The sequence below is a fragment of the Ananas comosus genome, linkage group 9, assembly GCF_001540865.1.
Source record: "Ananas comosus cultivar F153 linkage group 9, ASM154086v1, whole genome shotgun sequence".
Classification (NCBI taxonomy): domain Eukaryota; kingdom Viridiplantae; phylum Streptophyta; class Magnoliopsida; order Poales; family Bromeliaceae; genus Ananas; species Ananas comosus.
This window is the reverse complement of record NC_033629.1, coordinates 10,906,616-10,960,471: the sequence shown is the minus strand read 5'-3', so window position 1 is coordinate 10,960,471 and position 53,856 is coordinate 10,906,616. Positions and strand designations below refer to the sequence as shown.

Sequence of the window (53,856 nt, the reverse complement as noted above, 5' to 3'; positions counted from 1 at the left end):
TTATATTTAACTTTTAGACGGCTATCCTATAAATGAAATTGTAGTCTCTAAAAAGGGCATGTATTGAATTTTTAAATGATAATTTTATACAATTTAATGAATTGAAAATTTTGTTATGATTATTATAATTTGTTACTTTGCAATGCATCCAACAAAGTGGAAAATAATAATTTATTTAAAAAATTTTGAAATTAAAAAAGCTATTTTTTAAGTTTTTATTTTTCGTTGCTAAGTATATACTAAGAGGAATGAATTACAAGCAATACAATATCCTTTTATTAATCTTTCTAATATATAAAATTTTATCCAAAAAATTTAAAAACAAGCACGCAGCGAAACAGCATTAGGGATGCAAATGAATCTGAGCTGGTGGGGCTCCTGCCCCGCTCTGCTCCGAATGAGACGATAAGTGGGAACAAAAATATAGAAACATATAATCCGTTTCGAATTTATCCGCCAAGTAAATTGAACGAAAGGCGAAAGACTTTTTTTTTCTTCAGTCCGTTCCGTTAAAAATTCATCAAAAATTCGCTCTCGTTTTGATCCACCCCAAATGGTTACAGTAAGTAAGAGTAAAAAATAAAATAAAAAAATAATCCGTTCAGATTCCATTCCATCACGATAAGAAATAAAACGGGAGGTGGAGAAACCCTTCCGCCCCCAAATCTGTCACGTTTGCATTCCTAACCCGCACCCAAAAATCACCTAGAGAAAAAATATTTACCAAATTTCGCATTTTTGAATGGTAACAAATTCACTTCTTGCAAGCACATCCTTATTTACTCGGGAAATTACCAGAAATACAACAACAGGAATGATTTTTCATCACCTAGCTAGTTTCTAGCTTTAAAATTTCCTACGACTACGGGGCTCCTCACAACGTGCTCATTAGAAACCCACCTCAAATTCCCTTCAACTACGCCATTCGCCGGAAAGAGGCTCCATCTCACCCTCACCTGGAACGTCTTCCTCTCGCTGACCGCCGCGAAACTCAAAGTCGGCGGCGCGACTTCGATCGTCACCGTCTCCGGAATATCTACATGAGCGGTGTAACTCGACTGCGGCTCACCGACGTTCGTCACCGCGCGGGTAATCGTCACCGTTTCCAACCAAGCCGGAGAGGCCGCTATCGACGGTAGGTTGAGCTCCGTCGCCGACTTTTGCGTCACCTTCGAACACGACACGTTGTGGCTGCGGACGATAACGCGAGCGCCCGCGTCGCCGTAAACGCTGCATATGAAACCAACGTAGTCTTCGGCACCGATGTCGTAGATCAGACCGGGGTCGGCCGCTTTCGAGGGGTTGACGTGCCCGGCTCCCACCGCGAAGAAGCTCGCCTTCTGGTGAAGCTCGTCTAAGATGGGCTTGCCGTCGCGACCGTTCTCATCGGCTGTGGTGATGATTGCCGACTTGACGGCTGCTGCCGACCAGTCAGGATGCACGCTCTTTATCAGCGCGGCGATGCCGCTGATGTGCGGCGTCGCCATCGAAGTGCCGGAGATTATATTGAAAGTATTCGCACCGTCGTTTCCTCCGTCTACTTGGGTCGGCCACGCGGCTAGTATGTTTAGCCCCGGAGCCGACACGTCGGGCTTTAGAATCAACGGGGTCTGGAAGTTCGGCCCCCGAGAAGAGAAGAAGGCGACGACGGGAGCCGGAGAAGTTCCGAGGACGGTGCCGTTGAAGGTGATCGACGCTTTCGGGTTGTTTCTTGCGTCAGACGCGTAGGCTATGACAGAGTCCCCGTCGGCAGCAGACAACCTCGACGCCGGCAGGGGGAAGTCTCTCGCGATGATAGAGTAGCCCTCTGCCTCCAAATTGACGACGACGACACCGACACCTCCTGCTTTCAGAACGGCTCTGGCGATCTTTTCCAGTGGAAAGAAGGGCTCGCATACAACTATTTTGCCCTTGATGTCGAATTTTTTGAAGTAGGTGCAACCGCTGCGGTTGGAATTGTACGCAAGTTCGACCGGGTTCGAGGGAATTTTGGTTGACTGATTTAGAGATTCGCCTTCGTAGACCTTCCCGTTGTTAAGCTGTACGTACGATCTAAAGCTCCGGTCGACCGAGGTCGCACCCACTGTTATGTACCACGGCGCCTCGTTAGAGAGCGTGGTATTGAAGGGACCGCCGTTACCTGTTGGATGAATAAAATGTAAGACTACCATAAGAGAGTATAAAAAAAAAAAAAAATAGCAGCAGTTATTGGTATTATTACCTGCTGCGCAGCTGACGACTATGCCCTTCTCAAAAGCGGTGAACGCGCCGATGGCGATCACATCCTCGTCGAAAGGAATGGATCCACCGCCCAAAGAGATGGAGATTACGTCGACCCCGTCCTTCACGGCGGCGTCCAGGCCGGCGAGCACGTCCGAGGACGCGCAACCCGAGGTGCCGCACACCTTGTATATGGCCAGGTGCGCGCGCGGCGCCATCCCGGCCGCCGTGCCTCCGGCCTGCCCGTACGCCTGCGCGCCGGGCGCGAAGTTGCCGGCGGCCGTGCTCGCCGTGTGGGTCCCGTGCCCGCTGTCGTCGAGAGGTGAATCGTGGCCCGGCACGAACGCGCGCGCGCCGATGAGCTTGTTGTTGCAGCCGGCCTCGAGGGCGCACGAGCCCTTCCACCTGGCCGGCGGCGGCGGCACGCCGGCGTCGGAGAAGGAAGGGTGGCCGGCAGCGATGCCGGTGTCGAGTAGGCCGATGATAACGCCACGGCCGAACGCCGAGGCGTCCCAAAGTCCGTTACTCGCAGGTCGGAGGCCCAGAAACTCCGGCGTGTGGGTCGTCTGAAGGTAGAGCTTCTGCTCCGGAAAAGCGCGCACGAACCCTTCTTTCTTTTGCATTGAATTAAGTTCGAATTGTGTGAGCTTCGCGGCAAAGCCGCTGAAGACTTCGCTGTAGGAGTGAAGCAACCGCGGCTCGCCGGTGTCGGAAACAGACTCGGATAAGAATGACTTGTACCAACTCTCAAGCTCGTTGGAGCCAGCATCGGCTATCTCTATAGGAGGTTGCACACGAACAATGTAAGTTTGCAATGTTTCGGGTTCATTAGAGCCAATATTACGAATACACAACACTGGAGAAAAAATGGACAAAAATATGACGATGAAGGAGAGGGAAAAGAATGAGGAGGCGTTTTGGTACATCTTCATTTCAAATAAGAAACAGTACTAAAGAGCATAGGGTCCATAATGTATGAATATTATATATATTGTTATCTTATCTTATTTTATTTTATACCATACATGGAGAACCTAAATCACGTACGGTATATTGTTATCTTATCTTATCTTATTTTATTTTATACCATACGTGGAGAACCTGAATCACGTACGGCAAGGTTCTCCTCACTCCGGTGGGGCTCATTTTTTTTTTTTTCTCTTTCACTCTCTCACTTGAAAAATTATAAAATACAACGAGTATACTGATGATTAGGCGTAACAAATCAATCAAATATCTTCTTTTAGAGATATATATCCCATTATGATTATAAAAAAATATTTTTATTATACTTTTGTTTGAAAAGAAAGAATGTGATTAGCTTGTTATTGATGACGTGGTGCAAGTGTGACAGTGTAGAATTCCTCCTCTCACTCACACACATCCTACACTTTTTTTTTTCTCAACATTTTTTTTTCTACACTATATGTAAAATTTTATCGTATAAATTAATTTTATTTTTTAATAGTCGATATAACAAAATTAAAATTTCATACCAGTATATAAGACATATTCATATATAATTTATAATTTGAATTCGTTTTTATTTTTGCCTACAACAAATGTGAAATTTAGTGCATGAACTAATCCTATTTTTTAATAGTCTTTCCCAAAAAAGAGGTGGATCCGACTTTTTTTTTCTCTCTCTCACACTTTCTCTCTCTCTGACCCTACACCCCTTATTTATTTATTTTTTTCTCTCAACACATTTTTTTTTATTTTTTTTTCTACAGCAAGCTTAAAATTTTATCATATGGACCAATTTTTTTTTTAATAGACGATAGTGTACGGCAACCACCTCAAGCAAAGAGGTGGGGCCCACTCCACTTTTTTCTCTCTCTCTCATTCTCTCACACACCCTACACCATTTTTTTTTTCTTTTTCTCTCAACACTGTTTTTTTATCGAGTGCAAAATTTAATCGCATGGATAAACCTTATTTTTAATAATCAATATAACAAAATTAAAATTTTATTACTCCCGTGGGATCCACTTTTTTTTTCTCTCTCTCTCTCTCACTCTCTCTCTCTCTCTCTCACGCACACGATACACCCTTTCTTTTTTTTTTTTTTTTTACTCTCAATATTTTTTTTTGTTTTTGCATACACTATGTGTAAATTTTATCGTATGAACTAACCTTTTTTTTAGCAGTCGATATAACAAAATTAAAATTTCATACGGTGTAAAAAGAGTTGTACACCGAGTGTATAAGACATACTCATATATAATCTATAATTTAAAGTTTTTTATTTTTGGCTACACAAAGTGTAAAATTTTAACGCATGAACTAATCCTATTTTTTAATAGTCTTCTCAAGGAAAGAGATGAGGCCCACTTTTTTCCTCTCTCATACTCTCTCTCACACATCCTACACACTTTTTTTAAATTTTTTACTCTCAACACCTTTTCTTTTTTGTTTTTTACACCAATTTTAAAATTTTATCGTATGAACTAATTCTATTTTTTAATAGTCGATAGTGTACGGCAACCACCTCAAACAAAGAGGTGGAGCCCACTCCACTTTTTTTTTTTCTCTCTCTCACTCTCTCACGCACACCCTACACCTTTTTTTTTTTTTTTTTTTTTTTTCTCTCAACACCGTTTTGTTTTTTTTTCTACACCGAGTGTAAAATTCAATCGCATGGACCAACCTTATTTTCTAATAATGAATATAACAAAATTAAAATTTTATCACTCCAATGGGGCCCCTTTTTTTTTTCTCTCTCTCACTCACTCTCTTTCACACACACACCCTACACTTTTTTTTTCTTTCTCTCAAACATTTTTTTTTGTTTTTGCCTACACCATGTGCAAAATTTTATCGCATGGATTAATCCTATTTTTTAATAGTCGATATAACAAAATTAAAATTTCATACGGTATAAAAAAAAAGTTGTACACCGAGTGTATAAGATATACTCATATACAATCCATAATTTGAATTTTTTTTGTTTTTACCTACACCAAGTGTAAAATTTTAACGCATGAACCAACCCTATTTTTTAATAGTCCCCTCAAGGAAAGAGGTGAGGCCTACTTTTTTTTTCACTTTCTCATACTCTCTCTCTCTCTCTCTCACACCCTGCACCCTTTTTTTTTATTTTTTTCTCTCAACACTTTTTTTTTTGTTTTTTCTGCACCAAGTTTAAAATTTTATTTTATGGACCAATTCTATTTTTTAATAGTCGACAATGTACGGCAGCCACCTCAAAGCAAAGAGGTGGGGCCCACTCTATTTTTTTTCTCTCTCTCTCACTCTCTCACACACCCTATAGCCTACACCCTTTTTTTATTTTTTTTTTCTCTCAACACCTTTTCTTTTTTTTTTTTGGCCCATACCGAGCGTAAAATTTTATTCCATGGACCGACCCTATCTTTTAATAATCAATATAACAAAATTAAAATTTTATCACTCCTCTGGGGCCTACTATTTTTTTTCTCTCTCCTACTCTCTCTCTTTCTCACACACACCCTACACCATTTCTTTTTTTATTTTTTTTCTCTCAACATTTTTTTTTTTTGCATACACCCTGTGTAAAATTTTATCACATGGACCAACCCTATTTTTTAGTAATCGATGTAACAAAATTAAAATTTCATACAGTGTAAAAAGAGTTGTACACCGAGTGTATAAGACATATTTATTTATAATCTATAATTTGAATTTTATTTTATTTTTGCTTATACCAAGTGTAAAATTTTAGTGCATGGACCAACCCTTTTTTTAATAGGCTTCAAAAGGAAAGAGGTGGGCCCATGACTTTTTTTTCTCCCTCTCATACTATCTCCCTCACCCACCCTATACCTTTTTTTATTTTTTTTTTCTCTCAACACCTTTTCTTTTTTTTTTTTTTTTCTACACCAAATTTTAAATTTTATCGTATGAACCAATCTTATTTTTTAATAGTCGATAGTGTACGGCAGCAACCTAAAGCAAAGTGGTAGGGCTCATTCCACTTTTTTTTTTTTTTTTCTCTCACTCCTTCACACACACCCTACACTCTTTTTTTTAGGATAAACTTCAAACACCACCCCCGTGGTTTTGTACTTTCTAATTTTAGTACCCTGTGGTTTAAATTGTATCAAGTTAGTGTCATGTGGTTTCATTTTTACCTTTTCGTCAGCTTTTTCGTTAATATTTCGTTAAATTATATATAAAAAACGTTAGATACCTTATCTTGGTTTATCAAATATTCACTTTAGTACTCTTTAGTTTTAATTTTGTTACTGATTTAAAAAAAAAATAGTAAACTCGATAATAAAAAGATAAAAATGAAACCACCGGACACTAAATTGATACACTTTAAACCACAGGGTACTAAAGTACGAAAGTGTGAAACCACAGGGGTGGTATTTGAAGTTTTCCCTTTTTTTTATTCTCTCAACACCTTTTTTTTTTTCCTACACCGAGTGTAAAATTTTATCGCGGAGACCAACCCTATTTTTTAATAAGGGGCAATTTCTTATATACTTTGAAAAATTTCCGACTTTCCGATTTATCTCTCTTAGAAGGCTAATATTTAAAATACCCTCTTTATGTTCCAACCTATTTTTAATATACCCCTAGAGTTAAAATCTGTTAATTAACTCTGTTAACTCTGTAAAATTACTATTTTGCCCTTTCAAATATACCCTTCCACCATCACTGACTTTTTTATTTGCCCTTAAAGGTAGGGGTACAAAAAGTATTTTGACTTTTGGTCTTTTCCAATATACCCCTCTAACGTCATCAACATTTCTTATTTGCCTTTAAGTTAATAGCAAAATTGGCATTTTAATTTTTTTTAACTATGGTAGATATTTAACTCACGTTTAACCCAAGATAACTTAACAGTAGATAACTCCGGGGTATTTTGCAATAATGGTGGAACATATGAGGGGTATTTTAGAAAGAAAAAAAAGTAGGGGTAAATTGGATATTTTCAAACGTATGAAGGGTATATAGGCAATTATCCCTTTTAATAATCAATATAACAAAATTAAAATTTTATCTAATAAATACAATCTATAATTAATAAAAAAAAATATATACAAAAATTAATAGATTTTTACCTTTATAATAAAAATTTTATTAATATGGTGTTAAAAAAGTTATACACCGAGTGTATAAGACATACTCATGATTGTATAAGATAAAGTTTAGCTTTCTATCTATCTATATCCATACACCCTACACCCTACACCCTACACCCCTACATCCCTACAATCCTATTTTTTAATAGTCGATGTAACAAAATCAAAATTTCAAACGGTGTAAAAAAAATTGTACACCGAAAGTACAAAATATGCTCATATACATGTCTCTTACAGTAGCAAAGAGAACCTATATATTTTGGGTTAAAATTTTTTTCTACGTATACAAATGTATATATTTGATTTAAGGGAAAACTTCAAAAACTTCCCATGTGATTTCGTACTTTTTCATTTTAGTACCCTGTGATTTAAAATGTATCAAATTAGTACCCTGTGATTTCGCACTTTCTCACTTTAATACCCTATGGTTTAAAGTGTATCAAGTTAGTACTCTGTGGTTTTATTTTTGTATCAAGTTAGTACCCTATAGTTTTATTTTTGTATCAAGTTAGTACTCTGTGGTTTTTAAACCAAAGAGTGCTAAAGTGAGAAAGTGCGAAACCACATGGTACTAAAGTGAGAAAGTGCGAAACCACAGGGTACTAACTTGATACACATTAAACCATAGGGTACTAGAGTGAAAAAGTGCAAAACCACAGGGTACTTACTTGATACACTTTAAACTACAGGGTACTAAAGTGAGAAAAAGTGAAACCACAATGGGGTATTTGAAGTTTTCCCTTGATTTAAACATACGCAATTAATAAAATAACTAGGAAACAGAATCTGGTCGAATACTTTGTCATAATAAAAGTAGGTTATATATGCATGAAAGTTGTGTATATTCAGTAGTTCGCATAGGATAACAAAGAAGGACTCTCATATTTCTGGCAAAAATACTCTATCTTTTAATAGTCGATATAATAAAATTAAAATTTCATACGGTGTAAAAAAAAAAAAAAAATTGTACATCGAATGTATAAGACATATTCATATACAATCTATAATTTGAACTCTTTTTTATTTTTGCCTACACCAACTGTAAAATTTTAGCGCATGGACTAACCTTATTTTTTAATAGTTAATCTGTCACGCCCCGGATTACACGTTCCCCGGGCACGCCGACAGATCCGCCATATACAAAGAAATTTTCCCTGTATACGAAGCGATAGCTGTACCTGTAAATCAAACACTACTACGAACAGTAGTAGAGAGCTGCTAGAGAAAACTGAAGCTAAATAAAACAGAGTTTCATATACATAGTTCCGATCCAAAATACAGAGTTACTCGCACTGGCGAGTTAAGTCAACTATGTACATAAACTCGAAACAAAACATCTACCTGCAGTAGGGCACCTCTAGCTCAGCACGTCGGGTAGGGCTCTAACTCGCGACGCCCTTGCCTCGATCCAGGTCCGCAGACGGTGCAGCAGCCGAAACCTGTGGCTCTGCAAAAACATAGGTAACAACTGGGCGTGAGAACTACTGTAAAAACAAGTAGTCCTCAGTGGGTACCGCCCAAAACGACATCGGTCACCCACTAAGTCTACAGAAGGGAGCAAGGATAGAAGGAAAAGCAGGAAGTACACTCTATCGCTATCATCCACTACACTATCATGCTCTACATTAACCGACTGTAGGAAATGTCAAATCTGACCCAATCCAATTGGGACTGTAAACATACCCGTCCCTGGGACTGTGAACACACCCGTCCCTGCCCCGTTGCGACTATCAGGCTCTATCCACACTAGCTGGTCCGTGGAGAGCAAGTCCAACTGGCATGAGCGACACCAACGCAAAAGCACCGCGCCCGCCTCCGGAGTGGCACTCGTGGGAGCTACCCAACCGAGTATGCAGCGTATCTCTGTCGAGCTCAAACAGGCTCTCTAACTCAAGCCGAAGTCCAGTAACAACTCTGACTAGTCTAAATACAACAAACAACGTGCCCTCGGCACAATCCGACGCCAAAACGGCGAACCGGGCCCACCGTCAGTCCCGACGGCGCCCACTAGTACGAAACAGTCTAAACGACCTCAGAAAAATTCACTCGGCATACCAGCACGAGCGTAAATGTATTCTAAACTACCTGGAGTACTCGTCTACAGTATGCTGCGACAGTACAATTCTATAACGGCTCCTAGAGCTAAATCAGGCAGTTTAATACATATGTCGATTCCAATCGCGTTTTCTCCTAAGTTTAAACCCAGTCCAACATGTATATTTAAAAGGTAATAATCATGTTATATATGCAGCATTTATCCAGGATATCATTATGAAAAACGAACTACAACATGATTTACCGAACAGAAAATCATACATGTCGACTATTACTACACTTAGGAATAAACCGATGTAAACCCACCTTAGTCGCTAATTCTGGCAGCAAAACACCCTCACAGCTGCAGCACCACCTGCTGGTCGATCTACACCCTCCAAATCCGGGAGTCGAGCTAACACCACGCTCTACAAAGCACAAATCACCGTTTCAGTCCCAAAATTCGCAACAGTCAGGTACAGCACGGATTCGACCAATCTAACCTCAACGAAATCTGGCAAGTAAGGGCTTCGTGGATTCCTCTCGAAGTCCTGAATCCAGCGAATCAAGCCTCGTCGAAATCCGACGCTCCTACGTCGAGTACGAGCCGAAACGCCAACGGTCGACGCTGGAAATCTGCAGGGACAGCAACTAGCTCGAAATTGAAAAAGCTTGGAAATTAGGAAGCAATTCTATGGAACACCCACCTCGACGGCGACTAGCACTGGCGCGACGTCAAGAACGGCGAAGATCCACGCTCGCCCGGCCTCCTCACGATGCAACGGCAGCAACCGTAGGTTCGAACGGCTCTGCGGTGCGACGTCGACGGCGAAATCGGCTCCGCGGCGGCGTCCCTCGCGTGCTTCCTTGGTACGGCCGAACGAAAGAGAAAAGGAGAGAAGAGAGGAGATAAACTCCTCTCTCTCTCTTCCCTGCATGCATAAAAGAGGGGGGGGAGGTGATGCCACATGGCATTACACATACTCACACATGTGCACTCACACACACACACACACGTACCCTCACACACACACTTATATATATATACTAAGTGTAGGGATACTAGTATACTACATCCTCCCCCACTACAAAAAGTTTCGTCCGCGAAACTGAACGTACCTCTACTCAAGCATCAAACAAGTAGGGATAGGCTTCCCTCATCACCGTCTCAGACTCCCAAGTCGCCTCCCGCTCATCATGATTACTCCACTGCACTTTCACATACGGGATGACCCGGTTGCGCAATTCTTTCGTCTCCCGAGCAAGAATCCGCAACGGTCGCTCCTCGTATCTCAGATCCTCGCCAATCTCAAGTGGAGTGAAGTCAATCACGTGAGAGGGATCGAAAACGTATCTCCTCAATGCTGAGACGTGGAAAACATCATGGATGCCAGCAAGTCGCGGGGGTAGAGCTATCCTGTAAGCCACCGGTCCGATACGCTCCAATACCTCGAAAGGGCCAACAAACCGTGGACTAAGCTTTCCACGTACTCCAAATCTGCGTATCCCTCGGGACGGCGAGACTTTGAGGAAAACATGATCTCCAACCTGAAACTCCAAGTCTCGTCTCCTGGTATCGGCGTAGCTCCTCTGTCGGCTCTGTGCTGTCAAAAGGTGTCGTCGAACGACTCTCACCTTTTCCTCAGCCTCAAGTAGAATCTCCGGTCCAAGTGTCCTCCGCTCACCCACATCACTCCAAAACAGGGGGGATCGACATCTGCGTCCATACAACGCCTCAAACGGAGCCATCTGAATGCTCGTTTGATAGCTGTTGTTGTACGCAAACTCAACCAGTCTCACATGTCGATACCACCCTCCTCCAAAATCCAGGACGCATGCCCTCAGCATGTCCTCTAGAGTCTGTATGGTCCGCTCTGACTGACCATCTGTCTGTGGGTGGAACGCCGTGCTAAAATGCAGCTGTGTACCCAAGGCTGTCTGCAAACTCCTCCAAAACTGGGATACAAACCTCGGGTCTCTGTCTGATACAATCGACACTGGCACGCCGTGCAGCCTAACAATCTCATCCAAGTATAGCTGCGCAAGTCTCTCCCTGGACCAGGTAGTCTGAACCGGTAGGAAGTGAGCAGACTTGGTCAGTCTGTCCACTATCACCCAAATCGCGTCGTAGCCACCCTGCGCTCTAGGCAATCCAACGACGAAGTCCATCGTGATGTGCTCCCACTTCCACTCGGGAACTGGCAGACTCTGAAGCTTGCCAGCAGGCACCTGATGCTCGGCCTTCACCTGTTGGCAAGTCAAACACTGAGCCACATATCTGCCAATGTCCCGCTTCATTCCAGGCCACCAGAATCGTGCCTTAAGATCCTTATACATCTTGGTTCCCCCAGGATGAACCGTATAAGGGGAACAATGAGCCTCTCTCAGAATATCCGCTCGAATCTCCGGATCCACAGGCACACACAGTCGGTCCCTGTACCGTAGTACTCCCGAACTGTCCAAAGCAAAACCCTCAGCCTGCCCCCTGTCTAGCTGCTCTCTAATCCTCAACAAGTACGGATCTCCACTCTGTTTCTCTCGGATCCTATCCAACAGAGTGGGCTGTAAAACTAGAGACGTCAGCCTCGCCGTAGACCCAGGGGGTACTATCTCGAGTCCCAGCCGCTGTAGCTCCTCGAGTAGGGGTCTCTGCTCAGTAATCCTCAAACTCAGGCTCTGCACTGACTTCCTGCTCAACGCATCTGCCACCACATTCGCCCTGCCGGGATGATACTGAATACTAATGTCATAGTCCTTCAGTAACTCCAACCACCGGCGCTGCCTCAGATTCAGCTCCCTCTGTGTGAACAGATACTTGAGACTTTGATGATCGGTGAAAACCTCGCAGTGCTCGCCGTACAAGTAATGCCGCCAGAGCTTCAAAGCAAAAACCACCGCGGCAAGCTCCAAGTCATGCGTAGGGTAATTCTTCTCATAATCCTTTAACTGCCGTGAAGCATAAGCAATCACCCTACCATGCTGCATCAGCACGCAACCAAGTCCACTGTGCGATGCATCACTGTAGATCACAAATCCTTCGCCCATAACAGGAAGGGCAAGGATAGGAGCCGACATCAACCTCAATCTCAACTCGTCAAAGCTCCTCTGACAGTCGTCGCTCCAGACAAAACGAATCCCCTTCCGCGTCAAGCGTGTGAGGGGTGTGGAAAGCTTCGCAAAGCCTTCCACAAACCGACGGTAATATCCTGCCAGTCCCAGGAAGCTCCGTACCTCAGTAACCGTCGTCGGTCTAGGCCAATCTCGAATCGCCTCAATCTTCTTCGGGTCCACTGCTACGCCCTCAGCTGAAATCACGTGGCCCAAGAAAGCAACCTCCCGTAGCCAGAACTCGCACTTCTTTAACTTGGCATACAACTTCTTCTCGCGCAGAAGCTGTAGCACAATCCTCAAGTGCTCCTCATGCTCAGCATCACTCCGGGAGTAAATCAGGATATCGTCGATGAAGACTACCACAAACCTATCCAAGAACGGCTTGAACACTCTGTTCATCAAATCCATGAATGCGGCAGGGGCATTCGTCAATCCAAAAGGCATCACCGTGAACTCATAATGCCCGTACCGAGTCCGAAAAGCCGTCTTGGGAACATCCTCGGCCCTCACCCTCAGCTGGTGGTAACCTGACTGGAGATCAATCTTCGAAAAGACACAAGATCCTTGCAGCTGATCGAATAGATCATCAATGCGCGGCAGAGGATACTTGTTCTTGATGGTCACTTTATTCAGCTCCCGGTAATCCACACATAACCTGAGCGAACCATCCTTCTTCTTTACAAATAACACCGGCGCTCCCCAAGGCGACACACTGGGTCTCACAAACCCTCTATCCATCAGATCCTGAAGTTGCGCCTTTAGCTCTCTCAGCTCTGCCGGTGCCATCCTGTAAGGTACCTTTGAGATTGGTGCAGTTCCAGGAACTACATCAATCACAAACTCAATCTCCCTCTCCGGCGGCAATGTCGTCAACTCAGGGGGAAACACATCCGAAAACTCGCGGACTACTGGGATGTCCTCGAGTCTCGGCGCCGCCGTAGGTACCTCCACAACTGTCGCTAGGAAAGCGATACACCCACTGCTCAGCATCTGTCGAGCCCTCGCCGAAGATATCCAGGTGGCAAACAGCGTGCTCCTGCAGCCTCTGAAAGTAAACTCCTCCTGGCCTGGCTCGCGGAACGTCACCGTCCTCGCTCCACAGTCGATCGTAGCATAGTACCGCGCCAGCCAATCCATACCGAGCACTACGTCGAAGTCCTGCAGCTGCCCTAACACCAACAGGTCTGCGGGCATGATCCAAGAGTCTAACTGCACCGGACAGGACCAACAACACTCTGTAACCTGCAAGACATGGTCGGGGATCTGCACCTCTCGTGCCTGAGACAACGCTCCTAACTCTAGACCATGCAACAATGCAAATGCTCGGCTAACAAAGGAATGCGATGCACCGGTATCAAAAAGAGTGCGAACTCTAATGCCAGAAATCAAAGTGATACCTGCCACCACTCGGTCGGCTGCTGAAGAGTCCTCCACCTGAGCTGCATAGACCCTGCCACTCGGAGCCTGCTGTCGCCGCTCACTCGACCGCGGCACAGACGATCTGTCCTCCTGGCGGTAGCTCGGTGCTGCTCCGTAAGACTGCTGTGGTGCTGGTGGTGCCGAAGCTGATGACGGTGCTGGAGATGCTGCTCGGGGACAAGCTGCCCTCATGTGTCCCGGCTGACCACATCCGTAGCACCTGCCCTCTCTCTGCTCGCACTGCCGAGGCCAGTGTGGTCCCCCGCAGATCACACACTGTGGCGTCCTCTGAGTCTGCCCCTGCTGACGGGATCCCCTGGAACGCTGACGCCCCGAAGACCCACGACCCTGAGAACGTGATCGTGGAGGTCTCGGCGGACGTCTGCTGCTCGACTGCCCTCCGTCATCTGGAAAGGGGCGCTTCCTGTCCTGACCCTGCCCCACGGCCTGAGTCCTCTCCTGCAGCGACACCTCACCTCTCTCCACCCATAGGGCCTGCTCTATGGACGCATCCAGGGTCCTCGACCTCTGCGCCCGCACTAACCTGAAGATGTCCGGTCTCAGCCCCTGCTCGAACATGTATACTCTGTGCGCCTCGTCTCTGGCCGCAAATGGTACACAGTTCAGGAGTCGAGTAAACTCCCGAACGTACTCCTGCACTGGGCGATCTCCCTGCTGAAGCCTCCTCAAATCCTCCTCGAGCTTCTGCTTCACACTGTTGGGAAAGAACATCCCAAACAGCATTCCACAGAACTCGTCCCAACTCAGCTGCGCCGCCACTAGCCCCTGGTCTCGCCTCGTCCTCCGCCACCAGTCATGAGCATCACCTGCTAGACAGTGTACTCCCAGGGGTACCTGCTCCCCCTCTGGAACGAACAGATCCTCGAATAACTTCTCCATCGCACTGACCCATCCCTCAACAATCCAGGCCTCAGTGCCTCTGCCATCGAAGATCGGTGGATCAAATCGGCGAAAACGAGCTAACCTCTCCGTCCACCGCTCCTGCTCGGCCTCAGTCAACGGTACTGGCCCCCTAGCAGGCGCAACTGGCGCTACTGGAACTGCTGCCGATGGAGGAACTGCTGCAGCTGGTGCTGTCACTGGAGTAGTCGGGGGTGGAACTGGCGACTCTGGTGCCCTCGGTACAGAACTCGGTGGCTGAGCTATCCTCTCACACAACCTCTGCAATAGCTCCCCCTGCTGTCTCGTCACCTCGGTCAGGGCAGCTAACTGTGCACTCAGATCAGGGGGTGCGCTAGTCTCTGGTCGCGCACTCGGCTCCACAACAGGGGGTACACTCGCCCCCAGTCTGTCACCCTGCTCCTGCCGAGTACTCTGCTCCATCTGCTCAGATCTCTCAGAAGGTCCAGCATGATCCCGCGCCAACTGGGCGCGCTCCCGCAACGACGGTCGACCCCGGCGACGATACATAGCTGAAAGGAACAATTCGGGGTCAGATACAACAAAACACTCTCGACCCAATCAAACGAAAGTCTAGAAGGCGGTCCCTGTTTCCCTCCAAAATTATGTCGTCTGCAGCCAACATAATTTCTCAGGCCGAAACAGAAACTCCTTCAGTCACTCACTCTGCTCTAAGAGGAGTTAGAACAAATAATCATTGACTTTCGCAATAAAATTACGCCTCTCACGTCTTGCTTCCCTAAGGTTTGCCAAACTTAGGTTTCCTAGGTCCCCACGACCTACAGCAAAGCTCTGATACCAACTTAATCTGTCACGCCCCGGATTACACTTTCCCCGGGCACGCCGACAAATCCGCCGTATACAAAGGAATTTTCCCTGTATACGAAGCGATAGCTGTACCTGTAAATCAAACACTACTACGAACAGTAGTAGAGAGCTGCTAGAGAAAACAGAAGCTAAACAAACTGAGTTTCATATACATAGTCCAAATCCAAAATACAAAGCTACTCGCACTGGCGAGTTAAGTCCACTATGTACATAAACTCGAAACAAAACATCTACCTGCAGTAGGGGCACCTCTAGCTCAGCACGTCGGGTAGGGCTCTAACTCGCGACGCCCTTACCTCGATCCTGATCCGCGGAAGGCGCAGCAGCCGAAACCTGTGGCTCTGCAAAACGGGGGTAACAACTGGGCGTGAGAACTACTATAAAAACAAGTAGTCCTCAGTGGGTACCGCCCAAAACAACATCGGTCCACCCACTAAGTCTACAGGAGGGAGCAAGAATAGTAGGAAAAGCAGGAAACAAACTCAACCGCTACAAATCACTATACTATCATGCTCTACACTAACCAACTGTAGGAAATGTCAAATCTGACCCAATCCAATCGGGACTGTAGACATACCCGTCCCTGGGACTGTGAACACACCCGTCCCTGCCCCGTTGCGACTATCGGGCTCTATCCACACTAACTGGTCCGTGGAGAGCAAGTCCAACTGGCATGAGCGACACCAACGCAAAAGCACAAGCCTGACTCCGGAGTGGCACTCGTGGGCGCTACCCAACCGAGTATGCAGCGTATCTCTGTCGAGCTCAATCAGGCTCCAACTAGCCAAAGTCAAGTAATCGACTTAAACTGGTCTAACAACCAACAGGTAACGTGCCCTCGGCACAATCTGACGCCAAAAAGGCGATACGGTCCACCGTCAACTCTGACGGCACCCAACAGTCCGAAACGGCCTGAACGACCCTGCAAAAATTCACTCGGCGAACCAGCACGAGTGTAAATACATTCTAAACTACCCAAGGTATCCATTGCACTGACTCGGCAACGATACAATCGAACACGGCTCCTAGAGCTAAATCTGGTAGTTTAAGCATATGACGGGTCAAAACGCAGGTTTTCTCCTAAGTCAAATTTCAAGTCCAACATGTATAATTTAAATATTCATTTCAGCATGCTTCTACATTCATATTACATTCAAAATGCTAATCGATGAATTAAAGCATGATTTACAACACTCGAACTATACACGTTGACTAACATGCACTTAGGAGCGAAACCGATGAAACACCCACCTCTAATGCAATTCCTGGCAGCAATAGGGTCTCGGATCCTCAAGCAACACTGCTGGAAACCTCTTCAAACCAGCAACAAAGCCCCTTAAGATCTGGATTTACAATGCACCCAAAAATCCAATAAAAATCATCAAAATCCACAATTCAGTCCAAGTACACAGCAGCAGAGAAGAGAAGGGTTTCGACCAAGCTAACCTTCACCAAAATCCACAAGTAAGGACTTCGTGGATTCTTCTCGCAGTCCCGAAACCAACGAATCAAGTCTCGACGAAATCCGATGCTCCTACGTCGAGTACGAGCTGAAATACTAACAGTCGACGATGAATTTCAGCAAAACAGCATTTAAGCTTAAATATCTCAATTCCAATGTCAAAACTCACCAAACGAACTCCAAATCAGGTGGAGAGGGTCCCAATTCCAGTACTGGGTGATAGGGAAAATAACTCAACTCCACAAAGCCCCTGCTTCCCAAGTTCACCCCAAGAAAACATCAAAAATTGGCAAATTCTGTCCAAAGCAACAACAGCAGAGGAAAACCTGAGTTCGACTGAGCTAACCTTCACCAAATTCTGCAAATTAGGGCTTCGTGGATTCCTCTGGAAGTCAAGAATCCAGCAAACCAAGTTTCGTTGAAATCCGACCTTCCTACGTCACGCACGAGCCAAAACACTGGAGGTCGTCGCTGAAGAACTGCAAAATCAGCACCTTGCAATTCTTGGAGAGGTGGATCTTGATGCAAATTGGAAAGATTTGAGGGATTTGGGAGTAAAATCTAAGTCCTCTGTGAAGAACAGGTAAAAGAGCTCAAAGGGGGCGCTTCTCAGCTATTTATAGGCTGCTGGATAGATCAGATAAGCCCCAGGAAAAATAGCCGCAATCCAGTGCCCCTGCAGAAACGGGCGTTTCTGGGCGCCCGGAACCATGTTCTGGGCGACCAGAACATCCGGCCTGCACAAAATGGGCCCCTCGGACTCTCCGCCCGCGGTGTGCTGCGCCCGTAAACGGCACCGGCGGAACTCACCTACCGCCCTGCCACGCGTCGAAGCAAGCGATATTCACGAGGTGAAATTTCCGGACCCACTTCTGGGCGCCCGGAACATGGGATCCGAATTGGCTTCCAGTTTCAGTTAAATTCAACACTCGTTTCTGGGCGACCCTAACAATGTTCTGGGCGCCCGAATCTGGCAAAACTCCAGTTTTGCTTATTTGAGTGCGCCGAGTCCAATTCTGCATCCAATTCGTGCAGAATTGACTCCGACTCAGTCCGACACTCTCCAGAGATGTCGACCAGTCTATAATACTGAAGCCAATCCTATCCAAAGCTCAGGAACACTACATCCTCCCCCACTACAAAAAGTTTCGTCCGCGAAACTGTACACATACCTCAATCCAGGGCCTCAAACAGGTAGGGGTAGGACTCCTTCATCATCGCCTCCGGCTCCCAAGTCGCCTCCCGCTCCTCGTGATTACTCCACTGCACCTTTACAAAGGGTATGACCCGGTTGCGCAATTCCCTCGACTCACGAGCCAGAATCCGCACCGGTCGCTCCTCGTAGCTCAGGTCCTCGCCAATCTCAAGCGGAGTGAAGTCGATCACGTGGGAGGGGTCGAACACATATTTCCTCAAAGCCGAGACGTGGAACACATCATGAATGCCGGCTAGCCGTGGTGGTAGAGCAATCCTGTAAGCAACTGGCCCGACTCGCTCCAATACCTCGAAAGGGCCTACAAAACGTGGACTGAGCTTTCCACGTACACCAAATCGGCGAATCCCTCTGGACGGCGAGACTTTAAGAAAAACATGATCTCCCACCTGGAACTCCAAGTCTCGTCTCCGGGTATCAGCATAGCTCCTCTGTCGACTCTGGGCTGCTAATATGTGCCGTCGCGCCTCTTTTACCTTTTCCTCAGCCTCAATCAGAATCTCAGGCCCAAGCGTCCTCCTCTCACCCACATCACTCCAAAACAAAGGGGATCGACATCTGCGTCCATACAACGCCTCAAACGGAGCCATCTGGATGCTCGCTTGATAGCTGTTGTTGTACGCAAACTCAACCAGTCTCAAATGCCGATACCACCCTCCTCCAAAGTCCAAGACACATGCCCTCAGCATGTCCTCTAGAGTCTGAATGGTCCGCTCTGACTGACCATCTGTCTGTGGGTGAAATGCTGTGCTGAACTGCAACTGAGTGCCCAAGGCCGTCTGAAGACTCCTCCAGAAGTGCGATACGAACCTCGGGTCCCGGTCGGATACTATCGAAGTGGGCACGCCATGCAACCTCACTATCTCATCCAAGTACAACTGAGCGAGTCTCTCTCTGGACCAAGTGGTCTGCACTGGTAAGAAGTGAGCAGACTTGGTCAGTCTGTCCACTATCACCCAAATCGCATCAAAACCACCCTGTGCTCTCGGCAATCCGACGACAAAGTCCATCGTGATCTGCTCCCATTTCCACTCGGGCACTGGTAGACTCTGAAGCTTGCCAGCAGGTACCTGATGCTCGGCCTTTACCTGTTGACAAGTCAGACACTGAGCCACAAATCTACCAATGTCCCTCTTCATTCCATTCCACCAAAACTGAGCCTTTAAATCCTTATACATTTTGGTTCCACCGGGGTGAACCGTATAAGGTGAACAGTGAGCCTCTCTCAAGATGTCCTCTCGGATCTCTGAATCCATAGGTACACACAGTCGGTCCCTGTACCGCAGTACTCCCGAACTGTCCACAACAAAGCCCTCGGCCTGTCCCCTCTCAAGCTGCTCTCGAATCCTCGACAAGTGTGGATCCCCACTCTGTTTCTCTCGAATCCTATCTAACAGAGTGGGCTGCAAGATCATAGACATCAATCTCGCAGTAAATCCAGGGGACACTACCTCGAGTCCCAGCCGTCTCAGCTCCTCGAGTAACGGTCTCTGCCGAGTGATCAACATACTCAAGCTCTGCACTGCCTTCCTGCTCAACGCATCTGCCACCACATTCGCCTTGCCGGGATGATACTGGATACTGATGTCATAATCCTTCAGCAACTCCAACCACCGGCGCTGTCTCAAATTCAACTCCTTTTGGGTGAACAGATACTTGAGACTTTTATGATCAGTAAAAATCTCGCAGTGCTCGCCGTACAAGTAATGCCGCCAGAGCTTCAAAGCAAAAACCACCGCGGCAAGCTCCAAGTCATGCGTAGGGTAATTCTTCTCATAATCCTTTAACTGCCGTGAAGCATAAGCAATCACCCTACCATGCTGCATCAGCACGCAACCAAGTCCACTGTGCGATGCATCACTGTAGATCACAAATCCTTCGCCCATAACAGGAAGGGCAAGGATAGGAGCCGACATCAACCTCAATCTCAACTCGTCAAAGCTCCTCTGACAGTCGTCGCTCCAGACAAAACGAATCCCCTTCCGCGTCAAGCGCGTGAGGGGTGTGGAAAGCTTCGCAAAGCCTTCCACAAACCGACGGTAATATCCTGCCAGTCCAAGGAAACTCCGCACCTCAGTAACCGTCGTCGGTCTAGGCCAATCTCGAATCGCCTCAATCTTCTTCGGGTCCACTGCTACGCCCTCAGCTGAAATCACGTGGCCCAAGAAAGCAACCTCCCGTAGCCAGAACTCGCACTTCTTTAACTTGGCATACAACTTCTTCTCGCGCAGAAGCTGTAGCACAATCCTCAAGTGCTCCTCATGCTCAGCATCACTCCGGGAGTAAATCAGGATATCGTCGATGAAGACTACCACAAACCTATCCAAGAACGGCTTGAACACTCTGTTCATCAAATCCATGAATGCGGCAGGGGCATTCGTCAATCCAAAAGGCATCACCGTGAACTCATAATGCCCGTACCGAGTCCGAAAAGCCGTCTTGGGAACATCCTCGGCCCTCACCCTCAGCTGGTGGTAACCTGACTGGAGATCAATCTTCGAAAAGACACAAGATCCTTGCAGCTGATCGAATAGATCATCAATGCGCGGCAGAGGATACTTGTTCTTGATGGTCACTTTATTCAGCTCCCGGTAATCCACACATAACCTGAGCGAACCATCCTTCTTCTTTACAAATAACACCGGCGCTCCCCAAGGCGACACACTGGGTCTCACAAACCCTCTATCCATCAGATCCTGAAGTTGCGCCTTTAGCTCTCTCAGCTCTGCCGGTGCCATCCTGTAAGGTACCTTTGAGATTGGTGCAGTTCCAGGAACTACATCAATCACAAACTCAATCTCCCTCTCCGGCGGCAATGTCGTCAACTCAGGGGGAAACACATCCGAAAACTCGCGGACTACTGGGATGTCCTCGAGTCTCGGCGCCGCCGTAGGTACCTCCACAACTGTCGCTAGGAAAGCGATACACCCACTGCTCAGCATCTGTCGAGCCCTCGCCGAAGATATCCAGGTGGCAAACAGCGTGCTCCTGCAGCCTCTGAAAGTAAACTCCTCCTGGCCTGGCTCGCGGAACGTCACCGTCCTCGCTCCACAGTCGATCGTAGCATAGTACCGCGCCAGCCAATCCATACCGAGCACTACGTCGAAGTCCTGCAGCTGCCCTAACACCAACAGGTCTGCGGGCATGATCCAAGAGTCTAACTGCACCGGACAGGACCAACAACACTCTGTAACCTGCAAGACATGGTCGGGGATCTGCACCTCTCGTGCCTGAGACAACGCTCCTAACTCTAGACCATGCAACAATGCAAATGCTCGGCTAACAAAGGAATGCGATGCACCGGTATCAAAAAGAGTGCGAACTCTAATGCCAGAAATCAAAGTGATACCTGCCACCACTCGGTCGGCTGCTGAAGAGTCCTCCACCTGAGCTGCATAGACCCTGCCACTCGGAGCCTGCTGTCGCCGCTCACTCGACCGCGGCACAGACGATCTGTCCTCCTGGCGGTAGCTCGGTGCTGCTCCGTAAGACTGCTGTGGTGCTGGTGGTGCCGAAGCTGATGACGGTGCTGGAGATGCTGCTCGGGGACAAGCTGCCCTCATGTGTCCCGGCTGACCACATCCGTAGCACCTGCCCTCTCTCTGCTCGCACTGCCGAGGCCAGTGTGGTCCCCCGCAGATCACACACTGTGGCGTCCTCTGAGTCTGCCCCTGCTGACGGGATCCCCTGGAACGCTGACGCCCCGAAGACCCACGACCCTGAGAACGTGATCGTGGAGGTCTCGGCGGACGTCTGCTGCTCGACTGCCCTCCGTCATCTGGAAAGGGGCGCTTCCTGTCCTGACCCTGCCCCACGGCCTGAGTCCTCTCCTGCAGCGACACCTCACCTCTCTCCACCCATAGGGCCTGCTCTATGGACGCATCCAGGGTCCTCGACCTCTGCGCCCGCACTAACCTGAAGATGTCCGGTCTCAGCCCCTGCTCGAACATGTATACTCGGTGCGCCTCGTCTCTGGCCACAAATGGTACACAGTTCAGGAGTCGAGTAAACTCCCGAACGTACTCCTGCACTGGGCGATCTCCCTGCTGAAGCCTCCTCAAATCCTCCTCGAGCTTCTGCTTCACACTGTTGGGAAAGAACATCCCAAACAGCATTCCACAGAACTCGTCCCAACTCAGCTGCGCCGCCACTAGCCCCTGGTCTCGCCTCGTCCTCCGCCACCAGTCATGAGCATCACCTGCTAGACAGTGTACTCCCAGGGGTACCTGCTCCCCCTCTGGAACGAACAGATCCTCGAATAACTTCTCCATCGCACTGACCCATCCCTCAACAATCCAGGCCTCAGTGCCTCTGCCATCGAAGATCGGTGGATCAAATCGGCGAAAACGAGCTAACCTCTCCGTCCACCGCTCCTGCTCGGCCTCAGTCAACGGTACTGGCCCCCTAGCAGGCGCAACTGGCGCTACTGGAACTGCTGCCGATGGAGGAACTGCTGCAGCTGGTGCTGTCACTGGAGTAGTCGGGGGTGGAACTGGCGACTCTGGTGCCCTCGGTACAGAACTCGGTGGCTGAGCTATCCTCTCACACAACCTCTGCAATAGCTCCCCCTGCTGTCTCGTCACCTCGGTCAGGGCAGCTAACTGTGCACTCAGATCAGGGGGTGCGCTAGTCTCTGGTCGCGCACTCGGCTCCACAACAGGGGGTACACTCGCCCCCAGTCTGTCACCCTGCTCCTGCCGAGTACTCTGCTCCATCTGCTCAGATCTCTCAGAAGGTCCAGCATGATCCCGCGCCAACTGGGCACGCTCCCGCAACGACGGTCGACCTCGGCGACGATACATAGCTGAAAGGAACAAATCGGGGTCAGATACAACGCAACACTCTCGACCCAATCAACGAAAGTCTAGAAGGCGGTCCCTGTTTTCCTCCAAAATTATGTCGTCTGCAGCCAACATAATTTCTCAGGCCAAAACAGAAACTCCTTCAGTCACTCACTCTACTCTAAGAGGAGTTAAAACAAATAATCATTGACTTTCGCAATAAAATTACGCCTCTCACGTCTTGCTTCCCTAAGGTTTGCCAAACTTAGGTTTCCTAGGTCCCAACGACCTACAGCAAAGCTCTGATACCAACTTAATCTGTCACGCCCCGGATTACACGTTCCCCGGGCACGCCGACAAATCCGCCGTATACAAAGAAATTTTCCCTGTATACGAAGCGATAGCTGTACCTGTAAATCAAACACTACTACGAACAGTAGTAGAGAGCTGCTAGAGAAAACTGAAGCTAAATAAAACAGAGTTTCATATACATAGTTCAGATCCAAAATACAGAGCTACTCGCACTGGCGAGTTAAGTCAACTATGTACATAAACTCGAAACAAAACATCTACCTGCAGTAGGGCACCTCTAGCTCAGCACGTCGGGTAGGGCTCTAACTCGCGACGCCCTTGCCTCGATCCTGGTCCGCAGACGGTGCAGCAGCCGGAACCTGTGGCTCTGCAAAAACATAGGTAACAACTGGGCGTGAGAACTACTGTAAAAACAAGTAGTCCTCAGTGGGTACCGCCCAAAACAACATCGGTCACCCACTAAGTCTACAGAAGGGAGCAAGGATAGAAGGAAAGCAGGAAGCATACTCTACCGCTATCATCCACTACACTATCATGCTCTACACTAACCAACTGTAGGAAATGTCAAATCTGACCCAATCCAATCGGGACTGTAAGCATACCCGTCCCCGGGACTGTGAATACACCCGTCCCTGCCCCGTTGCGACTATCGGGCTCTATCCACTCTAACTGGTCCGTGGAGAGCAAGTCCAACTGGCATGAGCGACACCAACGCAAAAGCACAAGCCTGACTCCGGAGTGGCACTCGTGGGCGCTACCCAACCGAGTATGCAGCGTATCTCTGTCGAGCTCAATCAGGCTCCAACTAGCCAAAGTCAAGTAATCGACTCAAACTGGTCTAACAACCAACAGGTAACGTGCCCTCGGCACAATCTGACGCCAAAAAGGCGATACGGGTCCACCGTCAACTCTGACGGCACCCAACAGTCCGAAACGACCTGAACGACCCTGTAAAAATCCACTCGGCGAACCAGCACGAGTGTAAATACATTCTAAACTACCTGGAGTACTCGTCTCGAAGAAACTGCGACAGTACAATTTTCTAACGGCTCCTAGAGCTAAATCAGGTAGTTAAAACTGGTGACAGGTCCAAATCGCAGGTTTTCTCCTAATTCAGTTTCCAAGTCCAACATATATAATCTACTTAATTTATTACCACATACTCCAAATTCAGATTTGCATTCTATCATATAATCCATGAATTCGAGCTAGAATAAATTATCAAACTCAAGATCTATACATGTTGACGATTATGAACTTAGGAGATAAAACCGATGTAACCCACCTCAAGTGCAATTTCCTGGCAGCGAACTCAGCCTCGGCCACCCGCGATGCTGCTGGATTCCTCAGGGACCACCTAGACCGGTCGCCGAGCTAAAACGACCAAAACATCACAAATCAGCCTAAGTTCACAGCAGCTGAAAGAGACCAAGTTTCGACCAAGCTAACCTCGTCCAAAAATTGCAAGTGAGGGCTCCGTGGAATCCTCTCGCAGTCTAGAATCCAATGAACCAAGTTTCGTCGCGATCCGACGCTCCTACGCGGAGAACGAGCCGAAATACTAACAGTCGACGGTAGATTCTGCGAAAACAGCACTTAAGCTCAAATCAACGATACCCGAAGTACTCGGAGCAATTGCGACCAAAATGCTCACCTCAACAGCGACAATCCTCGGCGCGATGTCCAGGACGGCGAAGACGCACCCTCGCCCGGCCTCTTCGCAATGCCCCGGCAACAAACGCTCGCTCGAACGGCTCGCGGCGCGACGTCGGCGAATCCCCGGCTCAACCGTGCTCCACCTCCACCAAGCTTAGAGAAAGAGAGAAAGAAGAAAGCACAAAAGCCTTCTCTCTCTTCCTCTGCTCGGTTACCAACTGATATAGAGAGAGAGAGAAGGAATCGATACAAACGAGGGAGAGAAAAGACCAAAACACCCTCTCACCTACCCTGGTGTACCGGTACACGGGATTGCGTACCGGTACAGGAAGCAACCCGAGAGCAGATTACGCGGCATCAGTATAGTGTACCGGTACGCCATGATGGCTGTACCGGTACAACAAGCAGAAAAATCTGCTATTTCGCAGATTTCTTCGCTGAAGGCTGCTCTCGCGTCCGACGGAGTCCGTTTTACGTCTATTTGACGCCAACGCGACTCGGGCTTGTCCCGACACTCTCCAGAGCTGTCGACAAACCTCTACAGTCAAACACCAGGGATCTCACAGTCTCCTTAAAATTTTAGCACATGGACTAACCTTATTTTTTAATAGTCTCCTCAAGCAAAGAGGTGGGGCCACTTTTTTTTTTTTTTCGCTCTCTCTCTCACTCTCTCTCTCTCTCACACACTCGACATCTCTTATTCTATTTTATTTTTCTCTTAGCACCATTTCTTTTTTATTTTTTCCTATACTAAAGGGCTGTTTGGTTAGATCTAATTATAAATACAGTGTAGTTAGAGATGCATGCAGTTAGAAATACAGCAGTTACAACTATAAGAATTCTGATTGGTTGAATGTAGTAGAAAGCGCTGCAAGTTAGATAATTTGTTTGGTTGCATGCAGCTAAGAGATAATTTTTAAAATTTTATCATTTTATATATATGATGGTGAGATTACTTTCAATGTAAAGAAGAAAAATAATTTTGGTTTAAAAATTATTAATGATGTAAGCATGTCTTTTATTTAAAATTACTCTCTCCAACTGCTGCAGTTGAAACTGCATCCAATTTGGGCGTAGTTCGAACTGCTGCAGTTGAGCCTCCTCCTGCAGTTCCTACTGCAGCAGTTGGAGTTAAATATATCAAACCAAACACCAAATTTGCATATATATGTAGTTACAACTGCAGTGTAGTTGCAACTACATACAATCAAACGGCCCCTAAATGTAAAAAATAGGGTTGATTCATGTGCTAAAATTTTATACTTGGTATAGACAAAACAAAGAAGAAATCAAATTATAGATTATATATGAGCATATCTTATATACTTGGTGTACAACTTTTTTTATACCGTATGAAATTTTAATTTTGTTATATCGACTATTAAAAAATAGGGTTGGTGCATATGATAAAATTTTACACTTGATGTAGAAAAAAACAAAAAAGAAAAGGTATTGAGAGAAAAAATTTAAAAAAAAGGGTGTAGGGTGTGTGAGAAAGAGAGTGAGAGAGAGAAAAAAAAGCCTATTTTTTAATAATTAATATAACAAAATTAAAATTTCATCTGATAAGTACGATCTATAATATATAAAAAATATAGATACAAAAATTAATAGATTTGTACCGCTATAATAAAACTTCATAAATACTGTGTAAAAAAAATTACACGTTCGGTGTATAAACATTCTTACATATTCTTCCATTTGACTTTAGCTTTAACATAAATAAAGTTTAGTTTTGAGCTCTCCTTTTTTTGGAGCATTGGTGGGGCCCACCCACTTTCTCCGCTCCCCCCTCTCTCCCATTACCTTTTCTTTTCTTTTCTTTTTGTTTACGTCGCGTCTAAAAATTCGTACATAAACAAAAAAACTATTTTTTAATAATTTATATGATAAAATTAGAGTTTAACCTAATAACTGCACCCTATAATATATAAAAAGTCTAAATATAAAAATTACTGAAATTTTACTTTTATAATAAAATTTTATAAATACAATATAAAAAAATAGATATATATCTGGTTGATTTATTTTTTATAAATAGACAATTGTTGTGAATCTTTTATTTTTTGATAGTGCGCTATTTTATGTTCTCTTACTATTTTAGTTAGGTAATACTTTATTTAACTTTAATATTATATAATATTATAAAATTTTTGAAATGAATGTATTTCGTATAAAATTAGTGTGAAATATTATATCTGATTTGTGGGAATGTATTTTCTATTACATATATTATTATATATTTTTATATCTTCATAAAATTATACGTATTTAAAAAAATAAATATTCTAAAAAATAATTAAAATATTATTTCCCCGCGGTGTCGCACGGGCCCATAGCTAGTATGCATAATAATGCTTAAAAAGGAAAGGAAGTATATTATATATGTATATACATAGTGAATTTTTTTTTTGCTTTACATGGATGAATCTGGACAAAATTTTGGCCAATTTGCATAAAAAATCTACAAGTTTTGAGCTTTTGTAAAATTGGACGGTCTTTTTCGATTTTACAGATTCGGTCCAAATTTTCAACAAACTGATTAAAATACTCTTATACTTTTTTTTTCTCTATCCTTTTTTTTTGCCGCGTTCTTTTTTTTTTTCTCGCAGAAGAAGTCCGCGGAGGCGGAGGCGGAAACGGCCCCCCCTCCTCTGCCCCTCACACCCTCGCCCTCGCCTTCGCCCTCGCTCTCGCATGCGCACACCCCGCCCTCCTCGCCTCCAATCANTATATAGAAAGATACATGATAAATATTTAATTTGATTTAATTTGATTTAATTGTATATATATAATTATAATTTGATTTAATAGTGTTTAATAGTGTTTCCTAATAAAATTCTAGTTAATTGTATATATAATTATAATAATAGTGTTTAATAGTGATTTAATTTGATTTAATAGTGTTTCTTAATCTATTTACTAAATTGCTATATTTGAGTTTGACATGTGGCAAGCATATAAAAAGATGCATGATAAACATGTAATTTGATTAATTAATTATATATATAATTATAATTTGATTTAATTGTGTTTAATAGTGTTTCCTAATAAAATTCTAGTTAGTTCTATATATAATTATAATTTGATTTAATAGTGTTTAATAGTGTTTCCTAATAAAATTCTAGTTAATTGTATATATAATTATAATAATAGTGTTTAATAGTGATTTAATTTGATTTAATAGTGTTTCTTAATCTATTTACTAAATTGCTATATTTGAGTTTGACATGTGGATAGTGTTTAATAGTGTTTCCTAATAAAATTCTATTTAATTGTATATATAATTATACTTAATTGGTATAATTTGATTTAATAGCGTTTCCTAATAAAATTCTATTTTTAACCATCTAATTGATAGCCAAATTTAATTTAATAGTGTTTAATAGTGTTTCCTAATAAAATTATAGTTAATTGTATATATAATTATTTTAATAGTGTTTAATAGTGATTTAATTTGATTTAATAGTGTTTCCTAATCTATTTACTAAATTGCTATTATATATTTCAGTTTGACACGTGACAAGCATATAGAAAGTCACGTGTCAGTTCTATTTTAGTATATAGTAAATAGATAATGCATGGTTTGTTAGAGTAGTTTTAAAAAATCTACACTGTTTAAGAGAGAATTTGAACTTAGGGCATGTTTGGTTCACCTATTTTAGACTATGGAATCGGAATGAAATTTATTGATTCTGATAATTACCGTTTGTTTTATAGGAATCGGATTCCGATTCCCATTCCACTCCGGAATGGGAATGGCCAAATCCATTTATGATCCAATCCGGCATTGAATTCCGGATTGGCTCATTTTTAAGTAAACTATTCAAAATCCTCTTTCATCAACACCTAACTCCTCTTCCTTCATCATTTCCTCTCTCTTAATCAAAATCTTCTCTCAAAAATTTTAAATTTTCATTCCGATTTTCATTCCAATAATAAACCAAATATTTTTGTATGATTTGTCATTTCATTTTCCATTCCAAAGCAATCTAATTTTATTTCTCATTTCTATTCCAATCATGAACCAAACATGCCCTTAAAATAGTAAGTTTTTTCATTAATTTATTTTTTTGTGACTAGCAGTTATACCGCCTTCATGCATAGTTGAACTTAGATGCTTATTAGGCATTAGCTGAACTTTTATATATTGTCCCTAATTAAGAAATTATTAATACTTTGGATATTTCTTAAAGGACCCCTAGATTATGCGCATAAATAGATCAAAACTTTCTAATTTATTGGCTCAACTCAAAATATTATCTTAGTGCTTTATTAGGAAAAAAAAAAAAGAAAAGATAACATTACGTAACTATTTTTAACAACTTTCGCGTATGGTATATATAGAATTTTCTTAATTGCAATTTTTATTTTTGAGACCTGCTTATATTTTTGGCTGCATTTGCTGTTTAGGGTGGTCCGTTTGGCTCAACGTAAAATCAAAAAAAAAAATAATTATATCTTATAGTCTTTGATTTATAGAAAAAAACAACTTTTTATCAATATTTATTTAGTTAGAAGGAAAAAAAATTATGTTTTTTTTGATACGGTGAAATTTTTTTTCAATCAATAAAAATACTTTTCTAAAAAAATATTTTTATATCAAACTAAACAAATAAAAAAATATTTTTTATATCGAAAATAATTCTACAATTTGTTTTACACCGAACCAAATACGCCTTATCGCCCCAGGAAATTAACTCTCTGATGCAACGTCGAGGTAGCCAATTTTGTCGTCCCCTCCGGAAAAGTGCTTCCCCCTTGTTCTTAAGTGCTTCTTGGAGAAGCTGAAGGATGGATATTATCTGTCCTACTGCTTCTTGGTCTCTTGGTTTGTGTCCCACAATGATCCGAAGCACAGGAGGCAACTGTTATAAAAAAATAATAAAAATAAATAAAAATAAATAAAAATAAAAATAAAATCACGTTTCATTTGTTAAAAATTTGCATGTGAGCCGATCGTCCCTAGAGCAAGTGGCAAATATTATAATAAAAAAGGTATATAACGATACTCTTAAATATCGGTACGGATAAAAAAAAAAAATACCGCTGGCTAAATTACCGGCATTTTTAAAATTGTTGCTATATGTTGCATCGCTATAGGTAGGGCCATCTTAATATTTGGCACCCCTCCTCCAGCAACTTGTGGTGGAGAAATACGTAGCGATCGTAGCTCTCTACGGTCCCTGCGAAATCCTCGCGGCCGAACTCCATTTGTTGAAAGCCTATCTCGTCGGTTACGGCAGCGGAAGAGGAGAAGAGAAGATGGTGATTATTTTTATTTTATTTATTTATTTATTTATTTTGTAATCGGGCCGAGTGGGTTTGGTATGGTTGGTTGAGTAGAGAAATTTTTATTTTTGGTTGGATTCCGCTTTATATTTAAAACTTAGTAGATTTTTTTAAAAAAATTTAGCATAAATGGAACGCTCATATAAAAGTGTCCCATAACCTAATTTTGTTGGAGTGAAAGGACTTGATGGTTGATACTTGAGGTCCCAAGTTCAAATCCTAGTTGATTCACATTTCCAGCTAAGTTTATTTCTAAATGAAATAAACGAAGTGAATAGCGTGCTACCTATCTATCAAAAAAAAAATTTTGCATATGAATAGTTTCATATGTGGATAATTAATAAGAAAGTAAAAAAAAAAAATTAATATATGGTACCAGTCGGCTCGTCCTAAGATTAAAGGGATTTTATTGAGATAAAAATGTGCATAACTTGTATAAACTATAGACCAAATCGAATTAATTATCTAACTCTTTTAAATTTTTAATGTTATTAGCAAATAGTTTAGCTTGTTTGATTTGATTCCGTCAATAGTATTTTGACTTAAATTTAAGCGAATTAGTTACTTTAATTAATTTATAGTTACAAAAATTGTATAAAATATACTAGCTAAGTTATCAGTGCTTGGAATAAAACTTAAGCGCTACCTTGTCATCAATGTACGAGGCCCAAAACCGTGCAGAGGCACAATCATAGGGATCGAAGGGGAGAATCGAGCTCGACTCTGTGCCAGTGACCCAAACCTCATTGATGTACTCGACGATCATAATCGACTCGCAGATCGGCCTGTAGTTGTGAATGAGCACCGGGATCAACTTATACACGGGGTTCGAGCGAACAAGAAGCTCACTCTGGGCTCCGGCCGCCTCATCGACGAATTCGTAAGCCACATTCTTCAGGTTCAGTGCAATTTGAACCCCCATGGAGAAAAGGCTTGATGGTGCACCCAAAAAACGTTACACTTTCTTTATCTCTCGGTGCCGTTTTATTTTTTGACTATATTTTTCTCTTTTTTAACATGAATTCTCTCTTCGGCGATGGAGATGATTCATGAATTTATGAGTATTTATAGATTGAGAAGGGTTGTGGTTCGTGGGAATGTTTTTTTTTTTTTTGCTTGGAGAAGAGGTTTTGGATTTTCAAATTGGCCCTGGGCGGGCAGGGTTAATTATATTCTAGAAGGACAATATATGTGCTGTGAATGAGAAACTATTTGGAGAAATAGGGTAAAATTATTGAGTTTTTATGATTTTAGGATATGACTGCTATAACTATTTTGAGAGCAGATAGAAAAGATATCAAAGAATAAAAATTATGTTATCAGTAAATTTATATTTACATAACTATATATATAGGTGTGGAACTACTATATACTTACAAAAATATAAAGAATTTAATGTTTTTGATTTTTTTAGCTTTTAGATTAAGAATTATAGGGTTGAAATGATAGTGGTTTTCTTAGTAGGATTTAGTGGTCCCTCTAGGGCATTAATATTAATTTGAAAACTATAAATGATCAAAGAGTTGATCCAATTGTTAAAAAAATGGAAAATATCAACTTTTTTATGTTTCCGAAATATTATAGTGGACTTATTATACAGCTACATGTTTAGTATTGAGAAAGATCCAAGTGGCAAGTTCCTAATCCCACCCTTTTCTGTCCCTCTTCTGTTAGTGGTTGCAAGTTCGAGTCATATGTCAGATGAGAAAAGATGAGGGACCAATATAGGTCCTAGCAAAACATGCTCTTAGTTTAGCGCACACATCGAATCCATCTCGAATCTTCGATTGAAAATATATTTTTAGTCTAAATTTTATTTTCATCTGCTATTGTTTAGAATGAAATCTGAGCCGGACAAAATTATGCTCAGGTCTGAAATTAAGATTCAAATCTAGATTCTACTCTATTTATTTTGGTTAACTGCACTAATGGTCCCCAACTTCTACATGATATTTCATTTGATCATAGTTTTTTTTTTCTTTTAATCTTTAAACTTTATTCGTTCCTAATCTCCAGTATAATCTTGGCATATTTTCTGTTTTGCAGTTTCTAAAATTATTAGTGTTAAGCCAATGACATGCCACTAAGCTCTTCGTTTAAAATAAATAATGTGGACATCAACTGAACGAACTTCAAAGATATCAATATGGATAAGCAAAACTTTATTAAAATTGATGTAACCTACTGTATCTGAAATAATTTAAATTACAATTGCTTTTATTTATGTTTTTCTTTTTTTATAATTTAATGAATTGGAAATTTTATTATGATTATTATAATTTGTTAATTTGCAATGCATCCAACTAAGTGGGAAATAATAATTGATTTAAAAAAATTTAAAATTAAAAAAGTTATTTTTTAAGTTTTAATTTTCTGTTGCTAAGTATATACTAAGACGGACAAATTACAAGTAATTCAATATCCATTTATTAATCTTTCTAATATACAAAATTTTATTCAAACAAATTAAAAACAAGCATGCAGCCCAACAGCACTAGGGATGCAATTGGTCCGAGTTGGTGTAGCTACCGCCCCGCTCTGCTTCGAATGAGGCGATAAGTGGAAACAAAAATATAGAAAAAAAATCATCCGTCCCGTATCCACCAAGTAAATGAAGCAGTGGGGAGGAGACCTTTTTCTTTTTTCAATCCGTCGTATTCCCAAAAATTCACTCCTGTCCCGATTCGCCCCAAATGAGACAGTAAGCGAGAGCAAAAAATAAAATAAAAAATAATCCGTTCCGATTCCATCTCGTTCTGACAAGAAATATAGCGGAAGATAGGGAAACCCGTCTGCCCCGTTTGCGTCCCTAAACAGCACCCAAAAACCCAAAAATCACCTAGAGAAAAAATATTTACCGAATTTCGAATTTTTGAAGGGTAACAAATTCACTTCTTGCAAGCACATCCTTATATACTCCTCAGGAAATTACCTGAAATACAACAACAGGAATGATTTTTCATCACCTAGCTAGTTTCTAGCTTTAAAATTTCCTACCACTATGGGGCTCCTCACAACGTGCTCATTAGAAACCCACCTCAAATTCCCTTCAACCACGCCTTTCGCCGGAAAGAGGCTCCATCTCACCCTCACCTGGAACGTCTTCCTCTCGCCGACCGCCGCGAAACTCAAAGTCGGCGGCGCGACTTCGATCTTCACCGCCTCCGGAATATCTACATGAGCGGTGTAAGTCGACTGCGGCTCACCGACGTTCGTCACCGCGCGGGTGATCGTCACCGTTTCCAGCCAAGCCGGGGAGGCCGCTATCGACGGTAGGTTGAGCTCCGTCGCCGACTTTTGGGTCACCTTCGAACACGACACGTTGTGGCTGCGGACGATAACGCGAGCGCCCGCGTCGCCGTAAATGCTGCATATGAAACCGACGTAGTCGTTGGCACCGATGTCGTAGATCAGACCGGGGTCGGCCGCTTTCGAGGGGTTCACGTGCCCGGCTCCCACCGCGAAGAAGCTCGCCTTCTGGTGAAGCTCGTCTAAGATGGGCTTGCCGTCGCGACCGTTCTCATCGGCTGTGGTGATGATTGCCGACTTGACGGCTGCTGCCGACCAGTCAGGATGCACGCTCTTTATCAGCGCGGTGATGCCGCTGATGTGCGGCGTCGCCATCGAAGTGCCAGAGATTATATTGAAAGTATTCGCACCGTCGTTTCCTCCATCTACTCGGGTCGGCCACGCGGCTAGTATGTTAAGCCCCGGAGCCGACACGTCGGGCTTTAGAATCGACGGGGTCTGGAAGTTCGGCCCCCGAGAAGAGAAGAAGGCAACGACGGGAGCCGGGGAAGTTCCGAGGACGGTGCCGTTGAAAGTGATCAACGCTTTCGGGTTGTTTCTGGCGTCCGACGCGTAGGCTATGACAGCGTCCCCGTCGGCAGGAGACAACTGCGACGCCAGCAGGTGGAAGTCGCTCGCGATGATAGTGTAGCCCTCTTCCTCCACATTGATGATGATGACACCGATGCCTCCGGCTTTCAGAACGGCTGTGGCGATCTTTTCCGGTGGAAAGAAGGGCTTGCATACAACTATTTTGCCCTGGATGTCGAAGTTTTTGAAGAAGGTGCAATCGCTGCAGTTGGAATTGTACGCAAGTTCGACCGGGTTCGAGGGAATTTTGGTTAACTGATTTAGAGATTCGCCTTCGTAGACCTTCCCGTTGTTAAGCTGTACGTACGATCTAAAGCTCCGGTCGACCGAGGTCGCACCCACTGTTATGTACCACGGCGCCTCGTTAGAGAGCGAGGTATTGAAGGGACCGGCGTTACCTGTTGGATGAATAGGATGTAAGAGTACACTCGGAGAGTGAAAAAAAATAAATAAATTACATCAGTTATTCATATTAGTACCTGCTGCGCAGCTGACGACTATGCCCTTCTCGAAAGCGGCGAACGCGCCGATGGCGATCGCATCCTCGTCAAAAGGAACGGATCCGCCGCCCAAAGAGATGGAGATTACGTCGACCCCATCCTTCACGGCGGCGTCCAGGCCGGCGAGCACGTCCGAGTCCGTGCAGCCTGAGGCGCTGCACACCTTGTACACGGCCAGGTGCGCGCGCGGCGCCATCCCAGCAGCCGTGCCTCCGGCCTGCCCATACGCCTGCGCGCCGGGCACGAAGTTGCCGGCGGCCGTGCTCGCCGTGTGGGTCCCGTGCCCGTTGTCGTCGAGAGGGGACTCATCGCCCGGCACGAATGCGCGCGCGCCGATGAGCTTGTTGTTGCAGCCGGCCTCAAGGGCGCACGAGCCCTTCCACCTGGCTGGGGGCAGCGGCATGCCGGCGTCGGAGAAGGAAGGGTGGCCGGCAGCGATGCCGGTGTCGAGTAGGCCGACGATAACGCCACGGCCGAACGCCGAGGCGTTCCAAAGTCCATTACTCTCAGTTCGGAGGCCCAGAAACTCCGGCGTATGGGTCGTCTGAAGGTAGAGCTTCCGCTCCGGAAAAGCGCGCACGAACCCTTCTCTCTTTTGCATCGAATTAAGTTCGAATTGTGTGAGCTTCGCGGCGAAGCCGCTGAAGACTTCGCTGTAGGAGTGAAGCAACCGCGGCTCGCCGGTGTCTGAAACAGACTCGGATAAGAATGACTTGTACCAACTCTCAAGCTCGTTGGAGCTAGCATCGGCGATCTCTATAGGAGGTTGCACACGGACAATGTAAGTTTGCAGTGGTTCGGAATCATTCGAGCCAATATTACGAATACACAATACTGGAGAAAAAATGGACAACAATATTACGATGAAGGAGAGGGAAAAGAATGAGGAGGCGTTTTGGTACATCGTCGTTTCAAATGAGAAACAGTAGTAAAGAGCATGGGATCCATAATGTATGAATGTTATGTTATATATATTGCTACATGTATAATGATGAAAAAGAAAAGAAGTATATTATATATGTATATATCTATTGGATTTTTTTTTTTGGGTTTACATGGATGAATCTGGACAAAAATTAATATGTGTGATTAGTGCTGCTACAAAAATAAGGAAACATGGGCTGGCGCAATGCACGTTCAAGGAAAGAATTGAATATAAGATTTCAAAAACATACATATAATCACACGAACACCTCAGTGTGATGTTTCCAAAATATATATAACAATTGTTTTTGATTGCAACTAGTATTTAACCCGTGTGATTCATGGCTAATATAATAATATAAAATAATAAAAATTATTATGTGATGATAAAAAAAAATATTTTAATTAATATTATATTTTTTAAACAAAAAAATAAATATACTATCAATCTTAATTATAGTACATATAAAGTACAAAAGTTAGAGAAACAAAATTATGAATCAAAATAAATACTCAGGTAAAGAGCAAAATTCAACTATACTCTATTATCTATGAATTGGTGTGCAAAATAATTTACATTTATATATTGATGTGCAAAACAAAATGAGAACTCAAATTGATATAAAAAATTACAAATAACATTAATATTTCAGCATATAATAAGATCAACTAAACTTCCATGTTTTACACAAATTAGAGTAAGCACACATATATGAGAGACATACCAACTTTCAAAATTCAAATATATATAGATGTTGGTCTTCAAGAAAATATGAAGGGAAAAAAAAAAATTTGCATGAAGATGGAAAGTATCTGCTCCAATAGCAATATAGATAAATTGTTAAATAAGTGAAATAATAAATATCATAATATTAGTAAAATTCAGGCATAGTACACAGACAAATCACTCTGATTTTGATCTTCCATTTGTCTCAAAAAAGAGTGATGTCACTTATAAAATCAAACCCAAGTGCCATATCTTGAGAATAATAAGACATCAAGAAAAAAAAAGTTAGTACTTGTTTCATATTTAAGTAATAAAATAAAAAAATATATTCTGTTTTAAAGTATCAACATCTAAAAATTAAGAAAAACTGCTCAATAGATACTTAATTGAAACGTGCTGAATAATATTAAAACGAAGTGAAAATTACATAACGAGTATTAGTAGGGAACTAGCATGCAATATTTATAATAATAATTAGCTCTACTTGAAGAATATCTAAAATTTGATTTTTATAAAACAACGGATATAATTATTGCAACAAATTAGTTTTTAAGATTCTATTTATGATAGAAAATTAAAAATCTAAGAATTAAGAACAACTGCTCAATAGATATTTAACTGAAATGTGCCGAATAATATCAAAATGAAGTGAAAATTACAGAAGTAGTGATAGTAGAAAAGTGGCATGCAATATTTATGGTAGTAATTAGAAATGATGCATGATAGACATTTAATTTGATTTAATTTGATTTAATTGTATATATAATTATAATTTGATTTAATAGTATTTAATAGTGTTACTAATGAAATTCTAGTTAGTTGTATATATAATTATACTTAATTGATATAATTTGGTTTAACTTGATTTAATAGTGTTTCCTAACAAAATTCTATTTTTAATCATCTAATTGCTATATTTGAGTTTGACATGTGACAAGCATATAGAAAAATGCATGATAAATATTTAATTTGATTTAATTTGATTTAATTGTATATATAATTATACTTAATTGATATAATTTGGTTTAACTTGATTTAATAGTGTTTCCTAACAAAATTCTATTTTTAATCATCTAATTGCTATATTTGAGTTTGACATGTGACAAGCATATAGAAAAATGCATGATAAATATTTAATTTGACTTAATTGTATATATAATTATACTTAATTGATATAATTTGGTTTAACTTGATTTAATAGTGTTTCCTAACAAAATTCTATTTTTAATCATCTAATTGCTATATTTGAGTTTGACATGTGACAAGCATATAGAAAAATGCATGATAAATATTTAATTTGACTTAATTGTATATATAATTATACTTAATTGATATAATTTGGTTTAACTTGATTTAATAGTGTTTCCTAACAAAATTCTATTTTTAATCATCTAATTGCTATATTTGAGTTTGACATGTGACAAGCATATAGAAAAATGCATGATAAATATTTAATTTGATTTAATTTGATTTAATTATATATATAATTATAATTTGATTTAATAGTGTTTAATAGTATTTCCTAATAAAATTCTATTTAGTTGTANTAAGAAGGCGCTCTTCTATCTTTACCAAGCAGTAGACGAGTCGACGTTTGAGAAAATTGCCGAAGCAACTTCGAGCAAAGCAGCATGGGATATTCTTGCCACCGTCTTTACAGGAGATGACAAAGTAAAGCAGATTCGTCTACAAAAACTTCGAGCGGAATTCGAAGCAATCCGAATGAAGGAGTCCGAAAGTGTCGCGGATTATGTTTCTCGCATTTTGGTAATTGCCAACCAAATGAAGCGAAATGGAGAAGAACTAAATGATGAACGAGTTGTAGAAAAGGTTCTTCGTTCCCTCACATCAAAGTTTGAGCATATTGTTGTCGCTATAGAAGAGTCAAAAGATATCAGTACTCTTTCTATCGACCAATTGACAGGATCGCCCCAAGTGCATGAGCAAAGACTACAAAAGATGTCTGAAGAAGAGTCGACTGAGCAGGCTCTCAAGTCAAAATTGAAACTTGATAATAGAAAAGGCAAAAAACATGGAGAATAAAGTGATAGTAAGAGTGTCCTACAAAAATCTACTTCAAGAATACTGTCAGAAAATGAAGATGCCACTGCCACAATATCGCACTTATCAAGAACGACCTATTCACATTCCAGAATTTTATTCGTTTGTCGAATTCGGAAATTCCACTTGTATGGGCGATGTAAAAAGATCAAAGAAGGATGCGGAACAAGATGTGGCTCACTTTGCTTTTATGAGTACCACAGGTATGGTATCTCTTGATCAAAGAAATTTGTATTTAGAGAAACTTGCAAAAAATTTGGAAAAAAAAAATATGGCGGTGAATTTGGAGAATAAATCCCTGGAGAACGTAATCAATGAGCAGGCCTCTAAAATTAGGAGTTTGATTTCAGACAAGATAGTCTTACAGGAAAGACTCCAAGATTATGAAGACCCGATCGAAGAAGATGTCGACAGTTTTGCATAAACAAGCTTAAGGGGGAATGTTAGTTATAAGCTTGTTTTATTTGTTTATTTTTTATTTGAAGAGTTGTGTTTCTTATGAAAGGGTGTGTCCTTTTGTAAGGGTTGCGTCTTTTGGTTTAGGGTCATGTCTTTTTGTGAAATGTTGTGAAGTGTGGATCAAATTGTATTATTCAGTAATAGTGTACTGAAGTTTAGTTATATTAATAAAGTTTGGTATTCCAGTGTTAAATATATTTGTTGTAGTTTATTTTATATATTCGCCCTCCAACAAGTGTGATGTTTCCAAAAAATATATATAACAATTGTTTTTTATTGCAACTAGAATTTGAGCCATGTGATTCACGACTAATATAATAATATAAAATAATAAAAATTATTATGTGATGATAAAAAAAAATATTTTAATTAATATTATATTTTTAAATAAATAAATAAATATACTATCAATCTTAATTATAATACATATTAAAGTACAAAAGTTAGAGAAACAAAATTATGGACCAAAATAAATACTCAGGTAAAGAGCAAAATTCAACTATACTCTATTATCTATGAATTGGTGTGCAAAATAATTTACATTTACATATTAATGTGTAAAACAAAATGAGAACTCAAATTGATATAAAAAATTACAAATAACATTAATATTTCAGCATATAATGAGATTGTCACGCCCCAGGGTCCCCTTTTAGTTTGAAACACAGCGGAAAAGCGTTTAAATTTTTGAAAACCTGACCCCAGAGTATGCCAGATCCGCCACAAATACAGGAAATCCACTGTTCACACGGACAGAGTCTCCCCTGTATTTGCACGGCGTCGCACAAGTACAAAAGTACAAACAGTATACAACCACATGCAACTAAATGAATAAACAGATAGCTATACCTTCATACATTCACCATTCACACCGTAGTTTTACATTCGATGTTTAAACAAAAGTCCACGAAAAATCTTTTGAAAACTGTTCCATACGCGAAAACTTTTATCTTTTATAAAAGCTACCACGAGGGGTAGAAAATTTTTTATTTTACCAAATCCAGAAATCCTTTTATTACATTCATGAAAGTCCACATATTCCAATGTAATAAAAATACTGAACCATATAAACTGACTAAGCTATAACAACAGAATAGTAGGGATAAAACTAAACTGATAACCTGTGTCGGAAGCTCTATCGACCGCTACGAACGTACCTCACATCTCGTCCCAAAACTCAACGCCTGTACTACCTGAAAAATAGTGGGGGAGGTGAGAACATGTAAACATGTCTCCCCTCCCAGTGGGTACCGCAAGCCGAAGAAGGCGAGGAGTACTCACCGGATCAGGAAGAGATAAACAACAGTATGGGTAAGTAAAATACAGTAGCAACGATAATGAACGAATGAGATATATATATGAAAGCACAACTACCGCTACTGTAATGTACAACTGCAAGCATACAAGGATATCAAAACTATAGTAGCAAGACAACTGTAGAGAAAGAAATAGAAGTATATATGCAACAACCGCTACTATAACTATATGCGTCAACCGGACGAGAAGTCCAAACGTACCCAATCTAAACCGCCGTGTCGGTCTAAGGACCTCAGGCAAAAGCCACTATCTGCTCACACCTGGCATGTAACCCTAGCACAAGAGAACACCGCTGGGCTCACGGATCGGATGTACGACCACTTTTCCGGAAAAGAACACCCTCCTGCGGGGGATCAACCCGCTGGTGTACGTGAAATGCACTCGAGCTGTGGCGATCAATGCGGATATGATCAATAGCCAACCGTCGGCAATCAGCCGACAATCACTGCCCCTCTGGGCATACCGACCGTGTAGGTCATGAAGTAACAACGTGAACCGACCGAGATAGGTCAATGTACGGAAAGTAACGAACGACCAAACAGGTCACCGATGCAAATAGGAGAACCGACCAACCAGGTCACAAGTATAGTATATACGAATGCCATCTACTCTACCCCTATACAGGATACTACACATAGAACAACCAGGCAGAGTAAATAAATATAGTATGTAGATACTGCTCGATGTCCACTAAAAGTACGAACGCAGGAACCGACCGATAGGTCACAGGAGTGTATTCTGTATAGTCCAGAACTACCGTCAGCACCAGCCGACAATCCTACCCCTCAGGGTACACCGACCTCAAAGGTCATCGACGATGGAGTACAAGAACTGACCAACCAGGTCAACAGATATAAGATAAAAGCACCGATCAACTAGGTCACTGAAACGAAGTACGAGAACCGACAATCAGGTCACCGAAACAAAGTATGAGAACCGACCAATCAGTGATCGGAACCCCAAGACAAGGTGCAGGAAGCCAACAACAAACTTACCGGAGCAAGGTGGGGCACGGGGCGGCCGGCGGCAGCCGGACGGCGGGATATCCGGCAAGAGGAGGGTGCTGCCAGTGTGGGGAGGTCCGGGCGCGCATCGGTCGACCACGGGAGGCGGCGGAGGCGGCGGGCATTGATGCCCTAGCCGCACAACCCGAGGAGAGCCAGGGCTTGGTCCAGCCAACAGGGAGCTTCTGGCGGCAGGATCTACGGCGGTGGGCGGGTGCGGCCGGACAGGCGGAGGCGGTGCTCACTCCGGCCGGCGTTGGGAGGCGACGGCGACTGCTCATGAGAAACCCGAGCCCCCTGCGCGCTCGGCTCGGGTTCAGCCGGACAGAACGGCCACCAAGGCGGCCGGGGACCCGCGGGGACGTCGGAGACGGCAAGAAGGGGTCGCCTGAAGGTGGAGGGGAAGGAGGAAGGAGGCGAGCGACGGCGGCGGTGGCCCGCAGCTCAAGCGCGGCCACCCGAGCTCAGCTTGGCAGAGGGTCACAGCGGCGGCGCCCAGGGCGTGCGGCGGCGACGGCGGCCATTCAGGCCGGGCGCGGGGGTGCCAGTGGTCAAGAGGGAGGTTGCCGATGTGGTCCCTGGTGGCGGTAGGGCGCGTGGTGGAAACCAGCCTGGGCTCGGCCCGAGTTGGTCCAGCTCGGCTGCAGAGCGCCCAGGCAACGACGGCGGCGCGCGGGGACGACGGCGGCGACGAGGGGAGTCGCCGAAGGCTGGGCCACGGCCAGGGGACAACAGTGCTCGAGCTAGGTGGCTACCAGGGTCCGCAAACCACAATGCGGTGAAGGGGTTGGCCAAAAGGGAGAGAAAGAGAGGTGATGCAGGGATTTCCGGCGGCCGGAGGAGCTCGCCGGCGGCCGGAGCATGCGCACGGGGAGGGCAGGAGATGGCTGAGGCGGCTGGTGGACTAGGGCTAGCAGGAACGACCTAGGGTTAGGGTTTCCAAGCAAAAAATCTAACATCAACCTATAAATGTAAGTGTAAACTTGCCGAAAAGTCCTCCAAGACTCAACCATTTAATCTTAGTCCTTCACCGCACGAATAAAACATGCATAAACCCCTCCACGTGCGATTTCACGCGAAACGGTACATAAAATGTCGCAACTTTTGCGAAATTACCGTTTTTCCATCACCGACCTCTCCTCGATCAACGCGCGATCTCCGCAGATCCGTCCGTCAGATTTGCGAACGGATTGCACCAGTGCGATCAGCACCTCGGAGACAACAAAGCTACACTTTCGATTCATTTCGATCGACCACGGATTCACAACAAAATCCAACCTTCTTCCAATAGAAGGAAACACACACACAAATACATATAAAACATGTATTTTTGGATTTTCTCGAAATCCGTGCGTCAAACTCAAAATCCATCAGCGCCACTAGTTCCAGAACAGCTGAACCGGTCGAAACGAGCTATTGGACTGATATGAACGGAGTCCGATACGCACCAGAAGCCAACTCTACTCCGTGGCTTCCCCGGAAAATCGGAGTTACTATTCACTTAAGTGAAAACTGAAAGTCGCGTATCTTCTCCATTTTAGCTCATTTTCGCCCGAAACTTGACGAGTGCTTATGTAATTAAATTACACACATAAACATCATCAATAGAGAGTTTAGTAGCACTGCCAAAAATCTCAGTCCTTACAGAGATCAACTAAACTTCCATGTTTGACACAAATTAGAATAAGCACACATGTATGAGAGACATACCAATTTTCAAAATTCAAATATATATAGATGTTGGTCTTCAAGAAAATACGAAGGGAAAAAAAAAATTTGCATAAAGATGAAAAGTATCTGCTCCAATAGCAATATAGATAAATTGTTAAATAAGTGAAATAATAAATATCATAATATTAGTAAAATTCAGGCATAATATACAGACAAATCACTCTGACTTTGATCTTCCATTTGTCTCAAAAAAGAGTGATGTCACTTATAAAATCAAACCCAAGTGCCATATCTTGAAAACAATAAGACATCTAAAAAAAAAAAGTTAGTACTTGTTTCATATTTAAGTAATAAAATAAAAAAATATATTCTATTTTAAAGTATCAACATCTAAAAATTAAGAAAAACTGCTCAATAGATACTTAATTGAAACGTGCTAAATAATATTAAAACGAAGTGAAAATTACATAATGAGTAATAGTAGGGAAGTAGCATGCAATTAATATTTATAATAATAACTAGCTCTACTTGAAAAATATCTAAAATTTGATTTTTATTAAACAACGGATATAATTATTGCAACAAATTAGTTTTTAAGATTCTATTTATGATAGAAAATTAAAAATCTAAGAATTAAGAACAACTGCTCAATAGATATTTAACTGAAATGTGCTGAATAATATCAAAATGAAGTGAAAATTATAGAAGTAGTGATAGTAGAAAAGTGGCCTGCAATATTTATGGTAATAATTAGAAATGATGCATGATAGACATTTAATTTGATTTAATTTGATTTAATTGTATATATAATTATAATTTGATTTAATAGTATTTAATAGTGTTTCTAATAAAATTCTAGTTAGTTGTATATATAATTATACTTAATTGATATAATTTGATTTAACTTGATTTAATAGTGTTTCCTAACAAAATTCTATTTTTAATCATCTAATTGCTATATTTGAGTTTGATATGTGACAAGCATATAAAAGATGCATGATAAGTATTTAATTTGATTTAATTTGATTTAATTATATATATAATTATAATTTGATTTAATAGTGTTTAATAGTATTTTCTAATAATATTCTATTTAGTTGTATATATAATTATATTTAATTAGTATAATTTGTTTTAATTTGATTTAATAGTGTTTAATATAATTTTATTTTTAACCATCTAATTGCTATATTTGAGTTTGACATATGGCAAATATATAGAAAGATGCATGATAAATATTTAATTTGATTTAATTTAATTTAATTGTATATATAATTATAATTTGATTTAGGCTTCGTTTGGGATTTTGAGGAAATTGCGTTACGTGCGGTGAGAAAATACGTTGGAAAAATACCCTATTTGTTTCCGTAACTAATATTGCGTTCCGCATATCGCGATGAGTCGGTTACAACATATTTTCTGCGGTCCCACTGGAGAACGCAGAAGCATATCCCTATATGCTTTTTCCTCAACTCTATTCTATCTAATACCGTTAGATAGGTCTCAATGCCAAACTAAGCCTTAATAGTGTTTAATAGTGTTTCCTAATAAAATTCTAGTTAATTGTATATATAATTATAATTTAATTTAATAGTGTTTAATAGTGTTTCCTAATAAAATTCTAGTTAATTGTATATATAATTATATTTAATTGGTATATTTTGATTTAATTTGATTTAATAGTGTTTCCTAAAAAACTTCTACTTTTAACCTTCTAATTGCTATATTTGAGTTTGACATGTGGCAAGGATATAGAAAGATGCATGATAAATATTTAATTTGACTTAATTGTATATATAATTATACTTAATTGATATAATTTGGTTTAACTTGATTTAATAGTGTTTCCTAACAAAATTCTATTTTTAATCATCTAATTGCTATATTTGAGTTTGAAAATTCTATTTTTAACCATCTAATTGCTATATTTGAGTTTGACACGTGGCAAGTATATAGAAAGATGCATGATAAATATTTAATTTGATTTAATTGTATATATAATTATAATTTGATTTAATAGTGTTTAACAGTGTTTCTTAATAAAATTCTATTTTTAACCATCTAATTGCTATATTTGAATTTGACACGTGGCAAGTATATAAAAGATGCATGATAAATATTTAATTTGATTTAATTGTATATATAATTATAATTTGATTTAATAGTGTTTAACAGTGTTTCTTAATAAAATTCTAGTTAGTTGTATATATAATTATACTTAATTGGTATAATTTGATTTAATTTGATTTAATAGTGTTGAATAGTGTTTTCTAATAAAATTTTATTTAATTGTATATATAATTATACTTAATTGGTATAATTTGATTTAATTTGATTTAATAGTATTTCCTAATAAAATTTTATTTTTAACCATCTAATTACTATATTTGAGTTTTACACGTGGCAAGTATATAGAAAGATACATGATAAATATTTAATTTGATTTAATTTGATTTAATTGTATATATAATTATAATTTGATTTAATAGTATTTAATAGTGTTTTCTAATAAAATTCTAGTTAATTGTATATATAATTATAATAATAGTGTTTAATAGTGATTTAATTTGATTTAATAGTGTTTCTTAATCTATTTACTAAATTGCTATATTTGAGGTTGACATGTGGCAAGTATATAAAAAGATGTATGATAAACATTTAATTTGATTAATTAATTATATATATAATTATAATTTGATTTAATTGTGTTTAATAGTGTTTCCTAATAAAATTCTAGTTAGTTCTGTATATGATTATAATTTGATTTAATAGTGTTTAATAGTGTTTCCTAATAAAATTCTATTTAATTGTATATATAATTATACTTAATTGGTATAATTTGATTTAATTTGATTTAATAGTGTTTCCTAATAAAATTTTATTTTTAACCATCTAATTACTATATTTGAGTTTGACACGTGGCAAGTATATAGAAAGATACATGATAAATATTTAATTTGATTTAATTTGATTTAATTGTATATATATAATTATAATTTGATTTAATAGTGTTTAATAGTATTTTCTAATAATATTCTATTTAGTTGTATATATAATTATATTTAATTAGTATAATTTGTTTTAATTTGATTTAATAGTGTTTAATATAATTTTATTTTTAACCATCTAATTGCTATATTTGAGTTTGACATATGGCAAACATATAGAAAGATGCATGATAAATATTTAATTTGATTTAATTTAATTTAATTGTATATATAATTATAATTTGATTTAGGCTTCGTTTGGGATTTTGAGGAAATTGCGTTACGTGCGGTGAGAAAATACGTTGGAAAAATACCCTATTTGTTTCCGTAACTAATATTGCGTTCCGCATATCGCGATGAGTCGGTTACAACATATTTTCTGCGGTCCCACTGGAGAACGCAGAAGCATATCCCTATATGCTTTTTCCTCAACTCTATTCTATCTAATACCGTTAGATAGGTCTCAATATTTAATATTAATATATATGTTAATTGATCTTAAAATAATCCTTTGTGATAATTTGTGATAATTCCGAATCAAACCGNTGTTTCTTAATCTATTTACTAAATTGCTATATTTGAGGTTGACATGTGGCAAGTATATAAAAAGATGTATGATAAACATTTAATTTGATTAATTAAAATTCTAGTTAGTTCTGTATATGATTATAATTTGATTTAATAGTGTTTAATAGTGTTTCCTAATAAAATTCTATTTAATTGTATTTATAATTATACTTAATTGGTATAATTTGATTTAATAGTGTTTCCTAATAAAATTCTATTTTTAACCATCTAATTGATAGCCAAATTTAATTTAATAGTGTTTAATAGTGTTTTCTAATAAAATTATAGTTAATTGTATATATAATTATTTTAATAGTGTTTAATAGTAATTTAATTTGATTTAATAGTGTTTCCTAATTTATTTACTAAATTGTTATTCTATATTTCAGTTTAACACGTGACAAGCATATAGAAAGTTACGTGCCAGTTTTACACTAAGAGTTCTATTTTAGTATATAGTAAATAGATAATGCATGGTTTGTTAGAGTAGTTTTAAAAAATCTACAATGTTTAAGAGAAAATTTGAACTTAGGGTATGTTTGGTTCACCTATTTTAGACTATGAAATCGGAATGAAATTCATTGATTCTGATAATTACCGTTTGTTTTATAGGAATCGGATTCCGATTTCCATTCTACTCCGGAATGGGGATCGCCAAATCCATTTATGATCCAATCCGGCATTGAATTCCAGATTGGCTCATTTTAAAATAAACTATTCAAAATCCTCTTTCATCAACACCTAACTCCTCTTCCTTCATCATTTCCTCACTCTTAATCAAAATTCTCTCTCAAAAATTTTAAATTTTAAATTTTCATTCCGATTTTCATTCCAATAATAAAGCAAATATTTTTGGATGATTTGCCATTTCATTTTTCATTCCAAAGCAATCCAATTTTATTTCTCATTTCTATTCTAATCATGAACCAAATATGCCCTTAAAATAGTAAGTTTTTTCATTAATTTATTTTTTTGTGACTAGCAGTTATACCGCCTTCATGCATAGTTGAACTTAGATGCTTATTAGGATTATATATTGTCTCTAATTAAGAAATTATTAATACTTTGGATATCTCTTAAAGCACCCCTAGATTATGCGCATAAATAGATCAAAACTTTCTAATTTATTGGCTCAACTCGAAATATTATCTTAGTGCTTTATTAGGAAAAAAAAAAAGAAGATAACATTACATAACTATTTTTAACAACTTTCGCGTGTGGTATATATAGAATTTTCTTAATTGCAATTTTTATTTTTGAGACCTGCTTATATTTTTGGCTACATTTGCTGTTTAGGGTGGTCCGTTTGGCTCAACGTAAAATCAAAAAAATATATATATATATTTTATAGTATTTGATTTATAGAAAAAAAATAATTTTTTATCAATATTTATTTAGTTAGAAGGAAAAAAATTTATGTTTTTTTTATACGGTGAAATTTTTTTTCAATCAATAAAAATACTTTTCTAAAAAAATATTTTTATATCAAATTAAACAAATAAAAAAATATTTTTTATATCGAAAATAATTCTACAATTTGTTTTACACCGAACCAAATACCCCTTATCACCCCAGAAAATTAACTCTCTGATGCAACGTCGAGGTAGCCAATTTTGTCGTTCCCTCCGGAAAAGTGCTTCCCCCTTGTTTTTAAGTGCTTCTTGGAGAAGCTGAAGGATGGATATTATCTGTCCTACTGCTTCTTGGTCTCTTGGTTGTGTCCCACAATGATCCGAAGCACAGGAGGCAACTGTTATAAAAAAAAAATAAAAAATAAAAAATAAAAAATAAAATCACGTTTCATTTGTTAAAAATTTGCATGTGAGCCGATCGTCTCTAGAGCAAGTGGCAAATATTATAATAAAAAAGGTATATAATGATACTTTTAAATATCGGTACGGATAAAAAAAAATGCCGCTGGCTAAATTACAGGCATTTTTAAAATTGTTGCTATATGTTGCGTCGCTATAGATAGGGCCATCTTAATATTTGGCACCCCTCCTCCAGCAACTTGTGGTGGAGAAATACGTAGCGATCGTAGCTCTCTACGGTCCCTGCGAAATCCTCGTGGCCGAACTCCATTTGTTGAAACCCTATCTCGTCGGTTACGGCAGCGGAAGAGGAGAAGAGAAGATGGTGATCAATTTTTTTTTTTTTTTTTTTTTTTTTTTTTTTTCTTTTTTTTTTTTTGTAATCGGGCCGAGTGGGCTCGGTGTGGTTGGTTGAGTAGAGAAATTTTTATGTTTGGTTGGATTCGGCTTTATATTTAAGGCTTAGTAGATTTTTTAAAAAAAATTTAGCATAAATGGAATGCTCATATAAAAGTGTCCCATAACCTAATTTTGTTGTAGTGAAAGGACTTGACGGTTGGTACTTGAGGTCCCAAGTTCAAATCCTAGTTGATTCACATTTCCAGCTAAGTTTATTTCTAAATGAAATAAACGAAGTGAATAGCACGCTACCTATCTATCAAAAAAAAATAAATTTGCATATGAATAGTTTCATACGTGGATAATTAATAAGAAAGTAAAAAAAAAATTAATATATGGTACCAGTCGGCTCGTCCTAAGATTAAAGGGATTTTATTGAGATAAAAATGTGCATAACTTGTATAAACTATAGACCANAGGGCCATCTTAATATTTGGCACCCCTCCTCCAGCAACTTGTGGTGGAGAAATACGTAGCGATCGTAGCTCTCTACGGTCCCTGCGAAATCCTCGCGGCCGAACTCCATTTGTTGAAAGCCTATCTCGTCGGTTACGGCAGCGGAAGAGGAGAAGAGAAGATGGTGATTATTTTTATTTTATTTATTTATTTATTTATTTTGTAATCGGGCCGAGTGGGTTTGGTATGGTTGGTTGAGTAGAGAAATTTTTATTTTTGGTTGGATTCCGCTTTATATTTAAAACTTAGTAGATTTTTTTAAAAAAATTTAGCATAAATGGAACGCTCATATAAAAGTGTCCCATAACCTAATTTTGTTGGAGTGAAAGGACTTGATGGTTGATACTTGAGGTCCCAAGTTCAAATCCTAGTTGATTCACATTTCCAGCTAAGTTTATTTCTAAATGAAATAAACGAAGTGAATAGCGTGCTACCTATCTATCAAAAAAAAAATTTTGCATATGAATAGTTTCATATGTGGATAATTAATAAGAAAGTAAAAAAAAAAAATTAATATATGGTACCAGTCGGCTCGTCCTAAGATTAAAGGGATTTTATTGAGATAAAAATGTGCATAACTTGTATAAACTATAGACCAAATCGAATTAATTATCTAACTCTTTTAAATTTTTAATGTTATTAGCAAATAGTTTAGCTTGTTTGATTTGATTCCGTCAATAGTATTTTGACTTAAATTTAAGCGAATTAGTTACTTTAATTAATTTATAGTTACAAAAATTATATAAAATATACTAGCTAAGTTATCGGTGCTTGGAATAAAACTTAAGCGCTACCTTGTCATCAATGTACGAGGCCCAAAACCGTGCAGAGGCACAATCATAGGGATCGAAGGGGAGAATCGAGCTCGACTCTGTGCCAGTGACCCAAACCTCATTGATGTACTCTGACGATCATAATCGACTCGCAGATCGGCCTGTAGTTGTGAATGAGCACCGGGATCAACTTATACACGGGGTTCGAGCGAACAAGAAGCTCACTCTGCTCTCCGGCCGCCTCATCGACGAATTCGTAAGCCACATTCTTCAGGTTCAGTGCAATTTGACCCCCATGGAGAAAAGGCTTGATGGTGCACCCAAAAAACATTACACTTTCTTTATCTCTCGATGCCATTTTATTTTTTGACTATATCACTACAACAGAATTAGATTATAGGGACACATGTTTGGGACACTTTTGAGTAAGTGTCCCATTTATCCTAAAACTTAAAAAAATATCTACTAATACCTAAATATAAAGCCCAATCCAACCAAAAATAAAAGATTACTCTACTCAACTCACCACACCTAGTCCATTTGGCCCGATTACAAATAGAAAAAAAAAGAAAAATTATTTACTATCTTTTCTTCTCTCTTCACTCAATCCACTGAAATTCTAGATGAAGAGCCTTTCCTGTCGTCCTTCTCCGCCACCGCAGCTAACGAGATAGAGTTTCGGCGGTTGCTAAATGCTTAAATAAGTGTTGGTAAATTAGCAGCGCTCTTTTAGGTTATAGCGACACTTTTTAACTGTCACTAAATACCTGGCGACCCCACATATAGCAACACTTTTTAAAAGTGTTGGTAATTTTAGCTAGCAGCACTTTTTTGATATGTACCTATATTTAAAAATATCGCTATAGACCGTTTTTATTGTAGTGTATTTTTCTTTTCTTTACATAAATTCTCTCTTCGGGAATGGAGATGATTCATGAATTTGTGAGTATTTACAGATTGAGAAGGATTGTGGTTGGTGGGATTGTTTTTTTTTTTTTTTTTTGCTTGGAGAAGAGGTTTTGGATTTTCAAATTGGCCCTGGGCGGGTAGGGTTAATTATATTCTAGAAGGACAATATATGTGATGTGAATGAGAAACTATTTGGAGAAATAGGGTAAAATTATTGACTTTTTATGATTTTAGGTACCGTTTGGTTCGAGAACAACCAATTTTTGTTTATTCTTGGAATAGGTGTAACTTTTGTGATAGGTAGGAATTAGTTCAATTTTGTGTTTAGACGAGAATCGAGATATTTAGAGGAATAAGAAAAATTATGTTTGGTTGATTGGGTTGGAATAGGAGGGATAAGAGTAATTATGATTGAAAATAAAACTAATTTATCTAAATATTAAGCACCTAAGTATTAGTAAATAATATTTTAATAAGTTAATAAATAAATTAATCAAAATTACATTATAAATTAATTAAAATTACGAGATGACAAAGATGACATTAATTAGTAAATAACTATAAAAAAATAAGTCAACATGTTAATAGAATTAATTATTTAATCATTTATTTTTTTAGTTAATATATTAATTATATAAAGTAAAATACTAATTATTTAAATAATATAAATATTAGTAAATAATTGAATATATGGCTAACTATTTAATTAGATAAATAATAATAAATTATAAATAGATTATTATTTAAATATTTATTAATTTAATAACTTAAATAATTAATTAGTCAATTATTAAAAAATTTAAATGCATTAATTAATTATAATTTATAATTATTTATAATTTAATTAGTAGAGGAATAAGGTAGAGAATAGCTTGTTCCACCCAATAGGTGGAACTACTATTCTCCCCTCTTAACGGGTTATTCCGGAATAACCCGTTAAGAGGAGAATAGTAGTTCTTGACGTTATTTGATACCGTTTGGAAGAATAAGAGGAATAAATTTCTTATTCTTCCTTTATCCTTTGAACCAAACATAGCCTTAGGGTATGACTGTTATAACTATTTTTGAGAGCAGATAGAAAAAATATCAAAGAATACAAATTATGTTATCAGTAAATTTATATTTACATAACTATATATATAGGTGTGGAACTACTATACTTACGAAAATTTAAAGAATTTGATGTTTTTGATTTTTTTAGCTTTTAGATTAAGAATTATAGGGTTGAAATGATAGTGATTTCTTTATTAGAATTTAGTGGTCCCTCTAGGGCATTAATATTAATTTGAAAATTATAAATGATCAAAGAGTTGATCCAATTGTTAAAAAAATCGAAATATCAACTTTTTTATGTTTCTGAAATATTATAGTGGACTCATTATACAGCTACATGTTTAGTATTGAAAAAGATCCGTCCCTAATCCTACCCTTTTCTGTCCCACTTCTGTTAATGGTCGCAAGTTCGAGTCATATGTCAGATGAGAAAAGATGAGTGACCAATATAGGTCCCAGCAAAACATACTCTTAGTTTAGGGCACACATCGAATTCATCTCGAATCTTCAATTGAAAATATATTTTTAGTCTAAATTTTATTTTCATCTACTATTATTTAGAATGAAATCTGAGTCGGACAAAATTATGCTCAGGTCTGAAATTAAGGTTCAAATCTAGACTCTATTTTATTTATTTTGGTTAACTGCACTAATGGTCCCCAACTTCTACATGATATTTCATTTGATCATGGTCTTTTTTTTCTTTTAATCTTTAAACTTTATTAGTTCCTGATCTCCAGTATAATCTTGGCATATTTTCTGTTTTGCAGTTTTTAAAATTATTAGCGTTAAGCCAATGACATGCCACTAAGCTCTTCGTTTAAAATAAATAATGTCAACATCAACTGAACTTCAAAGATATATCAATATGAATAAGCAAAACTTTATTAAAATTGATGTAACCTACTATATCAGAAATAATTTAAATTTAAATTGCTTTTATTTATGTTTTTCTTTGAATTTGTGACATTAAGATGCGACACATTAGATACGACGAAACTATTAACATTTCAAAACAACGACACAACGTTAAATGAACCTTTTTCGTGAAGTAGTGCTATTTATACATTTCAAGAAAAAGCATAAACCCTATTATTTAAGATCATTACTGCATCAATTTCGTGTCATTCTTTTATAATATAAAATTTTAAAAAAATTTAATTACTAGGATGGTGGGTGCAAAATATATAATTTTTTTTGAGCAGTGGCCTTCTACGTAGTTGTGACATTACGTCATTGTGTCTCCAATTAATCAAATCCTCATTTTGAGAAAAAAATATAATATTAGTCAAAAATAATTAAGGATGGGATAGAGAGCATCAAACCAAAAATTTGATTGGTTAGAGACATAAATAACATAATATCATTGCCATATTTTAGATTTGTTTCGAGCTAAAATATTTTTTTTATATAAATACTGATTTTTTATCCTTTTCTCTTAACGCTCAAAAATTAATATTTTATCTTCTCCAAATTTTAAGTTAATGCACTTTGCCACACCATGTCAAGATTTTGCTATTGTTCCGTATATAGACTATAAATTATAAAAAAAATATTTTTTAAAAATAACAAAAAATATTTAAAAATAAATTTTTTATTATAAAAAAGTAAGAACATTTTGATTATTTCATCCTCCTTATTAATATGAAAACGTGACATTCTAATAATTTTACATCAGATAATTAAAAAAATATAATAAATTTATTGACGTCAGACACAAATAATAATAATTGAACTTAAATATTTCGAATGATGATTTAGGCTCAATCAATTATTACTGATCGAATATAAAATAAAAATTAAAAAATAAAAAATCTCTATTTTAACTTTTTTTATTTATTTTAAGTTGTACAGCTAGCATTTTCTTTTTCCACCGTCTCTCTGAGACACTCCTCCCTGACGGGTCTCTGATACCGAGAAGTGCCGCGTGGGCCCCACAGGTCGGTGTCAGAGCGGCGTGTATATCACACCAACCATTCTCATTAAACGTGTGGGGCACACCTGTCATCATCCCCACCCGCCACATATCACCGTTACA

At 40.0% G+C, this 53,856-nt stretch overlaps 4 protein-coding genes and 2 long non-coding RNA genes across 7 annotated transcripts; 1 reads left to right on the top strand and 5 right to left on the bottom strand.

Moving 5' to 3' along the window:
* Positions 586-3,160, bottom strand: LOC109715081 (subtilisin-like protease SBT1.7). Its single transcript, XM_020239881.1, has 2 exons — positions 2,222-3,160; positions 586-2,140 (listed from the first exon to the last, which is right to left on the bottom strand). Exons 1-2 carry the CDS (start codon positions 3,150-3,152, stop codon positions 834-836), a joined length of 2,238 nt encoding a protein of 745 aa, XP_020095470.1. The 5' UTR covers positions 3,153-3,160; the 3' UTR covers positions 586-833.
* Positions 8,715-13,868, bottom strand: LOC109714913. Of its 2 annotated transcripts, none has more exons than XR_002217451.1 (5): positions 13,835-13,868; positions 10,034-10,258; positions 9,830-9,962; positions 9,654-9,754; positions 8,715-8,739 (listed from the first exon to the last, which is right to left on the bottom strand). It is a non-coding gene; the product is annotated as an uncharacterized LOC109714913 (long non-coding RNA). The 2 variants fall into 2 exon arrangements; XR_002217450.1 differs by lacking the exon at positions 13,835-13,868 and adding an exon at positions 10,446-10,603.
* Positions 15,907-17,110, bottom strand: LOC109714914. The gene is made up of 3 exons (XR_002217452.1): positions 17,052-17,110; positions 16,857-16,948; positions 15,907-15,946 (listed from the first exon to the last, which is right to left on the bottom strand). It is a non-coding gene; the product is annotated as an uncharacterized LOC109714914 (long non-coding RNA).
* Positions 30,938-31,243, bottom strand: LOC109714786 (glutathione S-transferase U17-like). The gene has a single exon (XM_020239496.1). It carries the CDS (start codon positions 31,241-31,243, stop codon positions 30,938-30,940), a length of 306 nt encoding a protein of 101 aa, XP_020095085.1.
* LOC109714785 (subtilisin-like protease SBT1.7) lies at positions 33,292-35,316 on the bottom strand. The gene is made up of 2 exons (XM_020239495.1): positions 34,680-35,316; positions 33,292-34,598 (listed from the first exon to the last, which is right to left on the bottom strand). The coding sequence occupies exons 1-2, from the start codon at positions 35,299-35,301 to the stop codon at positions 33,292-33,294; spliced, it is 1,929 nt and encodes a 642-aa protein (XP_020095084.1). The 5' UTR covers positions 35,302-35,316.
* On the top strand, positions 41,118-41,783 carry LOC109714784 (spidroin-1-like). Its single transcript, XM_020239494.1, has one exon. The coding sequence runs from the start codon at positions 41,118-41,120 to the stop codon at positions 41,781-41,783; it is 666 nt and encodes a 221-aa protein (XP_020095083.1).

Bases quoted from the DNA above. Each gene is read 5' to 3' on its own strand.
- LOC109715081 (XM_020239881.1), bottom strand. From the start codon at position 3,152: ATGAAGATGTACCAAAACGCCTCCTCATTCTTTTCCCTCTCCTTCATC. The intron at 2,141-2,221 runs GTAATAATACCA...TTCATCCAACAG, and splicing joins AGTCGTCAGCTGCGCAGCAG to GTAACGGCGGTCCCTTCAAT.
- LOC109714786 (XM_020239496.1), bottom strand. From the start codon at position 31,243: ATGGGGGTTCAAATTGCACTGAACCTGAAGAATGTGGCTTACGAATTC.
- LOC109714785 (XM_020239495.1), bottom strand. From the start codon at position 35,301: ATGCAAAAGAGAGAAGGGTTCGTGCGCGCTTTTCCGGAGCGGAAGCTC. The intron at 34,599-34,679 runs GTACTAATATGA...TTCATCCAACAG, and splicing joins AGTCGTCAGCTGCGCAGCAG to GTAACGCCGGTCCCTTCAAT.
- LOC109714784 (XM_020239494.1), top strand. From the start codon at position 41,118: ATGAGAACCGACCAATCAGTGATCGGAACCCCAAGACAAGGTGCAGGA.